Source organism: Oncorhynchus clarkii, chromosome 9, assembly GCF_045791955.1.
Source record: "Oncorhynchus clarkii lewisi isolate Uvic-CL-2024 chromosome 9, UVic_Ocla_1.0, whole genome shotgun sequence".
In the NCBI taxonomy this organism is placed as follows: domain Eukaryota; kingdom Metazoa; phylum Chordata; class Actinopteri; order Salmoniformes; family Salmonidae; genus Oncorhynchus; species Oncorhynchus clarkii.
Window position 1 is genome coordinate 8,121,594 of NC_092155.1, and position 57,500 is coordinate 8,179,093.

At 46.0% G+C, this 57,500-nt stretch overlaps 2 protein-coding genes across 3 annotated transcripts in view; both read left to right on the forward strand.

The window, feature by feature from the left end:
* The first annotated feature begins 17,714 nt into the window (after positions 1-17,714).
* LOC139415837 (sorting nexin 15) lies at positions 17,715-39,377 on the forward strand. Its single transcript, XM_071163967.1, has 7 exons — positions 17,715-17,859; positions 19,638-19,794; positions 20,284-20,399; positions 23,732-24,050; positions 27,974-28,141; positions 34,106-34,303; positions 38,106-39,377. The coding sequence occupies exons 1-7, from the start codon at positions 17,758-17,760 to the stop codon at positions 38,225-38,227; spliced, it is 1,182 nt and encodes a 393-aa protein (XP_071020068.1). The 5' UTR covers positions 17,715-17,757; the 3' UTR covers positions 38,228-39,377.
* Positions 39,378-55,982: 16,605 nt separating this feature from the next.
* Positions 55,983-57,500, forward strand: part of LOC139415813 (prospero homeobox 3) — an 8,337-nt gene continuing 6,819 nt past the window's right edge. Inside the window, exon 1 of one of the 2 annotated variants that reach the window (XM_071163928.1) lies at positions 55,983-56,216. The gene's annotated coding sequence lies outside the window, so the exon portion shown is untranslated. The remainder of the gene's footprint in view (positions 56,217-57,500) is intronic. The other variant, XM_071163927.1, reaches the window with a different exon arrangement.

Genomic DNA, 57,500 nt, shown 5'->3' on the forward strand with positions numbered 1-57,500 from the left:
GTAGCGACTATAGAATGTGTTCTGGAGTTCTGCTCTCTGTAGCTACTATAGAATGTGTTCTGGAGTTCTGTTCTCTGAGGCTACTGTAGAATGTGTTCTGGAGTTCTGCTCTCTGAAGCTACTGTAGAATGTGTTCTGGAGTTCTGCTCTCTGAAGCTACTGTAGAATGTGTTCTGGAGTTCTGTTCTCTGAGGCTACTGTAGAATGTGTTCTGGAGTTCTGCTCTCTGTAGCTACTATAGAATGTGTTCTGGAGTTCTGTTCTCTGAGGCTACTGTAGAATGTGTTCTGGAGTTCTGCTCTCTGAAGCTACTGTAGAATGTGTTCTGGAGTTCTGCTCTCTGAAGCTACTGTAGAATGTGTTCTGGAGTTCTGTTCTCTGAGGCTACTGTAGAATGTGTTCTGGAGTTCTGTTCTCTGTAGCTACTGTAGAATGTGTTATGGAGTTCTGTTCTCTGAGGCTACTGTAGAATGTGTTCTGGAGTTCTGGTCTCTGAGGCTACTGTAGAATGTGTTCTGGAGTTCTGTTCTCTGTAGCTACTGTAGAATGTGTTATGGAGTTCTGTTCTCTGTAGCTACTGTAGAATGTGTTCTGGAGTTCTTTTCTTTAAGTGAGGCTACTGTAGAATGTGTTCTGGAGTTCTGTTCTCTGAGGCTACTGTAGAATGTGTTCTGTAGTTCTTTTCTTTAAGTGAGGCTACTGTAGAATGTGTTCTGGAGTTCTGTTCTCTGAGGCTACTGTAGAATGTGTTCTGGAGTTCTGTTCTCTGAGGCTACTGTAGAATGTCTTCTGGAGTTCTGTTCTCTGAGGCTACTGTAGAATGTGTTCTGGAGTTCTGTTCTCTGAGGCTACTGTAGAATGTGTTCTGGAGTTCTGTTCTCTACGTGAGGCTACTGTAGAATGTGTTCTGGAGTTCTGTTCTCTGAGGCTACTGTAGAATGTGTTCTGGAGTTCTATTCTTTAAGTGAGGCTACTGTAGAATGTGTTCTGGAGTTCTGTTCTCTGAGGCTACTGTAGAATGTGTTCTGGAGTTCTGTTCTCTGAGGCTACTGTAGAATGTGTTCTGGAGTTCTGTTCTCTGAGGCTACTGTAGAATGTGTTCTGGAGTTCTGTTCTCTAAGTGAGGCTACTGTAGAATGTGTTCTGGAGTTCTGTTCTCTGAGGCTACTGTAGAATGTGTTCTGGAGTTCTGTTCTCTGAGGCTACTGTAGAATGTGTTCTGGAGTTCTGTTCTCTGAGGCTACTGTAGAATGTGTTCTGGAGTTCTGTTCTCTGTAGCGACTATAGAATGTGTTCTGGAGTTCTGCTCTCTGTAGCTACTATAGAATGTGTTCTGGAGTTCTGTTCTCTGAGGCTACTGTAGAATGTGTTCTGGAGTTCTGCTCTCTGAAGCTACTGTAGAATGTGTTCTGGAGTTCTGCTCTCTGAAGCTACTGTAGAATGTGTTCTGGAGTTCTGTTCTCTGAGGCTACTGTAGAATGTGTTCTGGAGTTCTGCTCTCTGTAGCTACTATAGAATGTGTTCTGGAGTTATGTTCTCTGAGGCTACTGTAGAATGTGTTCTGGAGTTCTGCTCTCTGTAGCTACTATAGAATGTGTTCTGGAGTTCTGTTCTCTGAGGCTACTGTAGAATGTGTTCTGGAGTTCTGCTCTCTGAAGCTACTGTAGAATGTGTTCTGGAGTTCTGCTCTCTGAAGCTACTGTAGAATGTGTTCTGGAGTTCTGTTCTCTGAGGCTACTGTAGAATGTGTTCTGGAGTTCTGTTCTCTGTAGCTACTGTAGAATGTGTTATGGAGTTCTGTTCTCTGAGGCTACTGTAGAATGTGTTCTGGAGTTCTGGTCTCTGAGGCTACTGTAGAATGTGTTCTGGAGTTCTGTTCTCTGTAGCTACTGTAGAATGTGTTCTGGAGTTCTGTTCTCTGTAGCTACTGTAGAATGTGTTCTGGAGTTCTTTTCTTTAAGTGAGGCTACTGTAGAATGTGTTCTGGAGTTCTGTTCTCTGAGTCTACTGTAGAATGTGTTCTGTAGTTCTTTTCTTTAAGTGAGGCTACTGTAGAATGTGTTCTGGAGTTCTGTTCTCTGAGGCTACTGTAGAATGTGTTCTGGAGTTCTGTTCTCTGTAGCGACTATAGAATGTGTTCTGGAGTTCTGCTCTCTGTAGCTACTATAGAATGTGTTCTGGAGTTCTGTTCTCTGAGGCTACTGTAGAATGTGTTCTGGAGTTCTGCTCTCTGAAGCTACTGTAGAATGTGTTCTGGAGTTCTGCTCTCTGAAGCTACTGTAGAATGTGTTCTGGAGTTCTGTTCTCTGAGGCTACTGTAGAATGTGTTCTGGAGTTCTGCTCTCTGTAGCTACTATAGAATGTGTTCTGGAGTTCTGTTCTCTGAGGCTACTGTAGAATGTGTTCTGGAGTTCTGCTCTCTGAAGCTACTGTAGAATGTGTTCTGGAGTTCTGCTCTCTGAAGCTACTGTAGAATGTGTTCTGGAGTTCTGTTCTCTGAGGCTACTGTAGAATGTGTTCTGGAGTTCTGTTCTCTGTAGCTACTGTAGAATGTGTTATGGAGTTCTGTTCTCTGAGGCTACTGTAGAATGTGTTCTGGAGTTCTGGTCTCTGAGGCTACTGTAGAATGTGTTCTGGAGTTCTGTTCTCTGTAGCTACTGTAGAATGTGTTATGGAGTTCTGTTCTCTGTAGCTACTGTAGAATGTGTTCTGGAGTTCTTTTCTTTAAGTGAGGCTACTGTAGAATGTGTTCTGGAGTTCTGTTCTCTGAGGCTACTGTAGAATGTGTTCTGTAGTTCTTTTCTTTAAGTGAGGCTACTGTAGAATGTGTTCTGGAGTTCTGTTCTCTGAGGCTACTGTAGAATGTGTTCTGGAGTTCTGTTCTCTGAGGCTACTGTAGAATGTCTTCTGGAGTTCTGTTCTCTGAGGCTACTGTAGAATGTGTTCTGGAGTTCTGTTCTCTGAGGCTACTGTAGAATGTGTTCTGGAGTTCTGTTCTCTACGTGAGGCTACTGTAGAATGTGTTCTGGAGTTCTGTTCTCTGAGGCTACTGTAGAATGTGTTCTGGAGTTCTATTCTTTAAGTGAGGCTACTGTAGAATGTGTTCTGGAGTTCTGTTCTCTGAGGCTACTGTAGAATGTGTTCTGGAGTTCTGTTCTCTGAGGCTACTGTAGAATGTGTTCTGGAGTTCTGTTCTCTGAGGCTACTGTAGAATGTGTTCTGGAGTTCTGTTCTCTAAGTGAGGCTACTGTAGAATGTGTTCTGGAGTTCTGTTCTCTGAGGCTACTGTAGAATGTGTTCTGGAGTTCTGTTCTCTGAGGCTACTGTAGAATGTGTTCTGGAGTTCTGTTCTCTGAGGCTACTGTAGAATGTGTTCTGGAGTTCTGTTCTCTGTAGCGACTATAGAATGTGTTCTGGAGTTCTGCTCTCTGTAGCTACTATAGAATGTGTTCTGGAGTTCTGTTCTCTGAGGCTACTGTAGAATGTGTTCTGGAGTTCTGCTCTCTGAAGCTACTGTAGAATGTGTTCTGGAGTTCTGCTCTCTGAAGCTACTGTAGAATGTGTTCTGGAGTTCTGTTCTCTGAGGCTACTGTAGAATGTGTTCTGGAGTTCTGCTCTCTGTAGCTACTATAGAATGTGTTCTGGAGTTATGTTCTCTGAGGCTACTGTAGAATGTGTTCTGGAGTTCTGCTCTCTGTAGCTACTATAGAATGTGTTCTGGAGTTCTGTTCTCTGAGGCTACTGTAGAATGTGTTCTGGAGTTCTGCTCTCTGAAGCTACTGTAGAATGTGTTCTGGAGTTCTGCTCTCTGAAGCTACTGTAGAATGTGTTCTGGAGTTCTGTTCTCTGAGGCTACTGTAGAATGTGTTCTGGAGTTCTGTTCTCTGTAGCTACTGTAGAATGTGTTATGGAGTTCTGTTCTCTGAGGCTACTGTAGAATGTGTTCTGGAGTTCTGGTCTCTGAGGCTACTGTAGAATGTGTTCTGGAGTTCTGTTCTCTGTAGCTACTGTAGAATGTGTTCTGGAGTTCTGTTCTCTGTAGCTACTGTAGAATGTGTTCTGGAGTTCTTTTCTTTAAGTGAGGCTACTGTAGAATGTGTTCTGGAGTTCTGTTCTCTGAGTCTACTGTAGAATGTGTTCTGTAGTTCTTTTCTTTAAGTGAGGCTACTGTAGAATGTGTTCTGGAGTTCTGTTCTCTGAGGCTACTGTAGAATGTGTTCTGGAGTTCTGTTCTCTGAGGCTACTGTAGAATGTCTTCTGGAGTTCTGTTCTCTGAGGCTACTGTAGAATGTGTTCTGGAGTTCTGTTCTCTGAGGCTACTGTAGAATGTGTTCTGGAGTTCTGTTCTCTACGTGAGGCTACTGTAGAATGTCTTCTGGAGTTCTGTTCTCTGTAGCTACTGTAGAATGTCTTCTGGAGTTCTGTTCTCTGTAGCTACTGTAGAATGTGTTCTGGAGTTCTTTTCTTTAAGTGAGGCAACTGTAGAATGTGTTCTGGAGTTCTGTTCTCTGAGGCTACTGTAGAATGTGTTCTGGAGTTCTGTTCTCTGAGGCTACTGTAGAATGTCTTCTGGAGTTCTGTTCTCTGAGGCTACTGTAGAATGTGTTCTGGAGTTCTGTTCTCTGAGGCTACTGTAGAATGTGTTCTGGAGTTCTATTCTTTAAGTGAGGCTACTGTAGAATGTGTTCTGGAGTTCTGTTCTCTGAGGCTACTGTAGAATGTGTTCTGGAGTTCTGTTCTCTGAGGCTACTGTAGAATGTGTTCTGGAGTTCTGTTCTCTGAGGCTACTGTAGAATGTGTTCTGGAGTTCTGTTCTCTAAGTGAGGCTACTGTAGAATGTGTTCTGGAGTTCTGTTCTCTGAGGCTACTGTAGAATGTGTTCTGGAGTTCTGTTCTCTGAGGCTACTGTAGAATGTGTTCTGGAGTTCTGTTCTCTGAGGCTACTGTAGAATGTGTTCTGGAGTTCTGTTCTCTGTAGCGACTATAGAATGTGTTCTGGAGTTCTGCTCTCTGTAGCTACTATAGAATGTGTTCTGGAGTTCTGTTCTCTGAGGCTACTGTAGAATGTGTTCTGGAGTTCTGCTCTCTGAAGCTACTGTAGAATGTGTTCTGGAGTTCTGCTCTCTGAAGCTACTGTAGAATGTGTTCTGGAGTTCTGTTCTCTGAGGCTACTGTAGAATGTGTTCTGGAGTTCTGCTCTCTGTAGCTACTATAGAATGTGTTCTGGAGTTATGTTCTCTGAGGCTACTGTAGAATGTGTTCTGGAGTTCTGCTCTCTGTAGCTACTATAGAATGTGTTCTGGAGTTCTGTTCTCTGAGGCTACTGTAGAATGTGTTCTGGAGTTCTGCTCTCTGAAGCTACTGTAGAATGTGTTCTGGAGTTCTGCTCTCTGAAGCTACTGTAGAATGTGTTCTGGAGTTCTGTTCTCTGAGGCTACTGTAGAATGTGTTCTGGAGTTCTGTTCTCTGTAGCTACTGTAGAATGTGTTATGGAGTTCTGTTCTCTGAGGCTACTGTAGAATGTGTTCTGGAGTTCTGGTCTCTGAGGCTACTGTAGAATGTGTTCTGGAGTTCTGTTCTCTGTAGCTACTGTAGAATGTGTTATGGAGTTCTGTTCTCTGTAGCTACTGTAGAATGTGTTCTGGAGTTCTTTTCTTTAAGTGAGGCTACTGTAGAATGTGTTCTGGAGTTCTGTTCTCTGAGGCTACTGTAGAATGTGTTCTGTAGTTCTTTTCTTTAAGTGAGGCTACTGTAGAATGTGTTCTGGAGTTCTGTTCTCTGAGGCTACTGTAGAATGTGTTCTGGAGTTCTGTTCTCTGAGGCTACTGTAGAATGTCTTCTGGAGTTCTGTTCTCTGAGGCTACTGTAGAATGTGTTCTGGAGTTCTGTTCTCTGAGGCTACTGTAGAATGTGTTCTGGAGTTCTGTTCTCTACGTGAGGCTACTGTAGAATGTGTTCTGGAGTTCTGTTCTCTGAGGCTACTGTAGAATGTGTTCTGGAGTTCTATTCTTTAAGTGAGGCTACTGTAGAATGTGTTCTGGAGTTCTGTTCTCTGAGGCTACTGTAGAATGTGTTCTGGAGTTCTGTTCTCTGAGGCTACTGTAGAATGTGTTCTGGAGTTCTGTTCTCTGAGGCTACTGTAGAATGTGTTCTGGAGTTCTGTTCTCTAAGTGAGGCTACTGTAGAATGTGTTCTGGAGTTCTGTTCTCTGAGGCTACTGTAGAATGTGTTCTGGAGTTCTGTTCTCTGAGGCTACTGTAGAATGTGTTCTGGAGTTCTGTTCTCTGAGGCTACTGTAGAATGTGTTCTGGAGTTCTGTTCTCTGTAGCGACTATAGAATGTGTTCTGGAGTTCTGCTCTCTGTAGCTACTATAGAATGTGTTCTGGAGTTCTGTTCTCTGAGGCTACTGTAGAATGTGTTCTGGAGTTCTGCTCTCTGAAGCTACTGTAGAATGTGTTCTGGAGTTCTGCTCTCTGAAGCTACTGTAGAATGTGTTCTGGAGTTCTGTTCTCTGAGGCTACTGTAGAATGTGTTCTGGAGTTCTGCTCTCTGTAGCTACTATAGAATGTGTTCTGGAGTTACGTTCTCTGAGGCTACTGTAGAATGTGTTCTGGAGTTCTGCTCTCTGTAGCTACTATAGAATGTGTTCTGGAGTTCTGTTCTCTGAGGCTACTGTAGAATGTGTTCTGGAGTTCTGCTCTCTGAAGCTACTGTAGAATGTGTTATGGAGTTCTGCTCTCTGAAGCTACTGTAGAATGTGTTCTGGAGTTCTGTTCTCTGAGGCTACTGTAGAATGTGTTCTGGAGTTCTGTTCTCTGTAGCTACTGTAGAATGTGTTATGGAGTTCTGTTCTCTGAGGCTACTGTAGAATGTGTTCTGGAGTTCTGGTCTCTGAGGCTACTGTAGAATGTGTTCTGGAGTTCTGTTCTCTGTAGCTACTGTAGAATGTGTTATGGAGTTCTGTTCTCTGTAGCTACTGTAGAATGTGTTCTGGAGTTCTTTTCTTTAAGTGAGGCTACTGTAGAATGTGTTCTGGAGTTCTGTTCTCTGTAGCTACTGTAGAATGTGTTATGGAGTTCTGTTCTCTGTAGCTACTGTAGAATGTGTTCTGGAGTTCTGTTCTCTACGTGAGGCTACTGTAGAATGTGTTCTGGAGTTCTGTTCTCTGTAGCTACTGTAGAATGTGTTCTGGAGTTCTGTTCTCTGAGGCTACTGTAGAATGTGTTCTGGAGTTATTTTCTTTAAGTGAGGCTACTGTAGAATGTGTTCTGGAGTTCTGTTCTCTGAGGCTACTGTAGAATGTGTTCTGGAGTTCTGTTCTCTGAGGCTACTGTAGAATGTCTTCTGGAGTCCTGTTCTCTGAGGCTACTGTAGAATGTGTTCTGGAGTTCTGTTCTCTGAGGCTACTGTAGAATGTGTTCTGGAGTTCTATTCTTTAAGTGAGGCTACTGTAGAATGTGTTCTGGAGTTCTGTTCTCTGAGGCTACTGTAGAATGTGTTCTGGAGTTCTGTTCTCTGAGGCTACTGTAGAATGTGTTCTGGAGTTCTATTCTTTAAGTGAGGCTACTGTAGAATGTGTTCTGGAGTTCTGTTCTCTAAGTGAGGCTACTGTAGAATGTGTTCTGGAGTTCTGTTCTCTGAGGCTACTGTAGAATGTGTTCTGGAGTTCTGTTCTCTGAGGCTACTGTAGAATGTGTTCTGGAGTTCTGTTCTCTGAGGCTACTGTAGAATGTGTTCTGGAGTTCTGTTCTCTGTAGCTACTGTAGAATGTGTTCTGGAGTTCTGTTCTCTGAGGCTACTGTAGAATGTGTTCTGGAGTTCTGTTCTCTATAGCTACTGTAGAATGTGTTCTGGAGTTCTGTTCTCTGAGGCTACTGTAGAATGTGTTCTGGAGTTATTTTCTCTATGTGAGAATACTGTAGAATGTGTTCTGGAGTTCTGTTCTCTGAGGCTACTGTAGAATGTGTTCTGGAGTTCTGTTCTCTAAGTGGGGCTACTGTAGAATGTGTTCTGGAGTTCTGTTCTCTACGTGAGGCTACTGTAGAATGTGTTCTGGAGTTCTGTTCTCTGTGTGGGGCTACTGTAGAATATGTTCTGGAGTTCTGTTCTCTGAGGCTACTGTAGAATGTGTTCTGGAGTTCTTTTCTCTAAGTGGGGCTACTGTAGAATGTGTTCTGGAGTTCTGTTCTCTACGTGAGGCTACTGTAGAATGTGTTCTGGAGTTCTGTTCTCTACGTGGGGCTACTGTAGAATGTGTTCTGGAGTTCTACTCTCTGAGGCTACTGTAGGATGTGTTCTGGAGTTCTTTTCTCTAAGTGGGGCTACTGTAGAATGTGTTCTGGAGTTCTGTTCTCTACGTGAGGATACTGTAGAATGTGTTCTGGAGTTCTGCTCTCTAAGTGGGGCTACTGTTGAATGTGTTCTGGAGTTCTGCTCTCTGAGACTACTGTAGAATGTGTTCTGGAGTTCTGTTCTCTAAGTGGGGCTTCTGTAGAATGTGTTCTGGAGTTCTGTTCTCTACGTGAGGCTACTGTAGAATGTGTTCTGGAGTTCTACTCTCTGAGGCTACTGTAGAATGTGTTCTGGAGTTCTTTTCTCTAAGTGGGGCTACTGTAGAATGTGTTCTGGAGTTCTGTTCTCTACGTGAGGATACTGTAGAATGTGTTCTGGAGTTCTGTTCTCTAAGTGGGGCTACTGTTGAATGTGTTCTGGAGTTCTGCTCTCTGAGACTACTGTAGAATGTGTTCTGGAGTTCTGTTCTCTAAGTGGGGCTACTGTAGAATGTGTTCTGGAGTTCTGTTCTCTACGTGAGGCTACTGTAGAATGTGTTCTGGAGTTCTGTTCTCTGAGGCTACTGTAGAATGTGTTCTGGAGTTCTGTTCTCTGAGGCTACTGTAGAATGTGTTCTGGAGTTCTGTTCTCTGAGGCTACTGTAGAATGTGTTCTGGAGTTCTGTTCTCTGAGGCTACTGTAGAATGTGTTCTGGAGTTCTGTTCTCTGAGGCTACTGTAGAATGTGTTCTGGAGTTATTTTCTCTACGTGAGAATTCTGTAGAATGTGTTCTGGAGTTCTGTTCTCTGAGGCTACTGTAGAATGTGTTCTGGAGTTCTGTTCTCTAAGTGGGGCTACTGTAGAATGTGTTCTGGAGTTATGTTCTCTACGTGAGGCTACTGTAGAATGTGTTCTGGAGTTCTGTTCTCTACGTGAGGCTACTGTAGAATGTGTTCTGGAGTTCTGTTCTCTACGTGGGGCTACTGTAGAATGTGTTCTGGAGTTCTCTCTAAGTGGGGCTACTGTAGAATGTGTTCTGGAGTTCTGTTCTCTACGTGAGGCTACTGTAGAATGTGTTCTGGAGTTCTACTCTCTGAGGCTACTGTAGAATGTGTTCTGGAGTTCTGTTCTCTACGTGAGGCTACTGTAGAATGTGTTCTGGAGTTCTGTTCTCTAAGTGAGGCTACTGTAGAATGTGTTCTGGAGTTCTGTTCTCTGAGGCTACTGTAGAATGTGTTCTGGAGTTCTGTTCTCTGAGGCTACTGTAGAATGTGTTCTGGAGTTCTGTTCTCTGAGGCTACTGTAGAATGTGTTCTGGAGTTATTTTCTCTACGTGAGAATTCTGTAGAATGTGTTCTGGAGTTCTGTTCTCTGAGGCTACTGTAGAATGTGTTCTGGAGTTCTGTTCTCTACGTGGGGCTACTGTAGAATGTGTTCTGGAGTTCTGTTCTCTAAGTGAGGCTACTGTAGAATGTGTTCTGGAGTTCTGTTCTCTAAGTATGGCTACTGTAGAATGTGTTCTGGAGTTCTGTTCTCTAAGTGAGGCTACTGTAGAATGTGTTCTGGAGTTCTGTTCTCTACGTGAGGCTACTGTAGAATGTGTTCTGGAGTTCTGTTCTCTGAGGCCACTGTAGAATGTGTTCTGGAGTTCTGTTCTCTACGTGAGGCTACTGTAGAATGTGTTCTGGAGTTCTGTTCTCTGAGGCTACTGTAGAATGTGTCCTGGAGTTCTATTCTTTAAGTGAGGCTACTGTAGAATGTGTTCTGGAGTTCTGTTCTCTGAGGCTACTGTAGAATGTGTTCTGGAGTTCTGTTCTCTGAGGCTACTGTAGAATGTGTTCTGGAGTTCTGTTCTCTGAGGCTACTGTAGAATGTGTTCTGGAGTTCTGTTCTCTAAGTGAGGCTACTGTAGAATGTGTTCTGGAGTTCTGTTCTCTGAGGCTACTGTAGAATGTGTTCTGGAGTTCTGTTCTCTGAGGCTACTGTAGAATGTGTTCTGGAGTTCTGTTCTCTGAGGCTACTGTAGAATGTGTTCTGGAGTTCTGTTCTCTGTAGCGACTATAGAATGTGTTCTGGAGTTCTGCTCTCTGTAGCTACTATAGAATGTGTTCTGGAGTTCTGTTCTCTGAGGCTACTGTAGAATGTGTTCTGGAGTTCTGCTCTCTGAAGCTACTGTAGAATGTGTTCTGGAGTTCTGCTCTCTGAAGCTACTGTAGAATGTGTTCTGGAGTTCTGTTCTCTGAGGCTACTGTAGAATGTGTTCTGGAGTTCTGCTCTCTGTAGCTACTATAGAATGTGTTCTGGAGTTACGTTCTCTGAGGCTACTGTAGAATGTGTTCTGGAGTTCTGCTCTCTGTAGCTACTATAGAATGTGTTCTGGAGTTCTGTTCTCTGAGGCTACTGTAGAATGTGTTCTGGAGTTCTGCTCTCTGAAGCTACTGTAGAATGTGTTATGGAGTTCTGCTCTCTGAAGCTACTGTAGAATGTGTTCTGGAGTTCTGTTCTCTGAGGCTACTGTAGAATGTGTTCTGGAGTTCTGTTCTCTGTAGCTACTGTAGAATGTGTTATGGAGTTCTGTTCTCTGAGGCTACTGTAGAATGTGTTCTGGAGTTCTGGTCTCTGAGGCTACTGTAGAATGTGTTCTGGAGTTCTGTTCTCTGTAGCTACTGTAGAATGTGTTATGGAGTTCTGTTCTCTGTAGCTACTGTAGAATGTGTTCTGGAGTTCTTTTCTTTAAGTGAGGCTACTGTAGAATGTGTTCTGGAGTTCTGTTCTCTGTAGCTACTGTAGAATGTGTTATGGAGTTCTGTTCTCTGTAGCTACTGTAGAATGTGTTCTGGAGTTCTGTTCTCTACGTGAGGCTACTGTAGAATGTGTTCTGGAGTTCTGTTCTCTGTAGCTACTGTAGAATGTGTTCTGGAGTTCTGTTCTCTGAGGCTACTGTAGAATGTGTTCTGGAGTTATTTTCTTTAAGTGAGGCTACTGTAGAATGTGTTCTGGAGTTCTGTTCTCTGAGGCTACTGTAGAATGTGTTCTGGAGTTCTGTTCTCTGAGGCTACTGTAGAATGTCTTCTGGAGTTCTGTTCTCTGAGGCTACTGTAGAATGTGTTCTGGAGTTCTGTTCTCTGAGGCTACTGTAGAATGTGTTCTGGAGTTCTATTCTTTAAGTGAGGCTACTGTAGAATGTGTTCTGGAGTTCTGTTCTCTGAGGCTACTGTAGAATGTGTTCTGGAGTTCTGTTCTCTGAGGCTACTGTAGAATGTGTTCTGGAGTTCTATTCTTTAAGTGAGGCTACTGTAGAATGTGTTCTGGAGTTCTGTTCTCTAAGTGAGGCTACTGTAGAATGTGTTCTGGAGTTCTGTTCTCTGAGGCTACTGTAGAATGTGTTCTGGAGTTCTGTTCTCTGAGGCTACTGTAGAATGTGTTCTGGAGTTCTGTTCTCTGAGGCTACTGTAGAATGTGTTCTGGAGTTCTGTTCTCTGTAGCTACTGTAGAATGTGTTCTGGAGTTCTGTTCTCTGAGGCTACTGTAGAATGTGTTCTGGAGTTCTGTTCTCTATAGCTACTGTAGAATGTGTTCTGGAGTTCTGTTCTCTGAGGCTACTGTAGAATGTGTTCTGGAGTTATTTTCTCTATGTGAGAATACTGTAGAATGTGTTCTGGAGTTCTGTTCTCTGAGGCTACTGTAGAATGTGTTCTGGAGTTCTGTTCTCTAAGTGGGGCTACTGTAGAATGTGTTCTGGAGTTCTGTTCTCTACGTGAGGCTACTGTAGAATGTGTTCTGGAGTTCTGTTCTCTGTGTGGGGCTACTGTAGAATATGTTCTGGAGTTCTGTTCTCTGAGGCTACTGTAGAATGTGTTCTGGAGTTCTTTTCTCTAAGTGGGGCTACTGTAGAATGTGTTCTGGAGTTCTGTTCTCTACGTGAGGCTACTGTAGAATGTGTTCTGGAGTTCTGTTCTCTACGTGGGGCTACTGTAGAATGTGTTCTGGAGTTCTACTCTCTGAGGCTACTGTAGGATGTGTTCTGGAGTTCTTTTCTCTAAGTGGGGCTACTGTAGAATGTGTTCTGGAGTTCTGTTCTCTACGTGAGGATACTGTAGAATGTGTTCTGGAGTTCTGCTCTCTAAGTGGGGCTACTGTTGAATGTGTTCTGGAGTTCTGCTCTCTGAGACTACTGTAGAATGTGTTCTGGAGTTCTGTTCTCTAAGTGGGGCTTCTGTAGAATGTGTTCTGGAGTTCTGTTCTCTACGTGAGGCTACTGTAGAATGTGTTCTGGAGTTCTACTCTCTGAGGCTACTGTAGAATGTGTTCTGGAGTTCTTTTCTCTAAGTGGGGCTACTGTAGAATGTGTTCTGGAGTTCTGTTCTCTACGTGAGGATACTGTAGAATGTGTTCTGGAGTTCTGTTCTCTAAGTGGGGCTACTGTTGAATGTGTTCTGGAGTTCTGCTCTCTGAGACTACTGTAGAATGTGTTCTGGAGTTCTGTTCTCTAAGTGGGGCTACTGTAGAATGTGTTCTGGAGTTCTGTTCTCTACGTGAGGCTACTGTAGAATGTGTTCTGGAGTTCTGTTCTCTGAGGCTACTGTAGAATGTGTTCTGGAGTTCTGTTCTCTGAGGCTACTGTAGAATGTGTTCTGGAGTTCTGTTCTCTGAGGCTACTGTAGAATGTGTTCTGGAGTTCTGTTCTCTGAGGCTACTGTAGAATGTGTTCTGGAGTTCTGTTCTCTGAGGCTACTGTAGAATGTGTTCTGGAGTTATTTTCTCTACGTGAGAATTCTGTAGAATGTGTTCTGGAGTTCTGTTCTCTGAGGCTACTGTAGAATGTGTTCTGGAGTTCTGTTCTCTAAGTGGGGCTACTGTAGAATGTGTTCTGGAGTTATGTTCTCTACGTGAGGCTACTGTAGAATGTGTTCTGGAGTTCTGTTCTCTACGTGAGGCTACTGTAGAATGTGTTCTGGAGTTCTGTTCTCTACGTGGGGCTACTGTAGAATGTGTTCTGGAGTTCTCTCTAAGTGGGGCTACTGTAGAATGTGTTCTGGAGTTCTGTTCTCTACGTGAGGCTACTGTAGAATGTGTTCTGGAGTTCTACTCTCTGAGGCTACTGTAGAATGTGTTCTGGAGTTCTGTTCTCTACGTGAGGCTACTGTAGAATGTGTTCTGGAGTTCTGTTCTCTAAGTGAGGCTACTGTAGAATGTGTTCTGGAGTTCTGTTCTCTGAGGCTACTGTAGAATGTGTTCTGGAGTTCTGTTCTCTGAGGCTACTGTAGAATGTGTTCTGGAGTTCTGTTCTCTGAGGCTACTGTAGAATGTGTTCTGGAGTTATTTTCTCTACGTGAGAATTCTGTAGAATGTGTTCTGGAGTTCTGTTCTCTGAGGCTACTGTAGAATGTGTTCTGGAGTTCTGTTCTCTAAGTGGGGCTACTGTAGAATGTGTTCTGGAGTTATGTTCTCTACGTGAGGCTACTGTAGAATGTGTTCTGGAGTTCTGTTCTCTACGTGAGGCTACTGTAGAATGTGTTCTGGAGTTCTGTTCTCTACGTGGGGCTACTGTAGAATGTGTTCTGGAGTTCTGTTCTCTGAGGCTACTGTAGAATGTGTTCTGGAGTTCTGTTCTCTAAGTGAGGCTACTGTAGAATGTGTTCTGGAGTTCTGTTCGCGAAGTGAGGCTACTGTAGAATGTGTTCTGGAGTTCTGTTCTCTAAGTGGGGCTACTGTAGAATGTGTTCTGGAGTTCTGTTCTCTAAGTGGGGCTACTGTAGAATGTGTTCTGGAGTTCTGTTCTCTGAGGCTACTGTAGAATGTGTTCTGGAGTTCTGTTCTCTACGTGGGGCTACTGTAGAATGTGTTCTGGAGTTCTGTTCTCTAAGTGAGGCTACTGTAGAATGTGTTCTGGAGTTCTGTTCTCTAAGTATGGCTACTGTAGAATGTGTTCTGGAGTTCTGTTCTCTAAGTGAGGCTACTGTAGAATGTGTTCTGGAGTTCTGTTCTCTACGTGAGGCTACTGTAGAATGTGTTCTGGAGTTCTGTTCTCTGAGGCCACTGTAGAATGTGTTCTGGAGTTCTGTTCTCTACGTGAGGCTACTGTAGAATGTGTTCTGGAGTTCTGTTCTCTGTAGCTACTGTAGAATGTGTTCTGGAGTTCTGTTCTCTGAGGCTACTGTTGAATGTGTTCTGGAGTTCTGTTCCCTGAGGCTACTGTAGAATGTGTTCTGGAGTTCTGTTCTCTACGTGAGGCTACTGTAGAATGTGTTCTGGATTTCTGTTCTCTGAGGCTACTGTAGAATGTGTTCTGGAGTTCTGTTCTCTACGTGAGGCTACTGTTGAATCGGTGGAATCTCTTCATTTCCAGTAGTGTAGTATTTGTTGGAGTGTATCATTCTACAGACATAAACTAACTCAGACACTGCATGAATACGCAGAAGGGAGACAGTACAGCCTGGTCTCATAGACTAGACTTCACAAAGTAAATGTAAATCCGGGATACTGAAATGAGTTTGGTATGGTTACATATGGTTACTTAAGGTAAAGGGAAATGAAGGTGGCTCGTCAGGGTGGATGGGTGTATAACACAAAGGTTGCGAGTTTGAATCTACTCACAGACAACTTTAGCATTTTAGTTCATTGGCAATTTCAACTACTTGGTACTTTTTAGCTACTTTGCAACTACTTAGCATGTTAGCTAACCCTTCCCCTAACCCTTTTAGCTAACCCGAACCCTAATCTAACTCCTAAACTTAACCTTAACCCTAACCCCTAGCCTAGCTAACATTAACCAGCTAGCTAACGTTAGCCACTTAGCTTGAATTCCTAACATATAGTAAGTAGTAAAGGGAGTGTTTCGGATTTAGTAACAAAATAATACAAAAATGCTCTGAGACCAGCTCGGACAGTAGCACATCTTTACTGATGTCACTCTGTAGAGATGGTTCTCCCTTTTCTTCACCTTCACATTTCTCTCTCTCTCTCTCTCTCTCTCTCTCTCTCTGTCTCGCTCTCTCTCTCTCTCCCTTCTCTCCTTCTCCCCTTCCTTCTCTACCGTCTCTCTCTCTCTCTCTCCCTCCCTTCTCTCCTTCTCCCTTTCCTTCTCTACCGTCTCTCTCTCTCTCTCTCCCTCCCTTCTCTCCTTCTCCCATTCCTTCTCTACCGTCTCTCTGTCTCTCTGTCTCTCTCTCTCTCTCTCTCTCTCTCTTTCTCTCTCTCTCTACTAACTGTGTAACCCCACAGCTGTTCTGTCTGAGGTTGAACATTAACAACCATTATCTCTGTCAGGTTACTCTCCCTTTCTCATGATAGGGTCATTACAAATACCTGATAGGCTGGTGAAATGTTCAACCACCGTAGTGGTCTCAAAGCTCATCACTAAGCTAAGGACCCTGGGACTAAACACCTCTCTCTGCAACTGGATCCTGGACCTCCTGACGGGCCACCCCCAGGTGATAAGAGTAGGTAACAACACATCTGCCACGCTGATCGTCAACACTGGGGCCCCTCAGGGATGCATGCTTAGTCCCCTCCTGTACTCCCTGTTCACCCACGACTGCGTGGCCAAGCACGACTCCAGCACCATCATTAAGTTTGCTGACGACACAACAGTGGTAGGCCTGACCACAGACAACGATGAGACGGCCTATAGGGAGGAGGTCAGAGACCTGGCAGTGTGGTGCCAGGACAACAACCTCTCCCTCAACGTGAGCAAGACAAAGGAGCTGATCGTGGACTACAGGAAGAGGCGGGCCGAACAGGCCCCCGTTAACATCGACGGGGCTGAAGTGGAGCGGGTCGAGAGTTTCTGGGACCATTTGGTCCTAGCGCCAAGTCTAGGTCCAAAAGGTTCCTTAACAGCTTCTACCTCCAAGCCATAAGACTGCTGAACAATTAATCAAATGGCCACCCGAACAATTTACATTGTAATGTAATTTTCTTGGGTTACTTTTTTTTCTTAAATTTAGTTTATTTTAGTAAATATTCTGTAGTATTCGGCGCATGTGACAAATAACGCTTTATTTGATTTGATGATTGGGTCATTACATATCGGTGACATGTTTAACCTTCCTCCATCTCTCTCCATCTCTCTCAATTTCAATTTAAGGGCTTTATTGGCATGGGAAAAATATGTTTACATTGCCAAAGAAAGTGAACTGGAACAACAAAAAGTGAACAGTAAATATTATACACTCAAACACAAGTTCCAAAATAATAAAGACATTTCAAATGTCATATTATATCTATATACAGTGTTGTAACGATGTGCAAATAGTTTTAAAGTAGAATAGGGACAATAAATAACATAAACATTTTTGTTGTGTTTACGATGGTGTTTGTTCTTCACTGGTTGCCCTTTTTGTTGTGGCAACAGGTCACAAATCTTGCTGCTGTGATGTCACACTGTGGAATTTCACCCAGTAGATATGGGAGTTTATCAAAATTGAGTTTGTTTTCAAATTCTTTGTGGGTCTGTTTAATCTGAGGGCAATATGTGTCTCTAATATGGTCATACATTGGGCAGGAGGTTAGGAAGTGCAGCTCAGTTTCCACCTCATTTTGTGGGCAGTGAGCACATAGCCTGTCTTCTCTTGAGAGCCAGGTCTGTCTACGGCGGCCTTTCTCAATAGCAAGGTTATGCTCACTGAGTCTGTACATAGTCAAAGCTTTCCTTAATTTTGGGTCAGTCACAGTAGTCAGGTATTCTGCTGCTGTGTACTCTCTGTTTAGGGCCAAATAGCATTCTAGTTTGCTCAGTTTGCTCAAGTAATTATCTTTTTGCTTTCTCATGATTTGGTTGTGTTGCTGTCCTGGGGCTCTGTGGGGGTCTGTTTGTGTTTGTGAACAGAGGCCCGGGACCAGAGCATATCTCTCTCTCTAAATGTCAATTTAAGGTCTTTATTGGCATGGGAAATATAATCTCTCTCTCGCTCATGATAGGGTCATTACATCTGCTTGACCGGCTGGTGACAAAAGATAGATAGCGCCCCCTGTGGGTTACTTATGGTAATTGAAGATGGTCAAATAAGACATGCCCCTTATAACATTGTTAACATATGTTAAACCTATCAGTATTATATATATATTTTTTTATCCATAGATTCAATAAAAGGCGTATAGTGTAAACTTTTCATATAAAAGTTGAATCTCTGAGAAAAAAAAGTCAACTCAACTATGAGCTAAATTTACCTGACGAGATCTCCCTTCAGCAGAGAGTGTCACTGGTCACGCAAAGACTACGCCACCAACCAGGAAGCTAGAGTCGTCACTAGTTACCACAGCCACAAAGTCAACATTATTGCTAAATCCCGCCTATTTCTACAATCTGATTTCTAAACCTAACCATAATCACACTGCTAACCCTGTGCCTAATTATAACAATACATTAAGACCAAAAAGTACATTTTAGTTTTTATTCATTTTTACGATATACCCATTTTGACTTTGTGCGTGTGGTAATTAGTGACAACCACAAGTGTATACATCTGTACTTCCACACGGCGATGTCTCGGAAGAAAGAGAAAGAAGATTATTACCGTTTTTTCTCGGTGACAGAACCACGCACCCACGAGAAGGGACACACGGAATATAAAGTCACCGCAAGGGTCGGTTTGTCAAGTCGTTTTATCTTGTATTTTAGTAGCGTCAGCCACTATGTAGCTGGTTAGCGTTAGCCATTTTAATGCATTGTTTTGACTGTCAGCAATAGTCTTGTTTATAGCTAGCTAATAAATACTTTATGTCAGGGTGTCAGGATAGACTTATACAATGCATATATATATATATATATATATGTGTGTGTGTGTGTGTGTGTGTGTGTGTGTGTGTTCAATAGACAGTGGTCCAATATCCCTGCTCTCAAGCACTAATCAATTCCAAAGGGGCATTGTTGGGAACTCGTGATTCGTTGCATGATTTCAGCATTGAACCCCCCGTGACTTGACCCCTTTGGGTAGTTATACCACCTCCTCCTTTTCTACACACATCCTTCTCCTCCAACTTGCCTTCTCGCTGCTGATAGTATTGCTGATAGTATTGTGCATGTAAATCCTCCTATCCTATGAACACCTTTAAAATCAGAGGTCATGTGTTTCGGGTAAGAAGAATGCCCCTCTCCCCACCGGTGTGATTACTACCTCTGAGGGTTTAGAGCTTGAGGTAGTCACCTCATGCAAGTACTTGGGAGTATGGCTAGACGGTGCACTGTCCTTCTCTCAGCACTAATACAAGCTGCACGATAAGGTTAAATCTAGACTTGGGTTTACTCGATCGTAATCGCTCCTCTTTCACCCCAGCTGCCAAACTAACCCTGATTCAGATGACCATCTTACCCATGCTATATTACGGAGGCATAATTTATAGATTGGCAGGTAAGGGTGCTCAGGCGGCTAGAAGTTCTTTACCATTCAGCCATCAGATTTGCCACAAATGCTCCTTATAGGACACATCACTGCACTCTATACTCCTCTGTAAACTGGTCATCTCTGTATACCCATCACAAGACCCACTGGTTGATGTTTATTTATAAAACCCTCTTAGGCCTCACTCCCCCCTATCTGAGATATCTACTGCAGCCCTCATCCTCCACGTACAACACCCGTTCTGCCAGTCACATTCTGATAAAGGTCCCCAAAACACACACATCCCTGGGTCTCTCCTCTTTTCAGTTCGCTGCAGCTAGAGACTGGAATGTCCAGCAAAAACCACTCAAACGAGACAGTAGTATCTCTACAGTCCAAGACTCAATCATGGACACTCTTACTGACACTCGTGGCTGCTTCGTGTGATGTGTTGTTGTCTCTACCTTGCCCTTTGTGCTGTTGTCTGTGACTAATAATGTTTGTACCATGACTTGCCTAGTTAAATATAAAAACAGGAAGTTCGTACTATAAATGTATTCTATGTAAATGCGGGACACACATCACTATGTTTACTTTTGATGAATTACCCTTGTCCTTTCCTTCCACCTGTCTCTCTCCCTCTTGCTTCCTTCGCTCCTCTTCTCCCTCCATCCCTTCCTCTCTCTCTCGCTCTCTCCTCTCTTCCTGTCTCTCTCTCTCCCTGTCTCTCTCTCCCTCTTGCTTCTTTCGCTCCTCTTCTCCCTCCATCCCTTCCTCTCTCTCTCTCTCTCTCTCTTCCTGTCTCTCTCCTCTCTTCCTGTCTCTCTCTCTCTTCCTGTCTCTCTCTCTCTTCCTGTCTCTCTCTCTCTTCCTGTCTCTCTCTCTCTCTCTCTCTCTCTCTCTCTCTCTCTCTCTCTCTCTCTTCCTGTCTCTCTCTCTCTCTTCCTGTCTCTCTCTTCCTGTCTCTCTCTCTTCCTGTCTCTCTCTCTTCCTGTCTCTCTCTCTCTTCCTGTCTCTCTCTCTCTTCCTGTCTCTCGCTCTAGTTTGTCTCCAAGCGTCGTCCAGAGGACGTCAAAGAGGTGATAGTATGGAGGAGGTACAGTGAACTGAAGAAGCTACATGGAGAGCTGTCCTACACACACAGAAACCTGTTCAGGAGACAGGAGGAGTTCCCTCCGTTCCCTGGAGCTCAGCTCTTTGGTATGACCCAGTTAAAGTGATACTCCAGAACTTTTGCATCATTTCAGCCAGTAGCTCGAGCCAAAACGGGTCTCTGTTTTTTGTGTGCTACAGTTTTCCATTTTCGTATGATATGTTACATCCTCATTTATTTATCTTTTCAAAAATGTTTTGTAATTCGTACAGTATGTTACGAAACCAATTCGTACAGTATGTTACGAAACCAATTCGTACAGTATGTTACGAAACCAATTCGTACCGTATGTTACGAAACCAATTCGTACAGTATGTTGCGAAACCAATTCGTACAGTATGTTACGAAACCAATTCGTACAGTATGTTACGAAACCAATTCGTACCGTATGTTACGAAACCAATTCGTACAGTATGTTACGAATTTGTTGTGCTTCAGATCCCGGACTGCATCTTTTAATCAATGAATCAGTCAATCAATTAGTAAATCAGTCAGTCTACTTATTATTATTGTTCATCTCTCTCTCTCTCTCTCAGGTAGGTTTGATGAAGGGGTGATCGAGGAGAGGAGGAGTGCAGCTGAGGTCATGCTACTATTCACCACCAATATCCCTGCTCTCTACAACAGCCCTCAGCTTAAGGACTTCTTTAGGGTGAGAAACATAGAAATAACCAAACATTCCTTCCGTTAACTGGCAATTACCGGCCAAAATGACAGGGAGGAAGAAAAATAAGAAAAGTCCCATTGTTAAAAAAAAAACATTTTATTCATTGATGGAAGTGCCAGTCGTTGGAAACACAATTTGATCGTTACGTTTATCGGTCTATAGGTATCGTACGTATCCAACACAACTAGCACACGTGCACAACGTACAGAGACTATTTTGAGCGTGAATTCTCCTGCTGCTCCTCAGCAGGTTGCTGCTGGAGTATTTCATTTATTTAACCTTTTATTTAACCTTTTATTTAACCTTTATTTAACCTTTTATTTAACCTTTTATTTAACCTTTATTTAACCTTTATTTAACCTTTTATTTAACCTTTTATTTAACCTTTATTTAACCTTTATTTAACATTTTATTTAACCTTTATTTAACCTTTTATTTAACATTTTATTTAACCTTTTATTTAACCTTTATTTAACCTTTATTTGACCTTTTATTTAACCTTTATTTAACCTTTTATTTAACCAGGAAAGTCAGTTAAGAACAAATTCTTATTTACAATGAGGAAACATTGTGCTAAACCAAACACCTTCCTAATATTGAGTTGCACCCCCCCACCCCTCCACTTTTCCCCTCAGAACAGCCTCAGTTTGTCGGTGAATGGACTCTACAAGGTGTCAAACGTTCCACAGGGATGCTGGCCCATGTTTTACTCCAAATTCTTCCCACCATCGTGTCAAGTTGGTTAGATGTCCTTTGGGTGGTGGACCATTCTTGATACAAATGGGAAACTGTTGAGCGTGGAAAAACCCAAGCAGCGTTGCAGTTCTTGACAGAAACCAGTGCGCCTGGCACCTACTTACCTTGTTCAGAGGCACCTAAATCTTTTTTTACTTTCCCATTCTCCCTCTGAAGGGAACACCATCCATGTCTTGGTTTTCTCAAGGATTAAAAATCATTCTATGATTCTATGATGCTTAGAATTCCGTGTTGCCATGGCAACAAAAAAACATTTTATCCCGTTTTTATTTTACCACATCAATCTGTTCGTCGGACGAAACGGGATTAAAAACAATTTGTGTAAAAAGTTAACATCCGCACCCCGGTGGTGTCAACTGTGCTCATGTCTGCTGCCGTGGAAATTTCCTGTATTTACCAAATCATGGGAGCAAACCACAACACAAGTCAGAGTTAGTTATCAAAGTCCATCTTTAATTATATCAGCTCTATCACAATCCGGTGACTCTCAGGTAACTCAGTGTCTCTCAATGAATTCTCTGAGAGCCCCTTCCACATTTCAACTGAGATACTTTATAGCAAAGACACACACAGGATAAGACAGCATCGGCATAATTCATCGTTCAGCTTTGTCTCCTAAACTATGTTATTTTCTCAAACTCAGAACCATAAACCAATCCTCCACCAACTGTCAGAGCAGCTCACAGATTACTGCACCTGTACATAGTCCACCTATAATTTAGCCCAAACAACTACCTCTTTCCCTACTGTATTTTATTTATTTATTTATTTTGCTCCTTTGCACCCCATTATTTTTATTTCTACTTTGCACATTCTTCCACTGCAAATCTACCATTCCAGTGTTTTACTTGCTATATTGTATTTACTTTGCCACCATGGCCTTTTTGCCTTTACCTCCCTTATCTCACCTCATTTGCTCACATCGTATATAGACTTGTTTATACTGTATTATTGACTGTATGTTTGTTTTACTCCAAGTGTAACTCTGTGTTGCTGTCTGTTCACACTGCTATGCTTTATCTTGGCCAGATCACAGTTGTAAATGAGAACTTGTTCTCAACTGGCCTACCTGGTTAAATAAAGGTGTTCTCAACTAGCCTACCTGGTTAAATAAAGGTGAAATAAAAATAAATAAAATAAAAATATCAACAGGCATATATCAAATCCATCCTATCTTGACCAGATCACAGAGACACACTGACTGGCACACAGACATTGTGGAGCCAAGAGATACACGCTTGACCTCTCCCCTCTCTGCGGCCCAAGCAACTTAGTCCTGACAGAGAACAGATACTGCAACTCCGCCACAGTATTATACAAAAATAAACATTCTGAAGAGAAGTAACTTACAAACATATGCTGAATATAAAACATCTTAATTACCTAATTCTGATTATTTCCCAACACTGCGTAATGAGAAAGTAGTGGAACAAATGAAAACTTCTGACTATTTCTGATCTAGTGATCGATGACAACCGAGCTCGCTGCCCAGACTTACATCATTACAAAGAGGAGATTCTCCTGATTAAAATGGTGCCCGACTTGAACAAAAAATCCAAATATACACACTGTGAGATATTTGGCGAAATAGACAGTCATGCCTATATTTCCCTACAGGAAACAACCTCAGAGTTCCATGAGTATTTGTTTGTTGTTTACATTTTAACTATAAATAAGGAGAGCAGGTCTCATTGCCAACTAGACGCTGCCATTGTGACATAGTACAACAACGTTCGGAAGGCGAGTTGGTGTCACAGTGCTCAATAGAACTAATAGGAGCTGGCAGGGTGAAAAATGCCCTAAAATTGTCAAATTAGTAAACTAAACTCTCTCTACCCATGTCTCCCCCTCCCCTCGCTCCCCCTCTCTCCTCCTCCCCTCTCTCTACCCATGTCTCCCCCTCCCCTCGCTCCCCCTCTCTCCTCCTCCCCTCTCTCCTCCTCCCCTCTCTCCTCCTCCCCTCTCTCTACCCATGTCTCCCCCTCCCCTCGCTCCCCCTCTCTCCTCCTCCCCTCTCTCTACCCATGTCTCCCCCTCCCCTCGCTCCCCCTCTCTCCTCCTCCCTTCTCTCTACCCATGTCTCCCCCTCCCCTCGCTCCCACTCTCTCCTCCTCCCCTCTCTCTACCCATCTATCTCCCTTCCCTCGCTACCCCTCTCTCTACCATCTATCTCTCTACCCCTCTCTCCCTCCCCTCCCCCTCCCCTCTCTCTCCCTCTCCCCTCTCTCTCCCCCTCCCCTCTCTCTACCCATCTATCTCCCTCCCCTCGCTACCCCTCTCTCCCCATCCCCTCTCCCATACCTTCTCTCTCCCCCTCCCCTCTCCCCATCCCTTCTCTCTCCCCCTCCCCTCTCTCTACCCCTCCCCTCTCCCCATCCCCTCTCTCTACCCCTCCCCTCTCCCCATCCCCTCTCTCTACCCATCTATCTCCCTCCCCTCGCTACCCCTCTCTCTACCCATCTCTCCCCCTCCCCTCGCTCCCCCTCTCTCCCCCTCCCCTCTCTCTACCCATCTATCTCCCTCCCCTCGCTACCCCTCTCTCCCCCTCCCCTCTCCCCTAGGGTGGTGAGGTGATCAGGCCGTTAGACCCCTCTCCTCTCTCCTCCTCCACCCCCCTCCCTCCCCCCCTCATCCCCCTGCCACAGCGTCGAGGCTCAGACTGTGAACCTGCGGCGGAGGAGGAGGGGACCGAGGCCCCTATCCAACCCCAGAAGCTGGGTCTTTCACTGGGCACGGATCTAGTCGAGCCTGAGGTTGCAGCTGAGGCCTACAGTGAGATGGGGGGTTGTCCTACTCCAGTAACACCTACAGCTGAGGAGGAGGAGGAAGAGTTAACGGACCTTCCTGATGTACCCGGCGATCTGAAGCTAGACGACAGAGGTACAAGAAACATAGAGAAACGCACAACACACCGAGCGATTTTTAACGTAGATATTTTTCTTTTTTTTTTAAACAACTCTTTGACAGACGTTGGTTAAATTATTTTAAAGCCATTTTCATTCTGTTTTCTTCTGAAATCAATGTGCACATTGTACAGTTTCTCTAGAGATGAATCAGATCGAGCCCAAACTGTGCGATGCATGTTGGGAGTTGTAGTTTGTTCAGTGTAGAAATCAGCAGAAACGAAAAGTCTGCAGCTCTTTAGTCAAAAGTAGCATCCTCCTTTTCTGCTCTACTTTCTCTGCAATCAACTGGAAATCAACTGGTTAGAGCAGGTAGCTTAGTGGTTAGAGGCAGGTAGCTTAGTGGTTAGAGCAGGTAGCTTAGTGGTTAGAGCAGGTAGCCTAGTGGTTAGAGGCAGGTAGCTTAGTGGTTAGAGCAGGTAGCCTAGTGGTTAGAGCAGGTAGCTTAGTGGTTAGAGGCAGGTAGCTTAGTGGTTAGAGCAGGTAGCCTAGTGGTTAGAGGCAGGTAGCCTAGTGGTTAGAGGCAGGTAGCTTAGTGGTTAGAGGCAGGTAGCCTAGTGGTTAGAGCAGGTAGCTTAGTGGTTAGAGGCAGGTAGCTTAGTGGTTAGAGCGGGTAGCTTAGTGGTTAGAGCGGGTAGCTTAGTGGTTAGAGGCAGGTAGCTTAGTGGTTAGAGCAGGTAGCCTAGTGGTTAGAGGCAGGTAGCTTAGTGGTTAGAGCAGGTAGCCTAGTGGTTAGAGCAGGTAGCCTAGTGGTTAGAGCAGGTAGCTTAGTGGTTAGAGGCAGGTAGCTTAGTGGTTAGAGCAGGTAGCCTAGTGGTTAGAGGCAGGTAGCCTAGTGGTTAGAGGCAGGTAGCCTAGTGGTTAGAGCAGGTAGCTTAGTGGTTAGAGCGGGTAGCTTAGTGGTTAGAGCGGGTAGCTTAGTGGTTAGAGCGGGTAGCTTAGTGATTGGAGCGGGTAGCTTAGTGGTTAGAGCGGGTAGCTTAGTGGTTAGAGCGGGTAGCTTAGTGGTTAGAGCGGGTAGCTTAGTGGTTAGAGCAGGCAGCTTAGTGGTTAGAGAAGGCAGCTTAGTGGTTAGAGCGGGTAGCTTAGTGGTTAGAGCGGGTAGCTTAGTGGTTAGAGCGGGTAGCTTAGTGGTTAGAGCGGGTAGCTTAGTGGTTAGAGCAGGTAGCTTAGTGGTTAGAGGCAGGTAGCTTAGTGGTTAGAGCGGGTAGCTTAGTGGTTAGAGCAGGTAGCCTAGTGGTTAGAGGCAGGTAGCTTAGTGGTTAGAGCAGGTAGCCTAGTGGTTAGAGGTTAGGTAGCTTAGTGGTTAGAGCAGGTAGCCTAGTGGTTAGAGCAGGTAGCTTAGTGGTTAGAGGCAGGTAGCTTAGTGGTTAGAGCAGGTAGCCTAGTGGTTAGAGGCAGGTAGCCTAGTGGTTAGAGGCAGGTAGCCTAGTGGTTAGAGGCAGGTAGCCTAGTGGTTAGAGCAGGTAGCTTAGTGGTTAGAGGCAGGTAGCTTAGTGGTTAGAGCGGGTAGCTTAGTGGTTAGAGCGGGTAGCTTAGTGGTTAGAGGCAGGTAGCTTAGTGGTTAGAGCAGGTAGCCTAGTGGTTAGAGGCAGGTAGCTTAGTGGTTAGAGCAGGTAGCCTAGTGGTTAGAGCAGGTAGCTTAGTGGTTAGAGGCAGGTAGCTTAGTGGTTAGAGCAGGTAGCCTAGTGGTTAGAGGCAGGTAGCCTAGTGGTTAGAGGCAGGTAGCCTAGTGGTTAGAGCAGGTAGCTTAGTGGTTAGAGCGGGTAGCTTAGTGGTTAGAGCGGGTAGCTTAGTGATTGGAGCGGGTAGCTTAGTGGTTAGAGCGGGTAGCTTAGTGGTTAGAGCGGGTAGCTTAGTGGTTAGAGCGGGTAGCTTAGTGGTTAGAGCGGGTAGCTTAGTGATTGGAGCGGGTAGCTTAGTGGTTAGAGCGGGTAGCTTAGTGGTTAGAGCGGGTAGCTTAGTGGTTAGAGCGGGTAGCTTAGTGGTTAGAGCGGGTAGCTTAGTGGTTAGAGCAGGCAGCTTAGTGGTTAGAGAAGGCAGCTTAGTGGTTAGAGCGGGTAGCTTAGTGGTTAGAGCGGGTAGCTTAGTGGTTAGAGCGGGTAGCTTAGTGGTTAGAGCGGGTAGCTTAGTGGTTAGAGCGGGTAGCTTAGTGGTTAGAGCGGGTAGCTTAGTGGTTAGAGCGGGTAGCTTAGTGATTGGAGCGGGTAGCTTAGTGGTTAGAGCGGGTAGCTTAGTGGTTAGAGCGGGTAGCTTAGTGGTTAGAGCGGGTAGCTTAGTGGTTAGAGCGGGTAGCTTAGTGGTTAGAGCAGGCAGCTTAGTGGTTAGAGAAGGCAGCTTAGTGGTTAGAGCGGGTAGCTTAGTGGTTAGAGCGGGTAGCTTAGTGGTTAGAGCGGGTAGCTTAGTGGTTAGAGCGGGTAGCTTAGTGGTTAGAGCAGGTAGCTTAGTGGTTAGAGGCAGGTAGCTTAGTGGTTAGAGCAGGCAGCTTAGTGGTTAGAGAAGGCAGCTTAGTGGTTAGAGAAGGCAGCTTAGTGGTTAGAGCAGGTAGCTTAGTGGTTAGAGCAGGTAGCTTAGTGGTTAGAGCAGGTAGCCTAGTGGTTAGAGCAGGTAGCTTAGTGGTTAGAGCAGGTAGCTTAGTGGTTAGAGCAGGTAGCCTAGTGGTTAGAGCAGGTAGCTTAGTGGTTAGAGCAGGTAGCCTAGTGGTTAGAGCAGGTAGCTTAGTGGTTAGAGCAGGTAGCTTAGTGGTTAGAGCAGGTAGCTTAGTGGTTAGGGCGTTGGGCCAGCTGGATCGAATCCCTGAGCTGACAAGGTAAAAATCTGTCATTCAGCAACCCTGAACAAGGCAGTTAACCCACTGTTCCCTGGTGCCGTGGATGTTGATTAAGGCAGCCCCCACCCCGCACCTCTCTGAATCAGGGGGTTAAATGCAGGAAAACACATTTCAGTGTTTAGTAGGTATCCCCCCCTTTCCCTTTCCTAGTGATGGTGGAAAAACAATCTATACAGTAACGTTTACATTTGAGTAATTTAGCAGACTCTTATTCCAACTTACAGTTAGTGCATTCACATTAAGATAGCTCAAATCTGGCCTTTATGGAAGAGTGGCAAGAAGAAAGCCATTTCTTAAAGATATCCATAAAAAGTGTTGTTTAAAGTTTGCCACAAGCCACCTGGGAGACACACCAAACATGTGGAAGAAGGTGCTCTGGTCAGATGAAACCAAAATTGAACTTTTTGGCAACAATGGAAAAACGTTATGTTTGGCGTAAAAGCAACACAGCTCATCACCCTGAACACACCATCCCCACTGTCAAACATGGTGGTGGCAGCATCATGGTTTGGGCCTGCTTTGCTTCAGCAGGGACAGGGAAGATGGTTAAAATTGATGGGAAGATGGATGGAGCCAGCGACTTACAGCTGTAATCGCAGCAAAAGGTGGCGCTACAAAGTATTAACTTAAGGGGGCTGAATAATTTTGCACGCCCAATTTTTCAGTTTTTGATTTGTTAAAAAAGTTTGAAATATCCAATAAATGTCGTTCCACTTCATGATTGTGTCCCACTTGTTGTTGATTCTTCACAAAAAAATACAGTTTTATATCTTTATGTTTGAAGCCTGAAATGTGGCAAAAGGTCGCAAAGTTCAAGGGGGCCGAATACTTTCGCAAGGCACTGTATATGCACCTGAGTGTTGTGATAGCACGGTATTGTGAGGTCCGTCAACCCCCTAGTACAGCCCACTGCGTTCCTGTTCTTTCACATCCGTGCAGATGAACGACAGGAGATGAGGAGAGGAAGCCACTTCGAGGGCTTCCTGCCGAAATGATAAAAAAATGTCCTGTGGTGTCCTGGACATTTGCCTTGCTGTGGCTTTACTGTTATTCGTGCTTCTCTTCCCTAGTTCTCACTCCGTTCCGGCCCTGCGTCCTCAGAACAGACCAATCACAGTCTCAAGAGGAGTTTGATTCGCTGTTCGATTCTGTGATGCGGGAGGAGCCGTCAGAGGAAGTACCGCCCCCTCCTCTCTCCGACAACGACCTCGCCATCTTCGACCCCTGTGCTAAAGAAGGTCAGAGGTTACGCACGCACACACACATATACACACACACACACACACACACACACACATACACACATACACACACATACACAGACACACACACACACGCACGCACGCGCACACACACACACACTACTACAATCAAGTGCCACCCCAGATATGTCCCTTTTTATCCAGTTACCGGAAACAGCAACATTACAAAACCACAGAGACACGATAGGGACTGGGGAATTACACTCACTCTCTATCACACTGTCTATCACACTGTCTATCACACTGTCTATCACACTCTATCACACTGTCTATCACACTGTCTACCACACCATCACTATCTATCACACTATCACTCTCTATCACACCATCACTATCTATCACACTATCACTCTCTATCACACTGTCTATCACACCATCACTATCTATCACTATCTATCACACTATCACTCTATCTATCACACTCTCTATCACACTCTCACTCTCTATCACACTCTCTATCACACTATCACTCTCTATCACACTGTCTATCACACCATCACTATCTATCACTATCTATCACACTATCACTCTATCTATCACACTCTCTATCACACTCTCACTATCTATCACACTCTCTATCACACTGTCTATCACTGTCTATCACACTGTCTATCACACTGTCTATCACACTATCTATCACACTCTCACTCTCTATCACACTATCAATCACACTCTCTATCACACTATCACTCTCTATCACACTGTCTATCACACCATCACTATCTATCACACTATCACTATCACACCATCACTATCTATCACACTATCACTCTCTATCACACTGTCTATCACACCATCACTCTCTTTCACACTATCACTCTCTATCACACTCTCTATCACACTATCACTGTCTATCACACTGTCTATCACACTGTCTATCACACTGTCTATCACACTATCTATCACACCATCACTATCTATCACTATCTATCACACTATCACTATCTATCACACCATCACTATCTATCACTATCTATCACACTATCACTCTATCTATCACACTCTCTATCACACTCTCACTCTCTATCACACTCTCTCTCACACTATCACTCTCTATCACACTATCACTGTCTATCACACTGTCTATCACACTATCAATCACACTATCTATCACACTCTCACTCTCTATCACACTATCAATCACACTCTCTATCACACTATCACTCTCTATCACACTGTCTATCACACCATCACTATCTATCACACTATCACTCTATCACACCATCACTATCTATCACACTATCACTCTCTATCACACTGTCTATCACACCATCACTCTCTTTCACACTATCACTCTCTATCACACTATCACTGTCTATCACACTGTCTATCACACTATCACTCTCTATCACACTGTCTATCACACTGTCTATCACACCATCACTCTCTATCACACTGTCTATCACACCATCACTATCTATCACACTATCACTCTCTATCACACTATCTATCACTCTCTATCACACTATCACACTCTCTATCACACTATCACTATCTATCACACTCTCTATCACACTATCACTATCTATCACACTATCACTCTCTATCACACTATCACAATCTATCACACGCTCTATCACTCTCTATCACACTATCACCCTCTATCACACTATCACTCTCTATCACACTATCACTATCTATCACACTATCACAGTATATCTATCACACTATCATTCTCTATCACACTCTCTATCACTCTCTCACACTATCTATCATTCTCTATCACATTATCACTATCTATCACACTATATCACACTATCACTCTCTATCACACTATCACGATCTATCACACGCTCTATCACCCTCTATCACACTATCACCCTCTATCACACTATCATTCTCTATCACATTATCACTATCGATCACACTATATCACACTATCACTCTCTATCACACTATCACGATCTATCACACGCTCTATCACCCTCTATCACACTATCACTCTCTATCACACTATCACTATCTATCACACTATCACAGTATATCTATCACACTATCATTCTCTATCACACTCTCTATCACTCTCACACTATCTATCATTCTCTATCACACTCTCTATCACTCTCTCACACTATCTATCATTCTCTATCACATTATCACTATCTATCACACTATATCACACTATCACTCTCTATCACACTATCACGATCTATCACACGCTCTATCACCCTCTATCACACTATCACCCTCTATCACACTATCACTCTCTATCACATTATCACTCTCTATCACACTATATCACACTATCACTCTCTATCACATTATCACTCTCTATCACACTATATCACACTATCACTCTCTATCACACTATCACGATCTATCACACGCTCTATCACCCTCTATCACACTATCACTCTCTATCACACTATCACGATCTATCACACGCTCTATCACCCTCTATCACACTATCACCCTCTATCACACTATCATTCTCTATCACATTATCACTATCTATCACACTATATCACACTATCACTCTCTATCACACTATCACGATCTATCACACGCTCTATCACCCTCTATCACACTATCACCCTCTATCACACTATCACCCTCTATCACACTATCACTATCTATCACACTATCACAGTATCACTATCTATCACTCTATCACACTATCACTCTCTATCACACTATCACTATCTATCACACGCTCTATCACTCTCTATCACACTATCACTCTCTATCACACGCTCTATCACTCTATCACACTATCACTCTCTATCACACTAATTTAAAAAATCCATCTCTCCAGAAATAAGTCTCTCACTGTTGCCGCCTGTTATAGACCCCCCTCAGCTCCCAGCTGTGCCCTGGACACCATATGTGAATTGATCGCCCCCCATCGATCTTCAGAATTTGCGTTCAAACGACCACCCCTCATCACTGTCAAACGCTCCCTAAAACACTTCAGCGAGCAGGCCTTTCTAATCGACCTGGCCCGGGTACCCTGGAAGGATGTTGACCTCATCCCGTCGGTAGAGGATGCCTGGTCGTTCTTTAAAAGTGCTTTCCTCACCATCTTAAATAAGCATGCCCCATTCAATAAATGTTGAACCAGGAACAGATATAGCACTTGGTTCTCTCCAGACCTGACTGCCCTCGACCAGCACAAAAACATCCTGTGGCGGACTGCACTAACATCGAATAGTCCCCGTGATATGCAACTGTTCAGGGAAGTCAGGAACCAATACACACAGTTCAAACACAAATTTGCATCCTGTAGCACAAACTCCAAAAGGTTTTGGGACACTAAAGTCCATGGAGATTAAGAGCACCTCCTCCCAGCTGCCCACAGCACTGAGGCTAGGAAACACTGTCACCGCCGATAAATCCACAATAATTGAGAATTTCAATAAACATTTCTCTACGGCTGGCCATGCTTCCTCCTGGCTACCCCAACCCCGGCCAACAGCTCCGCACCCCTCGCAGCTACTTGCCCGAGCCTCCCCAGCTTCTCCTTCACCCAAATCCAGATAGCGGATGTTCTGAAAGAGCAAAACCTGGACCCATACAAATTAGCTGGCTAGACAATCTGCAACCCCTATTACCAGTCTGTTCAACCTCTCTTTCGTATCGTCTGAGATTCCTAAAGATTGGAAAGCTGCCGCGGTCATCCCCCTCTTCAAAGGGGGTGACACCATAGACCCAAACTGTTACAGACCTATATCAATCCTTCCCTGCCTCTAGACTCAAACTGTTACAGACCTATATCCATCCTGCCCTGCCTCTAGACTCAAACTGTTACAGACCTATATCTATCCTGCCCTGCCTCTAGACCCGAACTGTTACAGATCTATATCCATCCTGCCCTGCCTTTCTAAAGTCTTCGAAAGCCAAGTTAATAAACAGATCACTGACCGTTTCGAATCTCACCATACCTTCTTCGCTGTGCAATCTGGTTTCAGAGCTGGTCATGGGTGTACCTCAGCCACGCTCAAGGTTCTAAACGATATCATAACCGCCATCGATAAGAAACATCACTGTGCAGCCGTATTCATCGACCTGGCCAAGGCTTTCGACTCTGTCAATCACCATAATCTTATCGGCAGACTCAACAGCCTTGGTTTCTCAAATGACTGCCTCGCCTGGTTCACCAACTACTTCTCAGACAGAGTTCAGTGTGTCAAATCAGTTGTCCGGACCTCTGGCAGTTTCTATGGGGGTGCCACAGGGTTCAATTCTCGGGCTGATTATTTTCTCTGTATATTTCAACGATGTCGCTCTTGCTGCTGGTGATTCTCTGATCCACCTCTACGCAGACGACACCATTCTGTATACCTCTGGCCCTTTTTTGGACACTGTGTTAACTAACCTCCAGACGAGCTTCAATGCCATACAACTCTCCTTCCGTGGCCTCCAATTGCTCTTAAACACAAGTAAAACTAAATGCATGCTCTTCAACCGATCGCTGCCCGCACCTGCCCGCCCGTCCAGCATCACTACTCTGGACGGCTCTGAATAGGTGGACAAGCACAAATACCTAGGTGTCTGGTTAGACTGTAAACTCTCCTTCCAGACTCACATTAAACATCTCCAATCCAAAATCAAATCTAGAATTGGCTTCCTATTTCACAACAAAGCATCCTTCACTCATGCTGCCAAACATACCCTCGTAAAACTGACCATCCTACCGATCCTCGACTTCGGCGATGTCATTTACAAAATGGCTTCCAACACTCTACTCAACAAATTGGATGCAGTCTATTACAGTGCCATCCATTTTGTCACCAAAGCCCCAAAAACTACCCACCACTGCGACCTGTATGCTCTCGTCGGCTGGCCCTCGCGTCATCTTCGTCGCCAAACCCACTGGCTCCAGGTCATCTATAAGTCTTTGCTAGGGAAAGCTCCGCCTTATCTCAGCTCACTGGTCACGATAACAACACCCACCCGTAGCACACGCTCCAGCAGGTATATCTCACTGGTCATCCCCAAAGCCAACTCCTCCTTTGGCCGCCTTTCCTTCCAGTTCTCTGCTGCCAATGACTGGAACGAATTGCAAAAATTGCTGAAGTTGGATACTTATATCTCCCTCACTAACTTTAAACATCAGCTATCTGAGCAGATAACTGATCGCTGCAGCTGTACATAGCCCATCTGTAAATAGCCCATCTGTAAATAGCCCATTCAATCTACCTACCTCATCCCCATATTGTTTTTATTTACTTTTTTGCTCTTTTGCATTCCAGTATCTCTACTTGCACATCATCATCTGCACATCTATCACTCCAGTGTTCATTTGCTAAATTGTAACTACTATGGCCTATTTATTGCCTTTACCTCCCTAATTTTACTACATTTGGACTCACTGTATATAGACTTTTCTATTGTGTTATTGACTGTATGTTTGTTTTATTCCATGTGTAACTCTGTGTTGTTGTTTGTGTCGAACTGCTTTGCTTTATCTTGGCCAGGTCACAGTTGTAAATGAGAACTTGTTCTCAACTAGCCTACCTGGTTAAATAAAGGTGAAATAAATAAATAAAATAAAACTCTATCACACTATCACTCACTATCACTCTCTATCACACTATCACTCTCTATCACACATCACTCTATCACACTATCACTCTCTATCACACTATCACTCTCTATCACACTATCACTCTCTATCACACTATCACTCTCTATCACACTATCACTCTCTATCACACTATCACTCTCTATCACTCTCTATCACACTATCACTCTCTATCACACTATCACACTATCACTCTATCACACTATCACTCTATATCATACATACACCCTTAACAGCTTCTACCCCCATAAGACTGCTGAACAATTAGACTGCTGACCAATTAGACTGCTGACCAATTAGACTGCTGACCAATTAGACTGCTGACCAATTAGACTGCTGAACAATTAATCAGATTGCCACCCAGACTATCTGTCTTTTCTTCCTGTTCTTTATCATTACTAATTTCTCTTGCCCAGACCAACCGAGCGCATCACACGACCAATCCGAACTTCTGTCGCTGCCCTTGACCAATCCGGACGGCGGGGAGGCGGGCTATCTGAAGCAGGCAGCCAATGAGCTCACAGCTGCGATGGAAAGCGAGAAGGAGGGAGAGTACAGTACAGCCATACAAAAATACAAGACAGCTGTGGATTTACTCATCACTGGAGTTAAAGGTGAGAGGGATGATGGAGAAAGTGGGGGATGGAGAGAGTGGGGGATGGAGAGAGTGAGGGAGGGATGGAGAGTGAGGGAGGGAAGGATGGATAGTGAGGGAGGGAAGGATGGAGAGTGAGGGAAGGAAGGATGGAGAGTGAGGGATGGATAGTGATAGAGAGGGATGGAGAGAGGGAGGGATGGAGAGTGAGGGAGGGATAGAGAGTGGGGGAGGGATAGAGAGTGAGGGAGGGATAGAGAGTGAGGGAGGGATAGAGAGTGGGGGAGGCATAGAGAGTGAGGGAGGGATGGAGAGAGAGAGAGGGAGGGAGAGAGAGAGAGTGAGATGGGATGATGAGAGGGAGGGAGGGATGGAGGGATGGAAAGAGTGAGAGGGATGGAAAGAGTGAGAGGGATGGATGGAGAAAGAATGAGCGAGGGATAGAGAGAGAGTGAGGGTGATATGCTTCTCACCGGAGGACAGGCTGAAGGCATTCCCATCTGAAACAGTTTGTGCATATATTATGAGGAGGTTTTGTTCGTTGTTGTTTTTTTCAGCTGTTCATGCACACGGTTTTATCTCGATACAAGCAGGAGCTGGCTAGTCGAAGTCTACGCCCATTTTTTCCTGTGATTGGTCAACAGTAGGGATTCAACGAGGCACAACTGGTTTTCATGCACATCTTATTCATTCAGAAATACTACACCTAGTTAGTCAGACTAATACTACACCTAGTTAGTCAGACTAATACTACACCTAGTTAGTCAGACTAATACTACACCTAGTTAGTCAGACTAATACTACACCTAGTTAGTCAGACTTAATACTACACCTAGTTAGTCAGACTAATACTACACCTAGTTAGTCAGACTAATACTACACCTAGTTAGTCAGACTAATACTACACCTAGTTAGTCAGACTAATACTACACCTAGTTAGTCAGACTAATACTACACCTAGTTAGTCAGACTAATACTACACCTAGTTAGTCAGACTAATACTACACCTAGTTAGTCAGACTAATACTACACCTAGTTAGTCAGACTAATACTACACCTAGTTAGTCAGACTAATACTACACCTAGTTAGTCAGACTAATACTACACCTAGTTAGTCAGACTTAATACTACACCTAGTTAGTCAGACTAATACTACACCTAGTTAGTCAGACTTAATACTACACCTAGTTAGTCAGACTAATACTACACCTAGTTAGTCAGACTTAATACTACACCTAGTTAGTCAGACTAATACTACACCTAGTTAGTCAGACTAATACTACACCTAGTTAGTCAGACTAATACTACACCTAGTTAGTCAGACTAATACTACACCTAGTTAGTCAGACTAATACTACACCTAGTTAGTCAGACTAATACTACACCTAGTTAGTCAGACTAATACTACACCTAGTTAGTCAGACTAATACTACACCTAGTTAGTCAGACTAATACTACACCTAGTTAGTCAGACTAATACTACACCTAGTTAGTCAGACTAATACTACACCTAGTTAGTCAGACTAATACTACACCTAGTTAGTCAGACTAATACTACACCTAGTTAGTCAGACTAATACTACACCTAGTTAGTCAGACTAATACTACACCTAGTTAGTCAGACTAATACTACACCTAGTTAGTCAGACTAATACTACACCTAGTTAGTCAGACTAAGAACTCCTCGGCAATAACATCAATTCTGATTATTTTGAGGAAGTGTATACTGGCTACGGCGCCACAAGCTAAACTATTTTAAGGGAGTTCAGACATTCACTTCTAGGAGCTAAACCCAGTCCTGGTATGCAGAGTTCTGCTAGGAGCTAAACCCAGCTGTAGTATGCAGAGTTCTGCTAGGAGCTAAACCCAGCTGTAGTATGCAGAGTTCTGCTAGGTGCTAAACCCAGCTGTAGTATGCAGAGTTCTGCTAGGAGCTAAACCCAGCTGTAGTATGCAGAGTTCTGTTAGGAGCTAAACCCAGTCCTAGTATGCAGAGTTCTGCTAGGAGCTAAACCCAGTCCTAGTATGCAGAGTTCTGTTAGGAGCTAAACCCAGCTGTAGTATGCAGAGTTCTGCTAGGAGCTAAACCCAGCTGTAGTATGCAGAGTTCTGTTAGGAGCTAAACCCAGTCCTAGTATGCAGAGTTCTGCTAGGAGCTAAACCCAGTCCTAGTATGCAGAGTTCTGCTAGGAGCTAAACCCAGCTGTAGTATGCAGAGTTCTGTTAGGAGCTAAACCCAGTCCTAGTATGCAGAGTTCTGCTAGGAGCTAAACCCAGTCCTAGTATGCAGAGTTCTGCTAGGAGCTAAACCCAGCTGTAGTATGCAGAGTTCTGCTAGGTGCTAAACCCAGCTGTAGTATGCAGAGTTCTGCTAGGTGCTAAACCCAGCTGTAGTATGCAGAGTTCTGCTAGGTGCTAAACCCAGCTCTAGTATGCAGAGTTCTGCTAGGAGCTAAACCCAGCTGAAGTATGCAGAGTTCTGCTAGGAGCTAAACCCAGCTGTAGTATGCAGAGTTCTGCTAGGAGCTAAACCCAGCTGTAGTATGCAGAGTTCTGCTAGGAGCTAAACCCAGCTGTAGTATGCAGAGTTCTGTTAGGAGCTAAACCCAGCTGTAGTATGCAGAGTTCTGCTAGGAGCTAAACCCAGCTGTAGTATGCAGAGTTCTGCTAGGAGCTAAACCCAGCTGTAGTATGCAGAGTTCTGCTATGAGCTAAACCCAGCTGTAGTATGCAGAGTTCTTCTAGGAGCTAAACCCAGTCCTGGTATGCAGAGTTCTGCTAGGAGCTAAACCCAGTCCTAGAGAGGGAGGAGTGGGTTAGAGAGACCCATGTAGGTACTATATTGGTAATGGAGAGGGGGGAGGACCTTCCTCTCTCCCTTTTCACTTCTCTATCTAAGGTCCTTATATTTTTATCTCTCTCCTCCCTCCCCCCTCTCTCTCTTCTCTCCCCTCCCTCTCTCTCTCTCCCCTCCTTTCTCTCTTCTCTCCCCTCCCTCTCTCCCCTCCTCTCTCTCTTCTCTCCCCTCCCTCTCTCCCCTCCTCTCTCTCTCCCCTCCTCTCTCCCTCTCTCCCTCCCCTCCTCTCTCCCTCTCTCCCTCCCCTCCTCTCTCCCTCTCTCCCTCCCCTCCTCTCTCCCTCCCCTCCTCTCTCCCTCTCTCCCTCTCTCCCCTCCTCTCTCTCCCTCTCCCTCTCTCCCCTCCTCTCTCTCCCTCTCCCTCTCTCCCCTCCTCTCTCTCCCTCTCTCCCTCTCTCCCCTCCTCTCTCTCCCTCTCTCCCCTCCTCTCTCTCCCTCTCTCCCCTCCTCTCTCTCCCTCTCTCCCCTCCTCTCTCTCCCTCTCTCCCCTCCTCTCTCTCCCTCTCTCCCCTCCTCTCTCTCCCTCTCTCCCCTCCTCTCTCTCCCTCTCCCTCTCTCCCCTCCTCTCTCTCCCTCTCTCCCTCTCTCCCCTCCTCTCTCTCCCTCTCTCCCCTCCTCTCTCTCCCTCTCTCCCCTCCTCTCTCTCCCTCTCTCCCCTCCTCTCTCTCCCTCTCTCCCCTCCTCTCTCTCCCTCTCTCCCCTTCTCTCTCTCTCTCTCTCCCCTCCTCTCTCTCTCCCTCCCCTCCTCTCTCCCTCCCCTCCTCTCTCCCTCTCTCCCTCCCCTCCTCTCTCCCTCTCTCCCTTTCTCCCCTCCTCTCTCCCTCTCTCCCTTTCTCCCCTCCTCTCTCTCTCCCCTTCTCTCTCTCTCTCTCCCCTCCTCTCTCTCTCTCTCCCCTCCTCTCTCTCTCTCCCCTCCTCTCTCTCTCTCTCCCCTCCTCTCTCTCTCTCCCCTCCTCTCTCTCTAGGAGATCCAGACCCACAACGTAGAGGTTCAGTAAAGAGAAGAACTGCTCAGTATCTGGAACATGCAGAGACACTACTCACACGACTTACCTCCACACACACCTCGCAGGACCAGGATGCTTAAACACACACACACACACACACACACACACACACACACACACTGCGGAGAAGTACTCATAAACACACACATGAACAGGACGCTGAAACACACACTCCTTAATACACTCAGGATCAATAGAACAACTGGAGTTTTGAACAACCAATAGCACCACTTACACACACACACACACCTCTCTCCCTCCCTACCTCTCTCTTAAAACCACAGGAGGTTGGTGGCCTCTTAATTGGGGAGGATGGGCTCGTGGTAATGGCTGGAGCGGAATAAATGGAATGGTGTCAAATGCATCAAACGTTCAGTTTCCAGGTGTTTCATTCTCTCTGTTCCAGACATTATTAATGTGTCGCCCTACCCTCAACAGCCTCCTGTTGCTTAAAACACACACACAAAGAATCACATCCCTGTTGCTTCTAGAATCACATCCCTGTTGCTTCTAGAATCACATTCCTGTTGCTTCTAGAATCACATCCCTGTTGCTTCTAGAATCACATCCCTGTTGCTTCTAGAATCACATCCCTGTTGCTTCTAGAATCACATCCCTGTTGCTTCTAGAATCACATCCCTGTTGCTTCTAGAATCACATCCCTGTTGCTTCTAGAATCTGAAATCAACTGTCAAATAATTGAATCTGATTCCCCTTAATGAACAAGACAATGGCTTGCGTTCCAAAAGGCACCCTATTCCCTATATAGTGCACTACTTTAGACCAGGGCTGGCACCCTATTCCCTATATAGTGCACTACTTTAGACCAGGGCTGGCACCCTATTCCCTATATAGTGCACTACTTTAGACCAGGGCTGGCACCCTATTCCCTATATAGTGCACAGCTTTTTACCAGGGCCAATAGGTGAACACTAGGGTTCTAGGGCTCTGGTCTAAAGTAGTGCACTCTATAGGGAATAGGGTGTCAGCCCTGGTCTAAAGTAGTGCACTAAATAGGGAATAGGGTGCCAGCTCTGGTCTAAAGTAGTGCACTAAATAGGGAATAGGGCTCTGGTCTATATAAGGAATATGGTTTCTTTGTCCTCTTAATTTATCTTCCTAGAGTCTTTTACAATGTTTTAAGGTGTTAATAGTATTGTGTGTTTTTGTACACTACACGCATTACTTCATTGTTTTCTTAAACAAATCAATAAAAACCGATTCAGTGTATTGTCGTCCTCTGAGTGGTACTATGGTGGTGGTTGTTTATACCTGTGTGGCTAGGAGTTTTTCCATGACCATTTGACCTCACCAGGAAGACCTCTTAGCCCTAGTTAGACTGGTTATTTATCTGTCTGGGTCAATTCTATTTTAATTCAGACAATTAAGGAAGTCAACTGAAATTCCAGGGAAACAATTGGAATTTCGAATTGGTTTACTTCCTGAATTAATTGAATTCAAAATGGAATTGACCCCCGAGCCTGTTGGTCTTTAATACAGAATGGATCCAGTATGTTGCTCTCAAATTTGGTCCTTGAACTTCCACTGCATTTTTTTAATTGTTCCCCTCTAATCAGGGACTGATTTAGACCTGGGACAGTAGGTTCCCCTCTGATCAGGGACTGATTTAGACCTGGGACAGTAGGTTCCCCTCTGATCAGGGACTGATTTAGACCTGGGACAGCAGGTTCCCCTCTAATCAGGGACTGATTTAGACCTGGGACAGCAGGTATGAATTACCAGGTAGATGAGAAACCCTACCAGGTCCAGAGCCCGTTGGTAAAGAGTACAGTTGAAGTAGGAAGTTTACACCTCAGCCAACTACATTTAAACTCAGTTTTTCACAATTCCTGACATGTAATCCTCGTAAAAAAATTCCCTGTCTTAGGTCAGTTAGGATCACCACTATATTTTAAGAATGTGAAATGTCAGGACTGATGTCTTGAGATATTGCTTCAATATATCCACATCATTTCCCTACCTCATGTTGCCATCTATTTTGTGAAGTGCACCAGTCCCTCCTGCAGCAAAGCACCCCCACGACATGATGCTGCCACCCCCGTGCTTCACGGTTGGGATGGTGTTCTTCAGCTTGCAAGCCTCCCCCTTTTTCCTCCAAATATAACAATGGTCTTTATGCCCAAACAGTTCTATTTTTGTTTCATCAGACCAGAGGACATTTCTCCAAAAAGTACGATCTTTGTCCCCATGTTCAGTTGCAAACCGTAGTCTGGCTTTTTTATGGCAATTTTGGAGCAGTGGCTTCTTCCTTGCTGAGCGACCTTTCAGGTTATGTCGATATTTGAACTCGTTTTACTGTGGATATAGATACTTTTGTACCTGTTTCCTTCGGCATCTTCACAAGGTCCTTTGCTGTTGTTCTGGGATTGATTTACACTTTTCACACCAAAGTTTGTTAATCTCTAGGAGACACAACGCGTCTCCTTCCTGAGCGGTATGATGGCTGCATGATCCCATGGTGTTTATACTTGCGTACTATTGTTTGTACAGATGAACGTGGTACCTTCAGGCGTTTGGAAATTGCCCCCAAGGATGAACCAGACTTGTGGAGGTCTACAGTTTATTTCTGAGGTCTTGGCTGATTTTCTTTTGATTTTCCCTTGATGTCAAGCAAAGAGGCATTGAGTTTGAAGCCTTTAAATACATCCACAGGTACACCTCCAATTGACCCAAATTATGTCAATTAGCCTATCAGAAGCTTCTAAAGCTATGACATCATTTTCTGGAATTCTCCAAGCTGTTTAAAGTCAACTTAGTGTATGTAAACTTCTGACCACCTGGAATTGTGATACAGTGAATTATAAGTTAAATAATCTGCCTGTAAACAATTTGTATTATTTAACTAGGCAAGCCAGTTAAGAACAAATTCTTATTTTCAATGACGGCCTAGGAACAGGTGCAGAATGACAGATTTGTACCTTGTCAGTTCGGGGGTTTGAACTTGCAACCTTCCGGTTACCAGTCCAACGCTCTAACCACTAGGCTACCCTGCCACCCCAAATGACTTGTCATGCACAAAGTAGATGTCCTAAAACGAGTTTTAATGACTCCAACCTAAGTGTATGTAAACTTCTGATTTCAACTGTATATTGTGTTGTTGTAGTAGCTAAACTATACCACCGGGTGTCGCAGTTGAGCAGTTGACTCATTTAAATCTGCATCAGCAGGGATACAAATAAAGACATCAACAATGACTGAATGATTCCATCTGCTTATAAATGAATAGACTTCTTAGATACCTAACCCTTACTCTGGTCACAAGGGAGGGAAGAAGGGCGGGAGAGGGAGGGAGGGAGTGAGGGATGAAAAATGGAGAGATGTGATTTAAAGGATGAGAGGGGGATGATCTCTGCATTGTCCGGAATAAACGGACAGGGGGAGAAAAAAAAATCCTGACCCACCCTTTTCTCTCTTGATCTCTCTCTCTCTCTCTCCCTCGTTCTATATTTCTCTCTCTCTCTCTCTCGCTTTCATTCTTTTGTTTATGCATTCTGGGGAGACTGGAGAGAAGGATGGATGGATGGATGGAGAGAGGGAAAAGCTTGCACCTGTGAAAATAGAGAAAAACAGGGGGGGATGGAGACAAAGAGATGGAGGGAGAGAGGGTTGGAACAACAGGGAGGTGGAGAGCATTAGCATGCTGATAGTGTCAGCACTCATCTATTTTCTCTCTCTTTTTCTATATATCCATCTCTCTCTCTCTATCCCCCATCTCTCCCTCTCTACATCCCTCCATCCCGCTCTCCTCTCTGTCCGTGACAATTACACCATCAAAACACTCCAGTCAGAGAGGATAATTGGTGCCAGTGTTGTAGCGAGAGAGCAATATAGTGTGTGTGTGTGTGTGTGTGTCCAGTGTTTTTATTTCAGGAAGCACACAGGAAACGTTTCTGTGTCAGAGGGTTTTTGGTGCATAAATGTGTGTGTGTGTGTGTGTGCGCGCGCTCGTGTGTGTGTGTGTTAGAAAGGGCCAATTAGATGTTCTACAGTGTATGGCTAGGGTCTGCTTGCTCCAAGGATACGGACACGACTGGACAAAACATTAGGAACACCTGCTGTTTCCATGACAGTCTGACCAGGTGAATCCAGGTGAAAACTATGATCCCTTGTTGATGTCACTTGTTAAATCCACTTCAATCAGTGCTGATGAAGAGGAGGAGACAGGTTGAAGAAGGATTTTTTTAAAGCCTTGAGACAATTGAATCATGGATTGGGTATGTGTGTCATTCAGAGGGTGAACAGGCAAGACTAAAGATTTAAGTGCCTTTTGAACTCAATACTAGGAAGGTAATACTTTGAACACACACACACACACACACACACACAGAGAGAGACACAACAGTCTAAAGCACCTTAGTTGAGAGCTACTCTACTTTTCTATGTCTCAACTCACACTTATACACGCACGTCTGCATAAACACAAACACACACACACACACACACACACACACTATCACTAATATGGAACACATGCATAAATACACACGGTCACACACACACACACACATACATTCCAATGACCTAGATGTATTGCAGCTCATCCCCCACCCCATCACACTCACACACACACACACACACACACACACTCATCCCCCACCCCCATCACACTCACACACACACACATCACACTCATCCCCCAACCCCATCACACTCACACACACACACACATCACACTCATCCCCCACCCCCATCACACTCACACACTCACACACACTCATCCCCCCCATCACACTCACACACTCACACACACTCACACACACTCATCCCCCACCCCCATCACACACACACACCTCAGTCTGCTGTGAAATGAGCATAATGTTTCCTGCCACTGCCCACATACAAGCATCAGTTAAAAAGCTACTGGAAAAAACACTGAACAGCCTCTCCCTCTGCCCCACACACACCCTCTCCCTCTGCCCCCCACACACCCTCTCCCTCTGCCCCACACACACACACACCCTCTACCTCTGCCCCACACACACCCTCTCCCTCTGCCCCACACACACACACACACCCTCTCCCTCTGCCCCACACACACACACACCCTCTCCCTCTGCCCCACACACACACACACACACACCTTCTCGCTCTGCCCCACACACACACACACACACACCCTCTCCCTCTGCCCCACACACACACCCTCTCCCTCTGCCCCACACACACACCCTCTCCCTCTGCCCCACACACACACACACACACACCCTCTCCCTCTGCCCCACACACACACACACCCTCTCCCTCTGCCCCACACACACACACACCCTCTCCCTCTGCCCCCCACACACACACACACCCTCTCCCTCTGCCCCCCACACACACACACCCTCTCCCTCTGCCCCACACACACACACACCCTCTCCCTCTGCCCCACACACACACACACACACACCCTCTCCCTCTGCCCCACACACCCACACACACCCTCTCCCTCTGCCCCACACACACACACACACACACTCTCCCTCTGCCCCCCCCCCCACACACACACACCCTCTCCCTCTGCCCCACACACACACACACCCTCTCTCCCTCTGCCCTACACACACACACACCCTCTCTCCCTATGCCCCACACACACACACCCTCTCTCTCTGCCACACACACACACTCTCTCTCTGCCACACACACACCCTCTCCCTCTGCCCCCCACACACACACACCCTCTCTCTCTGCCCCACACACACACACACCCTCTCTCTCTGCCCCACACACACACACACACACCCTCTCTCTCTGCCACACACACACCCTCTCCCTCTGCCCCCCACACACACACACCCTCTCTCTATGCCACACACACACACCCTCTCTCTCTGCCCCACACACACACCCTCTCTCTCTGCCCCCCACACACACACACCCTCTCTCTCTGCCCCACACACACACCCTCTCTCTCTGCCCCACACACACACACCCTCTTTCTCTGCCCCACACACACACCCTCTCTCTCTGCCACACACACACCCTCTCTCTGCCCCCCCCCCCCCCCCACACACACACACACACACACACCCTCTCTCTCTGCCCCACACACACACACCCTCTCTCTCTGCCCCACACACGCATACACACACCCTCTCTCTCACTCACACACACGCATACATGCACCCTCTCTCACACTCACGCACATACACACACCCTCTCACTTACACACACACACACACTCGCTATCTGCCACACACACACACACACACGTACACACACACACACCCACTTACACACACTCTCTCTCTCAATTCAATTCAATTTCAATTCAAGGGGCTTTATTGACATGGGAAACATGTGTTAACATTGCCAAAGCAAGTGAGGTAGATAATATACAAAAGTTAAATAAACAATAAAAATTAACAGTAAACATTACACATACAGAAGTTTCAAAACAATAAAGACATTACAAATGTCATTGTGTATATTATATATACAGTGTTGTAGCGATATGCAAATAGTTAATATATAAATGTGGGTCGTATTTACAATATGGGTTGTATTTACAATGTGGGTTGTATTTACAATGGTGTTTGTTCTTCACTGGTTGACCTTTTCTTGTGGCAACAGGTCACAAATCTTGCTGCTGTGATGTCACACTGTGAAATTTCACCCAGTAGATATGGGAGTTTATCAAAATTGGATTTGTTTTCGAATTCTTTGTTGATCTGTGTAATCTGAGGGAAATATGTCTCTCTAATATGGTCATACATTGGACAGGAGGTTAGGAAGTGCAGCTCGGTTTCCACCTCATTTTGTGGGCAGTGAGCACATAGCCTGTCTTCTCTTGAGAGCCAGGTCTGCCTACGGCGGCCTTTCTCAATAGCTGAGTCTGTACGTAGTCAAAGCCTTCCTTAATTTTGGGTCAGTAACAGTGGTCAGGTATTCTGCCACTGTGTACTCTCTGTTTAGGGGCAAATAGCATTCTAGTTTGCTCTGTTTTTTTGTTAATTCTTTCCAATGTGTTTGTTGTCTCATGATTTGGTTGGGTCTAATCTCTCTCTCTCATACATCACACACACACACACACACACACACACACACACACACACACACACACACACACACACACACACACACACACACACACACACACACACACACTAGTCTCTCTCTCACACACTCCTCTCTCTCACACACACACATACCCTCTGTTTTTGTTCTCTCCACTTCCTCTTTCTACTCTCTCTCTCTCTCTCTCTAGTGCTGTTTATCTCTCTCTTTCTCTTTCCCCCTGAATCCCTCTATCCCTCTCTGTCACCTTGCCCAAGGCTGTTTGAGTGCACTCTACCTTCCCTCCCTCCCTCCCTCCCTCCCTCCCTCCCTCCCTCCCCCCCTCCCCCCTCCCTCCCCCCTCCCTCCCTCCAATTCCTCTCTCTCTCTATTTCTCTCAATGTGAATCAATGGACAAACACTTTATTCTGTCGATTGTCTCATATCTATCAACCCCCCCTCTCTCTATCCCCCCCTCTCTATCGACCCCCCCTCTCTACCCCCCCCCCTCTCTACCCCCCCCCCTCTCTCTCTATCCCCTCTCTCTCTATCCCCCCCTCTCTATCCCCCCCTCTCTATCGACCCCCCCTCTCTACCCCCCTCTCTCTCTATCCCCTCTCTCTCTATCCCCCCCTCTCTATCCCCCCCTCTCTATCGACCCCCCCTCTCTACCCCCCCCCCTCTCTCTCTATCCCCCCCTCTCTACCCCCCCTCTCTATCGACCCCCCCCTCTCTACCCCCCCTCTCTCTCTATCCCCTCTCTCTCTATCCCCTCTCTCTCTATCCCCTCTCTCTTTATCCCCCCCTCTCTATCCCCCCCCCTCTCTCTATCCCCCCCTCTCTCTCTATCCCCCCCTCTATCGACCCCCCCCTCTTTCTTTCTCTCCTTTCCTTTATTTCCTGTTCTCTTTTCCTCACTTCCTGTTCTGTTCTTTCTCTCTCCATGTTCATTCTCTCTCTCTCTCATCCTTCCATCCTGTTTTCTCTCTCCCTTTCACACATTTTATCTACACCCTCCAGCTTTTTCTCTCTCTCTCCATCTCTCTCAAATCCCTCCATCTCCCTCTCGCTCTCTCTATCCATTCCTCCATTTTTTTCTCTCTCCATCCCTCTCTCTCTCGCTCTCTCCCCATCCATCCCTTCATCCTCTATCTCTCTTTCTCTCTCTCCCTCCCTCCATTTTTCTCTCCCTCTCCATCCCTCCATCTTTTTCTCTCTCTCCCTCCCTCCATCGTTCTCTCCCTCTCTCTCTCTCTCTCTATTCCTCCATCTTTGTCTCTCTCTCTATCCCTCCATCTTTCTCTCCCTCTCCATCCCTCCATCATTCTCTTTCTCTCCCTCCCTCCATCTTTCTCTCTCTCTCTCTATCCCTCCATCTTTCTCTCCCTCTCCATCCCTCCATCACTCCATCTCTTTCTCTCTCTCTGGAAAGAGGAGACAGAGGGCTGTGAGACAGAGATTTAAACCTTGATACATTTAAAGTGAGATGTATATGAAAGATGTGGGGCACCATTAGACGAACAGCTAAGAGAGATGGGGAAAGGGCCGATAGAACAGGGGGGGGGGAGTTTGCTGGGCTCCACCTGGAGGGGCAGATCCCGAGTGGACAGCCATACCCTCTGCCCGAGACGATAACAAGGAGCCGGGGTCCAGTGGGGGTCCGCCTGTCGTCGATACCTGGAGGTGGTCTTGAGAAGAGCCGACCAGGCGACGTCTTGGCATGTTGACCTCTTGCTCAGGGAAGAGCGGGGGCTGAAACCCATCCAACACTCAAAAGGCGAGAGGTCAGTGGCTGAGCTCCAGGCGGTGGGGTTGGCTCCAGGTGGTGTGGTTTGGTTCAGGCGGTGGGGTTGGCTCCAGGCGGTGGGGTTGGCTCCAGGTGGTGGGGTTGGCTCCAGGTGGTGGGGTTGGCTCCAGGCGGTGGGGTTGGCTCCAGGCGGTGTGGTTTGGTTCAGGCGGTGGGGTTGGCTCCAGGCAGTGGGGTTGGCTCCAGGCGGTGGGGTTGGCTCCAGGCAGTGGGGTTGGCTCCAGGCGGTGGGGTTGGCTCCAGGTGATGAGATTGGCTCCAGGTGGTGGGGTTTGGTTCAGGCAGTGGGGTTGGTTCCAGGCGGTGGGGTTGGCTCCAGGCCGGTGGGGTTGACTCTAGGCGGTGGGGTTGGCTCCAGGCGGTGGGGTTGGCTCCAGGCGGTGGGGTTGGCTCCTAGGCGGTGGGGTTGGCTCCTAGGCGGTGGGGTTGGCTCCAGGTGGTGTGGCTGGCTCCAGGCGGTGGGGTTTGGTTCAGGCGGCGGGGTTGGCTCCAGGCGGTGGAGTTGGTTCCAGACGGTGGGGTTGGCTCCAGGTGGTGGGGTTGGTTCCAGGCGGTGGGGTTGGCTCCAGGCGGTGGGGTTGGTTCCAGGCGGTGGGGTTGGCTCCAGGCCGGTGGGGTTGGCTCCAGGCAGTGGGGTTGGCTCTAGGCGGTGGGGGTTGGCTCCAGGTGGTGGGGTTTGCTCCAGGCGGTGGGTTGGCTCCAGGCGGTGGGGTTGGCAGAGACGAGGAAACAAAGAGTAGTATCCAGGTCCTGATTAGCTTGCTCTGACTGGCGGTTAGACTGGGGGTGAAACCCAGAGGACAGGACTAAGGACCACGGTCTGAGACCATGTCCACCGGAAGTCCATGGATCCGAAAGACGTGTTGCACCATGAGCTGGGCCGTCTCCTTGGAAGACGGTAGCTTGGGGAGGGGAATGAAATAGGTGGCTTTGGAAAACCTGTCCACCACTGTGAGGATAGTGGTGTTGCCATCAGACGGAGGGAGACCGCTGACGAAGTCCAGGGATATATGTGACCAGAGACAGTGAGGGACAGGGAGAGGTTGAAAGAGGCCTGCTGGAGCTTGCCTATAGCGGCGTGAAAGCGCATCCGGATTAAAATTCTTGGACCCCGGTAGGAGATGGTAAAGATGAACCGGGTGAACAGCAGGGCCCATCGAGCTTGCCTGGAGTTGAGATGCTTGGCGGTGTGGAGATATTCCGGGTTCTTGTAATCCGTCCACACAATGAATGAATGTTCCGCCCCCTCTAACCAGGGCCTCCACTCCTACAATGCCATCTTCACCGCAAGTAGTTCTCGATTCCCCACGTCATAATTCCTCTCCGTGGCGTTAAGACAATGCGAGAAGAAGGGGAAGGGATGCAGCTTAAGGTCCAGGGAGGAACGCTGGAACAGGAAGGCCCCCACTCCGACATCCGAAGCGTCTACCTCCACCATGAACTAACGGGACGGGTCCAGATGGATTAATATGGGAACTGTGGTGAAGCGGTGCTTCAGGTCCAGGAACGCCCGGTCAGCAGCTGGGGACCACGTGAACGGGACCTTGGGAGAAGTGAATGCTGAAAGGGGGGAAGCAAGGGTGCTGTAAACCCGGATAAAACAGCGATAGAAATGGGCAAATCCAAGAAGCGTTGCAGCTGCACTCTGGACGTGGGTTGGGGCCAATCCACCACCGCCGCTCTCAACTTTACGGGATCCATCTGCAGTGATGATGTATCCAAGGAAGGAGATGGTGGAGCGATGGAACTCGCATTTCATTTCTCTGCTTTGACAAAAATCAAGAACGTGCTGAGCGGGAAAAAATGAGGATGTTGTTGAGGTAGACGAACTGCTTCATAATGTGGCGGAGAACGCTGTTAACCAGGGCCTGGAACACAGCAGGAGTGTTGGTCAGACCGAATGGCATAACCAGGTATTTGTAGTGTCTGCTAGCAGTGTTGGAGGATGTTTTTTATTTTACCTTTATTTAGTCAGTTAAGAACAAATTCTTATTTTCAATGACTGCCTAGGAACAGTGGATTAACTGTTCAAGGGCAGAACGACAGATTTGTACCTTGTCAGCTCAGGGGGTTTGAACTTGCAACCTTCCGGTTACTAGTCCAACGCTCTAACCACTAGGCTACCCTGCCGGCCCAGGGTAACCTAGTGGGTAGCCTAGATGTCGTCACTCGTCCCCTTCACATATCCGCACCAGATGGTAGGCGTTCTGCAAGTGCAACTTCGAGAAAATGGTGATGAATGATGGCCCCCTGGAGCGTCTCGAAAGCCGAAGGAATGAGTGGTAGAGGGTAGCGGTTCTTAACCGTGATGTCATTGAGGCCCCGGTAGTCGATACACGGGCACAGGGTTTTGTTTCTCTTCTCCACAAAGAAGAACCCGGCGGGGGAGGCAGAAGGACGGATACATCCTGCAGCCAGGGAGTCCTCGATGTACATCTCCGTGGGTCTCCGGACCCAACAGTGAATAGAGCCGTCCCCGGGGTGGTGTAGTGCCCAGGAGAAGGTCGATCCCACAGTCATAGGGTCGATGCGGAGGAAGAGAAGTGGCCCAGGCCTTGATGAAAACCTCCATGAGATCCTGGAACTCCGCGGGAATGGCGGAGAGGCCCGAGACTTCTTACAAGCCCACAGGAAGACATCCCGGGGCGACTTCAGGCAATGGGCGTGGCAGAACGGGCTCCAGCCCACAATAGCGCCAGCAGTCCAGTTGATAAGGGGATTGTGTCGCTGGAGCCAAGAAATCCCCAATACCACGGGAACCTGAGGAAACTTAATGAGCATGAACTACATAGGCTCACTGTGGTTCCCTGACACTCGCAGGTTGATAGGAGTAGCATTGTGGGTGACTCTGCCTATAGAGAACCCATCCATTGCTCTAACGTCCATGGGAATGGAGAGGGGCTGAGTGGGGATGCCCAGCTCAGACACCAGGTTGGAGTCCATGAAACTCTCGTCAGCCCCAGAGTCAATGAGAACCCGGAGAGATTTGGACTGGTCACCCCACAGCAGGATGGCATGGAGAGGGGTGCGAGTAAGGGGAGTAGGAAAAGTCTTCATACCACCAACTGATGAGCCTGGTATTTTAATGGACAGGTAGACACGTAATGACCGGTAGTCCCGCAATACAGACAACTCTTGGTGTTAAGTCTGTGTAAACGTTGGGCTGGAGACAGCTTTGCTGAGTTGCATCGGCTCCAGAATAGGAGAGTCAGCAGACCTCGGAGACTCTCGGGGGGAACTCGGGTAATCTCGGATTCTCTCGAGAACGTAGACACCGGAGACTTCCGGGATTCCTCGGAGGCGAGGTGGGATCTAACTTCCCGTAGCCGCCTATCGATCTGGATGGTCAAGGCGATGAGCGAGTCGAGAACCGTAGGCAGCTCCCAGGCTGCGAGCTCGTCTTTAACCTCCTCTGATAATCCATGAAGGAACGCGTCGAACAGGGCTTCGGGATCCAGGCACTCTCAGCTGCCAAAGTGCAAAAATCCACCGCGTAGTCTGCCATACTACGGGAGTCCGGACATAGTTGGAGCAGCTTACGAACTGCCTCTCTCCCGGACAACGGAGAATCAAACAATTTACGTACCCCCGCCACAAATTCCTCCAGACTGAGGCAAACGGTAGATTGTTGCTTCCACACTGACGTAGCCCGGGCGAGAGCCCTCCCAGACATCAGCGTCATCAAGTACCTTATCCTCGAGCGATCCGAGGGAAATGAAGAGGGCTGCAGCTCAAAGATGAGAGAACACTGGGAGCGAAACATCTGGCAGGATCCTGGACCTCCATCATAATAACGCTCCAGAGGAGGTAAGCGGGGTTCTCGGGAATCCGGGATAGATTGGGGAGAGGCGCCACTGGAAGGTAACTGACAGTCTGTAGTGGTCGGGCAATCCGCAGAATTGCTCCAGCAATGTATAGAAGGCACGGTCATGGCGTTCCGCCAAGGTCTGGAATCCTTCCCTCATCTCTCTCCATCTTTCTTTATCTCTCTCCATCCCTCATCTCTCTCTCCCTCCATCTCTCCATCCCTCCATCTCTCCATCCCTCCATCCCTCCATCTCTCCATCTCTCCATCTCTCCATCTCTCCATCTCTCCATCCCTCCATCTCTCCATCTCTCCATCCCTCCATCTCTCCATCCCTCCATCTCTCCATCTCTCTCTCCCTCCATCTCTCCATCCCTCCATCTCTCCATCCCTCCATCTCTCTCTCCCTCCATCTCTCCATCTCTCCATCTCTCTCTCTGTCTCTCTCTGGGATAATGTATTTTTTATTCCTGGCACTGCTGAGTACTGGAGTGCTATTGAAGTGTGTTAGATCATCATCATCACACACACACACACACACACACACACACACACACACACACACACACACACACACACACACACACACACAGACTGAGTGTTAGATCATCAGCCATTGGATGAGCTGCTTGATGTTGGGCCAAGTGGTTGACATGTTAGAAACCTCAGAAAGTGGTAGCAACACACACAGAGAGACACTACATGACCAAAAGTATGTGGACACCTGCTGAGTACACTACATGACCAAAAGTATGTGGACACCTGCTGAGTACACTACATGACCAAAAGTATGTGGCCCCCTGCTGAGTACACTACATTACCAAACGTATGTGGACACCAGCAGAGTACACTACATGACCAAAAGTATGTGGACACCTGCTCGTCCAACATCTTATCATGAACATTAATATGGAGTTGGTCCCCCCCTTTGCTGCTATAACAGCCTCCACTCTTCTGTGAAGGCTTTCCACTAGATGTTGGAACATTGCTGTGGGGACTTGCTTCCATTCAGCCACAAGAGCATTAGTGAAGTTGGGCACTGATGTTGGGCGATTAGGCCTGGCTCGCAGTCGGCGTTCCAATTCATCCCAAAGGTGTTCGATGGGGTTGAGGTCAGGGATCTGTGCAAGCCAGTCAAGTTCTTCCATATCGATCTCGACAAACCATTTCTGTATGGACCTCGCTTTGTGCATGGGGGCATTGTCATGCTGAAACAGGAAAGGGCCTTCCCCAAACTGTTGCCACAAAGTTGGAAGCACAGAATCGTCTAGAATGTCATTGTATGCTGTAGCATTAGCATTAAGATTTCTCTTCACTGTGGAACTAAGGGGCCTAGCCCGAACCATTATTCCTTCTCCACCAAACTTTACAGTTGGCACTATGCATTGGGGCAGGTAGCATTCTCTTGGCATCCGCCAAACCCAGATTTGGCCATCAGACTGCCAGATGGTGAAGTGTGATTCATCACATCAGAAATACTGGACATTTTGAACTCTTATTATGGTGGTGAGATGACAAAATTACAATCATGGTTTTGAATTGGACTCGCATTTTTCTGGTCTCGGCCTTCACTCGGTCTCAAACCACCTTGTTCCCCTCCTGGTCTTGGTCTTGACTCGGCCCCCTTGTCTCGGCCCCCTTGACTCGGTCTCCTTGTTCCCCTCCCGGTCTTGGTCTTGACTCGGTCCCCTTGTCCCCCTCCCGGTAGCGTTAAGATGTCCCTTCATTGAATTTAAGGGGCCTAAACCATGAAAAACAGCCCGACCATTATTGTTCCTCCACCCAACTTTACTGTTGGCACTTTGCATTGGGGCAGGTAGCGTTCTCCTGGCATCCGCCAAACCCAGATTCCAATGGCGGCGAGCTTTATACCACTTCAGTCGAAGCTTGGCATTACACTTGGTGATCTTAGACTTGTGTGCGGCTGCTTGGCCATGGAAACCCATTTCATGAAGCTCCCGACAAACAGTTATTGTGTTGAAAGTTGCTTCCAGAGGCAGTTTGGAACTCGGTAGTGAGTGTTGCAACAATTCTTACGTGCTTCAGCGCAATTATTAGAAAATGGAAGATGTTCAAGATGACGGTCAACCACCCTCAGTCTGGGGCTCCATGCAAGATCTCACCTCGTGGGGCATCAATGATCATGAGGAAGGTGAGGGATCAGCCCAGAACTACAAGGCAGGACCTGGTCAATGACCTGAAGAGAGCTGGAACCACAGTCTCAAATAAAACCATTAGTAACACACTACGCCGTCATGGATTAAAATCCTGCAGCGCACGCAAGGTCCCCCTGCTCAAGCCAGCGCATGTCCAGGCCCGTCTGAAGTTTGCCAATGACCACCTGGATGATCCAGAGGAGGAATGGGAGAAGGTCATGTGGTCTGATGAGACAAAAATATAGCTTTTTGGTCTAAACTCCCCTCGCCGTGTTTGGAGGAAGAAGAAGGATGAGTACAACCCCAAGAACACCATCCCAACCGTGAAGCATGGAGGAGGAAACATCATTCTTTGGGGATGCTTTTCTGCAAAGGGGACAGGACGACTGCACCGTATTGAGGGGAGGATGGATGGGGCCATGTATCGCAAGATCTTGGCCAACAACCTCCTTCCCTCAGTAAGAGCATTGAAGATGGGTCGTGGCTGGGTCTTCCAGAATGACAACGACCCGAAACACACAGCCAGGGCAACTAAGGAGTGGCTCCGTAAGAAGCATCTCAAGGTCCTGGAGTGGCCTAGCCAGTCACCAGACCTGAACCCAATAGAAAATCTTTGGAGGGAGCTGAAAGTCCGTATTGCCTAGCGACAGCCCCGAAACCTGAAGGATCTGGAGAAGGTCTGTATGGAGGAGTGAGCCAAAATCCCTGCTACAGTGTGTGCAAACCTGGTCAAGAACTACAGGAAAGGTATGATCTCTGTAATTGCAAACAAAGGTTTCTGCACCAAATATTAAGTTCTGCTTTTCTGATGTATCAAATACTTATGTCATGCAATAAAATGCAAATTAAATACTTAAAAATCATATAATGTGATTTTCTGGATTTTTGTTTTAGATTCCGTCTCTCACAGTTGAAGTGTACCTATGATAAAATGTACAGACACTGGGCATTGTTGGTGGAAGAAGGTGAAGACCAAGGTGCAGCGTGGTATGTGTCCATATTTATTAGAATGAACACGGAAATAACAAAAATACCAAAGAGAAACGACCGAAAACAGTTCTGGTGCAGACACACAACAGAAAATAATCACCCACAAAACACAATAGAAAACAGGTTCCCTAAATATGGTTCTCAATCAGGGACAACGATTGACAGCTGCCTCTGATTGAGAACCACACCAGGACAAACACAGAAATAGCAAAGCATAGAAAAACTAACATAGACAACCCACCAAACTCATGCCCTGACCATACTAAAACAAAGACATAACAAAAGAACTAAGGTCAGAACGTGACAACATGCTTTGTGAGTAGGAAAACCTGCAAAATCGGCAGTGTATCAAATACTTGAATTTATCACAGGTGGAAACAGGATGAGCCTGAGCTCAATACATTTTTATTTTTAATAAAATTCTAAAAATCTGTTTTCGCTGGCCACATGGGGTATTGTGTGTAGATTGCTGAGGAAAAATAAATATATTTCATCCATTTTAGAATAAAGTTGTAACGTAACAAAATGTGGAAAAAGTCAAGGGGTCTGAATACTTTCCGAATGCACTGTATATATACACACACACACCATCCTCTTCTCTGTGCCAAAATGTAATTTTACGAAGTTATCTTTGTGGGTTTATGGTCAGTTAAACCCTATGCTCTGGTCAGTAGTGTTTTCTGAGTGAATACTTCACTGTGTATGAACAGTATGAATTATACATACCATTTTTGATGCAAAGCCTAAATGACTCTGTCCACACACACACACACAAAAACTCACTCTCTCTCCCTCTCTGTCTGTCTGTCTCTCTCTCTCTCTCTCTCTCTCTCTCTCTATTGTAATTTCTCTGCATATGCTGTTATCACGATAAACGTTCCTCTCTATCTCTCTCCATCCCTCTCTCTCACTTTTGTTACCGCCATCGTTACCATAACAACCACAACCTTTTGATTTTAGTGCTTCTCTGGGGTGGGGGGGGGGGTTAATACTGAAGAGGAGAGAGAGGTTAGAGGGGGTGCTTGGGGTATGCGGAGGGATATAAACAGAGGGATGGAGAGAGAGAGAGAATGGCTATTAAGTGGTGGGGGGAATGGAGAGATAGAGGTGGGTGCGTGTGGCTGCATCACGTCGTGATGAATAGTCTTCTGTTTCCATTGGTTGGCTATCGTTGGAATTTACCTGGATACTCGTTTAAGCCTTTTTATAGCATCTTCCAAACATAGTTGCCATCTAATTCCCAAGGGGCTATAGATTACAGTAGATGAACAGGTGAGATAATGTTGCCTATAAACTTGTCGTCCATGTTCGGCATGTTTGCTGTCAAGGCCCCTGCCATGTGAATAAATGTCTGTACAAATAAATCAATGTGTTTAACCCGGAGATCATTTTTTTTCTCCAAAAGTTAATATTTGACTCCTTCAATCCAGGCTACCAGTTTCGGTTGACAGTGGTGATTCGTCCCAAATGGCACACTATTCCCTATATAGTGCACTACTTTTGACAAGGGCCTAAGGTTAGGGTGCAGCAGACAATCTGTCAGGTGAGTTTATGACCAACGGTTTATAACTGTCGTTGTAAAGATCCAATGAGAGACCTGGCCAATGAGTGAACTCTGCTCTGTGATAGGACAGGAGACAGGAATCTGCCCCAGAGTGTGATGTTTAGTTGCCCACCTAACTAGCTATAGATGTAGGATGAACTCCTCTTGGTAATATCCCCAATCCTACGATAAAACAGCTACCCAGAGTGCACTTCAGTTTTTGGCATGTCGTTAGTTCATCCTATAGACTTTTCACTCACCTATAGGATGGGCTGTTACATAGTGGATAGAAGCGAAAAAGTGAGGGAGGGAGAAATGGACAGGGAGGGGGTCATGCCAACCATAGATAGGGAGAGGGAGGGAGGGGGGGGGGGGGTCATGCCAACCTCGCGAGCCCGCCCTCGCACACCTCTCAACGCCTACCCGGACACCGCGATAGGACAGCGCGCGAGGATGGCACAGAGAGATATGTTCGGAAGCGAGAGAGGGAGAGAGAGAGATTGAGAGAGAGGGAGAGAGAGAGAGAGAGAGATTGAGGGGTATAGGCAACGAAGAGCAGCAATAACAGGAAACACCGCGCGCAGGGCTTTCCTACCGAGTCGATGCTCGCGCTGACCAGAGCAGACCGATAAAACGGGAAGAGGAACGTCTCACAACTCTAAACAGAACCAACCGGTTCTAACAGTCTCGCGGAGAGAGAGAGAAAAAGGGGAGAGAACAGTCTGTTTCCGTGCAGGGAGTTATCCAGTCGAGTGAGTTGTCAAAAGTAAATGATATGTTTGGTTTGTCACACTGTCCATATGTCCGTTGCTGTGACTGCACTACCAATGTGTGTGTGTGTGTGTGTGTGTCCGTCCGTCCATGTTTATGTAGCCTAACCTATTATCAACTGCGACATACGTGCATAGACAATTAATGGGTGCCCGCAGCCGGTCGCTCCACACTGTGCAAAAACGGTTCGGATTAACGTTATTTCCACGTTAGTTCAACTCAAAATATCTATGTGATGAAGTTAAATCAACGTGGAAAACAGATTTTTGGATTTGTAAAAAGTCATCAACATTAGGGCATTTCGTATTTTTTTTCCACCAAACTTTTAACCGAAATCCAATGACCTGATGACATTTGTTGATTTCACATTGAATTCACGTTAGTTTACAACTCAACAAATGTAAATCAAAGTAAACGTTGAACTGATGTCTGTGCCCAGTCGGTCATGCGTCAGTCAGGACAGAGCGGAACCGGAGTTCTGTTCTCTCACTGTGGACAGATGTTTCAAGCCGCGGCGCGGAAGCCTCAAAGACAGCGAGACCTTTTAATCTAACAACAACGGTTAGGCCTACTTTTATAGTCATTTATAACAAACAGAATAAAAAAATAGATGTCTGTCTCTCTCTCTCTCTCTCATTAGGCTACATCTCTCCAAATAATTTGGGTCGTTGTCAGTTTAGTCTGTCATTTGGTATTTTTTTCGGGTAATATCCTGAATTCCTGATCCCGTTTTTCATAGATGGATAATCTAAAGGTTATAGATTCGAATTGATCTAGATAATTCCAAGCGTTAAGCGCATTGCATAGACTGCCTGCCGGGATAGCTGGCCACCACCATCTGCCCTGTATTAGCAGAGATGGAATTTGAATAATTGATATTTATCTATTTTTAGGTTGCTGGATTAAATAGTTCATGTTGCAACGGAATTATAATAACCCCCTACCATGGTGACCATGGTGACTGATGTGACCTATTCTCTGCAGGGTTAAAAAAAAAAAAAGGCCACACATTTAGTTGAATTAATTTATGGATTATAGCTAGACACAAATCCTATTTAAAATGACACTTTTTGTTGTTGTCTGTCTGTCCCTCTGTCCGGTATGTTAGCCTATATATGAAGTACTGTGAAGTACCTCTGTGTGTGTGAAGTGTCGCTGTGTGTGTGTGTGTGTGTGTGTGTGTGTGTGTGTGTGTGTGTGTGTGTGTGTGTGTGTGTGTGTGTGTGTGTGTGTGTGTGAAGTATCTCTGTTATCACTGTCAAGTAGGAATACTGCTTTC

Excerpts from the sequence above, each read along its gene's own strand:
- LOC139415837 (XM_071163967.1), top strand. The coding sequence starts at position 17,758 with ATGTCTCGGAAGAAAGAGAAAGAAGATTATTACCGTTTTTTCTCGGTG. Across the intron at positions 17,860-19,637 it reads AATATAAAGTCACCGCAAGG|TTTGTCTCCAAGCGTCGTCC; the intron begins GTCGGTTTGTCA and ends CTCTCGCTCTAG. Across the intron at positions 19,795-20,283 it reads CCCTGGAGCTCAGCTCTTTG|GTAGGTTTGATGAAGGGGTG; the intron begins GTATGACCCAGT and ends TCTCTCTCTCAG.